General features: G+C 38.4%; 6 protein-coding genes, 1 non-coding gene and 2 pseudogenes across 7 annotated transcripts; 4 read left to right on the top strand and 5 right to left on the bottom strand.

Moving 5' to 3' along the window:
• Window positions 1-8,344: 8,344 nt before the first annotated feature.
• LOC107776724 (uncharacterized) lies at window positions 8,345-11,097 on the top strand. Its single transcript, XM_016596638.2, has one exon. The coding sequence runs from the start codon at window positions 8,360-8,362 to the stop codon at window positions 10,310-10,312; it is 1,953 nt and encodes a 650-aa protein (XP_016452124.2). The 5' UTR covers window positions 8,345-8,359; the 3' UTR covers window positions 10,313-11,097.
• A 2,654-nt stretch (window positions 11,098-13,751) lies between these two features.
• LOC107776730 (uncharacterized) lies at window positions 13,752-15,305 on the top strand. Its single transcript, XM_016596643.2, has one exon. The coding sequence runs from the start codon at window positions 13,838-13,840 to the stop codon at window positions 15,143-15,145; it is 1,308 nt and encodes a 435-aa protein (XP_016452129.2). The 5' UTR covers window positions 13,752-13,837; the 3' UTR covers window positions 15,146-15,305.
• Window positions 15,306-15,943: 638 nt separating this feature from the next.
• On the bottom strand, window positions 15,944-18,274 carry LOC107776729 (uncharacterized). The gene is made up of 2 exons (XR_012693697.1): window positions 17,673-18,274; window positions 15,944-16,447 (listed from the first exon to the last, which is right to left on the bottom strand). It is a non-coding gene; the product is annotated as an uncharacterized LOC107776729 (transcript).
• Window positions 18,275-18,991: 717 nt separating this feature from the next.
• Window positions 18,992-21,742, top strand: LOC107776725 (uncharacterized; annotated as a pseudogene).
• Window positions 21,743-23,743: 2,001 nt separating this feature from the next.
• LOC107776726 (uncharacterized) lies at window positions 23,744-25,182 on the top strand (annotated as a pseudogene).
• A 285-nt stretch (window positions 25,183-25,467) lies between these two features.
• LOC107776728 (uncharacterized) lies at window positions 25,468-26,207 on the bottom strand. Its single transcript, XM_016596639.2, has 2 exons — window positions 26,078-26,207; window positions 25,468-25,998 (listed from the first exon to the last, which is right to left on the bottom strand). The coding sequence occupies exon 2, from the start codon at window positions 25,978-25,980 to the stop codon at window positions 25,615-25,617; it is 366 nt and encodes a 121-aa protein (XP_016452125.1). The 5' UTR covers window positions 25,981-25,998; window positions 26,078-26,207; the 3' UTR covers window positions 25,468-25,614.
• An 882-nt stretch (window positions 26,208-27,089) lies between these two features.
• Window positions 27,090-30,452, bottom strand: LOC107776731 (B3 domain-containing protein At4g34400-like). Its single transcript, XM_016596644.2, has 4 exons — window positions 30,092-30,452; window positions 28,477-29,113; window positions 27,675-27,817; window positions 27,090-27,582 (listed from the first exon to the last, which is right to left on the bottom strand). Exons 1-4 carry the CDS (start codon window positions 30,161-30,163, stop codon window positions 27,307-27,309), a joined length of 1,128 nt encoding a protein of 375 aa, XP_016452130.1. The 5' UTR covers window positions 30,164-30,452; the 3' UTR covers window positions 27,090-27,306.
• A 21,816-nt stretch (window positions 30,453-52,268) lies between these two features.
• LOC107776732 (B3 domain-containing transcription factor VRN1-like) lies at window positions 52,269-56,551 on the bottom strand. The gene is made up of 4 exons (XM_016596645.2): window positions 56,378-56,551; window positions 53,346-54,278; window positions 52,800-53,203; window positions 52,269-52,718 (listed from the first exon to the last, which is right to left on the bottom strand). The coding sequence occupies exons 1-4, from the start codon at window positions 56,525-56,527 to the stop codon at window positions 52,655-52,657; spliced, it is 1,551 nt and encodes a 516-aa protein (XP_016452131.2). The 5' UTR covers window positions 56,528-56,551; the 3' UTR covers window positions 52,269-52,654.
• A 12,284-nt stretch (window positions 56,552-68,835) lies between these two features.
• On the bottom strand, window positions 68,836-71,185 carry LOC142162427 (B3 domain-containing protein Os01g0723500-like). The gene is made up of 2 exons (XM_075218778.1): window positions 71,096-71,185; window positions 68,836-69,087 (listed from the first exon to the last, which is right to left on the bottom strand). Exons 1-2 carry the CDS (start codon window positions 71,183-71,185, stop codon window positions 68,836-68,838), a joined length of 342 nt encoding a protein of 113 aa, XP_075074879.1.
• Window positions 71,186-71,247: the final 62 nt, after the last annotated feature.

The raw sequence follows: 71,247 nt of genomic DNA, 5'->3' as shown, positions 1-71,247 counted from the left end.
CATTCTCACAAGCTAGACTCTTTTTCTCGCCTTCGGCTTCTTGTGCTTGCAAATCTTTCTCAAAACTGAGGCTTCTTAGATTTTCTTTTAGGGCATGGATAGTTGCTTTGTACCCTTTTTCTTTTTCTCCCCAGATCAACCGCTCTTGGATTTTATCATTGAAGTTTTGAACATGGGGTCTTTTTGTTGGCCTTTTTAGCTCAGGTTCTGGTACATCATCCACGCAAGACCGTTTTTCAAACCACCTTGCATATCCAGGATTTATCTCACCCTTTGTAGCGTCTAGGACTTGAGTATCGCTTTTCAAGTATCGGCACCCATTCCACATCTGCTGAAGTAGAGTTTCGGGAATAGTGGCTTCTGGGTGTAATTCGATTATTTGCATACTCAAATCTTCATCATCAGGAACTATTTGATATCTCCCTAGTTGCCTTAGGACTCTTAGTGGTGCATACGGCTGAATGCTTCTCAATCCCAATAGTAGTAGATAACTATTTGAGGTTGACATATGTATTGCTTCTCTCATCGGGAGCCATCCCAGAGTCCATTCAATTTGATTTGCCGTTAAAGCCTTTAGATGAGATACCCATGCTTCTATCCCTTCTGGAGCTTGATAATTTTTTGTTCTTTCCTCATAGCTCTCAATGCAATTAGCTTTGTTTGACCCATACTGTATGATCTTGGGCTGTTGTTGGAGATGTTCAATCACCCACATTTGCAACAAAATTTTGCATCCTTCGAAGACTTTTGCTCCTGATTTGCATAAAGTCAAAGCCCGATAAATATCTGATAGAATGATGGGGACAAAGGTGTGATTTTGTTTGGTGGTGAGGATTTGCACAATTTTTGCGGTGCGAATATCAATTGTTCGCTCTTTATTTGGGAAGACCATGACTCCTAGAAAAGCCACCATGAAAGCAAATCGACGGTGCATCTGCCAAGTGTCTTTGTTTTGCTTATTAGTAAGGCCTTTTTCATGAATTTCGAACCCATCTGACTTTCCGAACCTTGAATACAAAAAGTTGAAGGAACAACATCCATTGATGACATTGCTTTTCCTGATTTTACTGCTGGTGTTCAGAAGACCGAAGAATCGATGTACCGAAGGAGCCTTTGTGAATATCAAGCTTTGATTTCTTAAACTTCCATCAAAACCAGGATATCCAGCTATCTCCACTAATGTAGGAGTAAGCTCGAAGTCAGAGAAACGAAAAACATTGTGAGCAGGGTCCCAAAAAGTTACTAACGCCGCAATCAGATCGTCACGCCCAAATGTTTGACGACCCATTTTTGACCGTCTTCGCCTAAATCATACCACCACATTTGAAGCTGATATAGAAATTCTTCCGTACTTGTGGATGAGGGGCTTTGTGTGGTGCTAATTTTGTATCTGAAATTTAATTTTAATAAAGTCAAAATTCATTTCAGAAAATTTATACTAAAAAAAAAATCATTTTCGAATTTTTTTTTTAATTAAATACCTTTATTTCAAAATTAAAAACTATATTTTTTCGAAATTTTTAAAACAACCCATTTTATTCCTTTCTTCTTACCATGATTTTATTTAAGCTGGTCAACAAGCATGTTCGAGGCAAATGAATGCACAAGTAACAAGTAGGATGCATCATGATGGTCTTTTAATTTTGGGTTCACCTGTCCTAGACAGACCCAACCCCTGTGTTGAGTCTCCAAGGCCAAATGTGTATGATGCAAATAGACGTTCCTACTAGGGATCCGGTACATGGCTGAGTTATTCTAAGTGTAAAACCTTAGGTTGATTGTTCTAAACCTGGCTTACCCAAACGGACAGTTTGAGCCGAAGCGGGGGCAACGTACCGGGAGCACGAAAGTCTGTCCGGCCTAGTTACTTGTCCCAACTCCGTCTTATTTGGTATGACTTTAACAGAAAGGTGGGTCACGCGCACGTGTACACCATAAATTCAGAAGACTCAGGAAGAATGGGGTTTCGTGGCAATTGTATATATTCACAATTCAAATAATATTAAAGCGGTAAAAAAAACATTTAGCATATTAGCATATAAACAGTTGAAAATCATATAGTAAATAAAGCCAATTAACACAGATATTTAAGCTCGAATTCTTTAAACCCTGAACCAATGGTTCTGGGTTACAACAACACTTTTGTCCCCAGCAGAGTCGCCAGAGCTGTCGCACCTCCTATTTACCGCGCCCGCGGGGCGCGTGGGGAGTTTTCTCCAATTGAAGGACAGTCGAAACGGGATTTATTTAATTATTTAAGAGTCGCCACCTGGGAATTTCAAGGCGTCCCAAGTCACCAATTTCAATCCCTGGATCGAGGAGAATATGACTCTGTTTATTATTCTGCGAACCAGAAATCCTGAGTAAGGAATTCTGTTAATCCGGAAGAAGGTGTTAGGCACTTCCGAATTCCGTGGTTCTAGCACGGTCGCTTAACTGTTTTTATTACTGGCTTAATTATCTTGATTTTATTAAATATATTGATGTTACATGATTTTTGCTACCGCTTATACTTACTGTGATTGAGGACCCTTCTTTGAATCGAATTACGCGTACGTATATTCGTGTTATAAATTTTTTATTTATTTTTTTAAAAAATGCGGAATTGTGTCACGCGTACGTGTACACGATAACTTTTGGTAATATATTTATTAAACAATCATTTTTTGAAATTGTGTCGAATCAAAAATATTTGTTTTTTTTTGAATAGTGAACCGTACATCTCGGGTTTTTATGAAATTGATTTAACGCCTTTGGAAAAATCCTTTTATTAAATATTCGCTCGAAATTGCGCGTACGCATAATCCGAATTTTTGCATTTAAAAATATAATCAGGGTACGCGAACGTATCCCTAATTGCACAAAATATTTGTAATGATATCAGGGATTTTTCTACAAATTGTTTATTATATTATGAGAAATCTTCATTTAAGATACCCTTTAATTCTTGAAAAAGAATTCACAATTTATTGAATGTTGCCCGTTGATTATAATTTCTGAATATAAGTTATATTCATTCCAACTATTCAAATTCAAAGGACAGAATAAAAATATGATTAATACTATTTTTAAAACAAATATGACATATTTATATATGCCAAAGAATAAATTGCATATGAAACTGAAAATGAATGATTCATAAAGGAAGGAAATATTTTCCAAGAATTTTCATTATTTACTTAATGCAAATTCTATTTCTAATTACCATTGATTTAAAGTGTTGCAATTTGTGCATATACATCTCAACTTATTCTCATATACTCGTTTTAATCTTTAATAGACGAAATTAATTTAATTAATTATGCCTATGATTGAGTTAGGATAGATATAGATATAATCAAACCAATTTGATTCTCAATCTATGTGAATTATTACTAACTATTAATTTTCACATTGTATAAGTTCCTAAGCCCTTTATTATTAAGAAAGAGAACAAGTCTTGTTGACTTAATAAAATGATATTGCATACAATATTACTTACCATATTTGACATTTTGAGCATACGGATTATACTAATGCATCTTTCAACTATAATTATGAACACAACCAATGTTATGCCAAAAGATAGCAAATTGCAACCAATCATCATCTAGCTTTAAACAACAACTAATTAACTAACAAAATAAACTAATAGCATATTTTCTTTGATAATGTCATATTATGCTATACCTATCTAACAATACCATAAAGTGTAAATAAAAGCCAACTTTCTGCCATGCTTCCTATTTACACAACTCATAGATAACTAAACTAATGAAATTTGACATGGATAACATTATTACAAAGTTTTATATGAATTTCAAAATAAGACAATTAACTTGTAGCCATCGAGTCGAACTCACTACTGGTTAACCAACATGAAACTAAAGCTGAAATTTTCAACTAAAGAACTCAAATGAGTAGAAGACAGTATTACAATTCAAACTCTATTTATTTGTCATGTTGAATCTCTTTTCAACATAATTTAAGAGATAAATACCTGAAATGAAGGTAGAAGAAGTAAGTTTTCAGCAGTTGCAGCAGTAACAAAAAAACAGCAGAAAATGCCAGTATCATTCACAGATTCGAGCAACAATAACAGGACCCGAGGAACCCAGATACACAGGAGCAAAGCTTCTCGAAGAATTTCAGATTTTAAAACCAAACAGTATCAACAACAGACCCGGACAGATTCCAGAAAAACAATGCTTCAGATTTTCTTTTCCTTTTCTATTCTCTGTTTCAGCTTCTGTATGTTTTTTTCTTCTATTAATTTCTGTCCGGATTTCTCTTTCTGAAAAATACTCCTAAAGTCTGTTTTCTGTCTTTTTTTTTCTTTTTTTTTCTTCTTCCAAAAATCTCTCTGAAAACTGAACTCTAAAGTTTCTGGCTGAAAACTGATTTTTTTTCTCCCTTTTTCTTTCTTCCTCAATCTCTTAAGAAAGAACTCTTAAACTCTCTTCAAGTTTTCTGGAAAACTCTCTTCTCCTAAAATCTGCCCTCTCTCTGAAAAGCTTTCTGTATATATGTATCTCTGTGTGTATATTCCCTAATGCCTTAAAAATCAGATTTTTTTTTCTCAATTTCCTCTTCCAATCTCCTAAAATCTGCCTTCTAAAGTCTGTCCAGCTCCTGTATTTATACAGGGCTGGTTGCACCCTTTTCATGCTGGATGGACCCTTTATCCCTTTAAAAATCAGAAAGTTTTTCCATTAAAACTACTTTTGAATATTTTAAAACTAAGTGCTATTTATCCTATTTTTCAGCAGCCCCATTATCCCTTGTTTCCCATTAGTATCTTAAACTATAGCCACTAACATTACATTATAATACACTAGCACTAACACTGTTTTTTACTGTTTCATTCCCAGAAATGCCCTGAAATCCTACTGTTATTACTGCTCATTAATACAAGATCAAAATCTATTATGAAACAGATTTAAAATCTGTTCAAACCTAATTATCAATCTGATTTAAAACAGCTAATACCAATTCTCTTAAGTTCCTAACACAGTTGTATCTACCCAACAATTGTGAAATTGATTTTACCTAATATCAGAATTCAACAGAACAATTCAAACTGAATTTGAAACATGTATGAATGCAGGGGCATGGTCAGTATACTGACACTGCCTGAAACCAACTGCCCAGAAATTAATACTCAAATGTTTGATAAACTTTCTGACTTATTAAACAAGAACCAACTAATTAGCAAGGACTAACTAACTGATTACAACAACATGATAATAGTCAATCAAAACAGGTGAGCAGCTTATTACAATGTATTATCATAAACGGGGATTCATAATGTAACTAATCGACGAACTTAATCGAGTCGATTACACACATTGTAAACAAACATAACCAACAGAAACATTTCACTTTAGGAATCAAATAGACGGGTAGGGGATAATATAACAAAATTGACTAAAAAAATTATGAAAAATTAAACAGACTAATGAAAACAAACATACAATACACGTAGAATACATATGAGAAATAGAAAAAATACCTCTGACCTTTCAAATACATTCCGACTTGGATTCAACTTGGATTCGTATTTTGTTTGAAATCAAACAGACTTTATTCGAAGTATTCTCAGTTGAGAATACCTCGATTAAAGTCTCTTAGACCTCAACCCTTTACTCGAATCGGAAAAATTCCAAGATTGGAATTTTTTAGGGTTTCAGGTTCTTGGATCTTAAATCCGAACATTTCCGGGCAGATTCGAAGGGAACCAAACATGATACAAGGGTGAGGGTAGCCTAGGGGTCATTTGGTGTTAGTTTGAAACGGATCTGAGTTTGTTCTTGTTTGGTCCGAATCTTCAAAAGAAGATTCGAGAAGTTCAGAACTGATTCGAGCCAAACTAACTTCAGATCCATAACAAGGCATGCTAGGGGGTACTATGGTGTTAACTAGGGGTTGTTTGGTTTAGATCTAAACTCGGCTCGAATCTTCAAATGAAGATTCGAGAACCTTCAGGAAGATTCGAGCCCAACGGCTAACATATTTGGATAGAGGAGGTTCAGGGGGTTCTAGGGTGTTATTTTGGTGACCGGCGGCGTTGATGCCGCCGGGTTTCAGGCGGTGGAATCCTAGGGCGGCTAGGGTTAGGAGTGGGGGTTTGGGGGACGATGATGAACAGTGTAGGAGGGGGGGTGTTCAGTTAGGGGCCGGGGTAAGGGCTTGGGACTTATATAGGGGTGGGGTGGATTGATATCGTCCGTCCGATCAAGTAAGATGAAGGGCCAGGATTAATTCATTAAACCAAACGACGTCGTTTGGTTTAAAGTTGGGGTCGGACTGAATCGGGTCAATGGGTCGGGTTGCGGGTAAAGGGTAAAGGTGATGAAATCGTGTCCGTTGGTTGGATTTGATCCAATGGTCCTTGATAAATGTGGCCAAACGTCGTCGTTTGGTCTTGGCTTTGGACTGGACCAGACTTGGGCTGCCTGGATTGGGCTGTGGGGGTAATTTGATTTGGGCCTGGATTTAAATCCAGGTCCGATTTTGTATATATATATATATATTTTTTCATTTTTTCTAATTTAAATTTCTAATTGTAATTATAAAATAATTTTAACTTCACAAAAATATATTAATTACTCTATAACAATTATTCAACACATAGACAAAACATCAATCACATAGTGAAACATTTAAAATAGAACCAATGCATATTTTTGTGATTTTATTTAAATTATCTCTTAAATGTATAATTAAATCCTATATGCATGCAATATGTATTTTATTTTATTTTTTCATTTTATTATGACAATGTAAACACTTACGGACATAACACAAGTATTTAACACCACGCAAATTCAAAAATTACACAGTAAAAGAAATTTATTTTATTTTTTAATTTATTTTGGAGTAGTTTTTTGTAAGGCAAAAATCACGTGCTCACAGATCTTCAGAAAAATGGTGACATTGATGTGCAATAAATCCGTTCAAGTGATAATCCATCAGGTTTATTCACTAAATCTTTGCCAACTTCAAATTTTGAGAAGATGGTATACAAGATTGGAATGCGGAGACTCAAATATTTGAAACAAAGTTTTCATCGGGGGGAGTAAAATACGCGATGCACTCTTTTTCCCTTACTAAGGTTTTTTTCCCATGGAGTTTTCCTTATAAGGTTTTAATGAGGCACCTAGCAATGCGTATTACTAAATATGTGTACTTTTTTTCCTTCACTAGGATTTTTTCCCACATGGTTTTTCTTAGTAAGGTTTTAATGAGACACGTTATCTTTTAATGAACATCCAGGGGGGGGGGGGTGTTATAAATATATTATATTATGGATGTTCATTTAGTACTCCGTTGTAAATAATTTTCCTGAAGAAGCTTATCCATATGTGACTCCACCGTAAATATGTTCATCTATTTAGTACTCTATTGGAAATAAGCTTCCTGAAGAAGCTTATCACTTCGGTACCAGTTATGGATAAACATTACCTTCGGTAGAAGATTATCCATACCGGGTATAATAAGCTTATCCATTCAGTACTCTGTTATGGATAAACATTGCTCTCAGTAGAAGATTATCCATATCTGGTATAGTAGCAGCTTACACAGCAGCTTGCAGTAGCAGCTTACACAGCAACTTGCAGTAGTAGCTTACACAACAACTTGTAGTAGCAGCTTACACAGCAGCTTGCGTAGTAGCTTACACAACAACTTCCTTTCTTCTATAAATAGAAGAGATTTCAGTTCATTATGTACATCAGTTTGAATTCGAATAATATATCAGTTTCTCTCTATACTTGTCTTTACTTTATAGTCTTTATTTTATAACAGTCCTCATAATATAGCATTATTGTTCTTTTTTAAATGGAGTCCTTAAAATTCTTTAAGTGCCCAAGTAAATATGTTAAAACTATTTGTATTCATCAGCTTATTTATTTTCTTGAGATTAATGTTTTAATGCATAAAAAGCCAAGAAGATTAAGGTGTTACTTTAGACTAGGGTATATTGTTTCTATTTTTCGACATTTCTTTTCCAACAAACAACAATTACTAGTTGTTTTAATTTCAAACATCGTTGTAATACATGTCTGGTTGAGCACATCGCAACAAAATCTATATTATAGGGAGTCATCATAAAATAACAAGTTTTATGTTGGTTATCAACTTACCGAACCGCTCTTACTATGGGTATTCATCAACAAAGGATGAGTATTTATCTATTACAAAAAAAAAATCATTCTTATTTTGCCTTCTTGTTTATTAGGACTTGAGTCCGGCAATGTGATAAACTCATAAAAACAAGGAGTTATATAAATAAGTAATTTTTTACTATGATATATAATAATTTGAATAAAGGTTAGGTTAATTAAAAGAATATAAAAGAATGAAAAACAATTTTTAATTGATGCCTTATTTGGCTAAAGAGCAAAGCTTCTCTGTCCTACAGAGTACAGACTGCAGCAGCGAGATGAGAGGTGTCAAAGCTCTCAGAAGCTCCAAGCTTTCTTCACTCCCACTCCGCCATTTCTCTACACTTACACTCTCCAAATCCAAAAAATCTGCCCCTTCTCCTCCTCCCCCACTTCCCATCACTGCGAATGCCCTACGAGATTCAGTCACTTCTTCTCAGTGGCAATTCATCAAACACATTTCAGGCGAACTAAACCCCACCTTAATTTCCAACGCCCTCCCAAACCTTCGTTCATCTCCGGACCGTGTACTCACTTTCATCGAAAATATCAGCCCTAATTGCTTAGACATTACCTGTTATAGCCTCGTTATTTGCATACTCTCTCGTCTTCCCTCGCCTAAAGAGGCCACGCAGCTTCTCAAGCAAGTGATCAGTGCACGCGTTGTAACGCATAAGGAGTTTTTTGATGGGCTTGTGAGTGCTCGGGAGAAGCTGGAAATAAAGAGCTCAATTGTGTTGGATTTGCTCGTAAGGGCGTATTGTGAATTGAAGAAAGGCGAGGAGGCGTTAAAGTGTTTTTATTTATTGAAACAGAAGGGAATTTTGCCCAAGATTGAAACTTGTAATGATTTATTGAGTCTTTTTAATAAATTGAATAGGACCCATTTGGCCTGGATTGTGTATGCTGAAATGTTTAGGATGAAGATTAGTTCGACTGTATGCACGTTTAATATAATGATCAATGTTCTATGTAAAGAAGGCAAGTTGAAGAAGGCAAAGGAGTTCATTGAAAACATGCAGTGTTTAGGGGTTAAGCCAAATTTAATATCGTATAATACTGTGATTCATGGTTATTGTTTGAAGGGAGATTTTGAAGGAGCAAATAAGTTTTTTGAGACGATGATAGTAAAAGGAATTGAACCTGATTCGTACACGTTTAATTCTCTAATCAGCGGGATGGTGAAGGAGGGGAGGGAAAAGGAGGTGTCTTCGTTGTTAGAGAAAATGAAGTCGTTCGGGTTGATCCCCACAGCTGTGACTTACAATACTCTGATAGATTCATGCTGCAATAAAGGGGACTTAGAAAAGGCATTCTTTTATAGGGATGAGATGGTTAAGATTGGGGTTGTGCCGAGTGTTACTACCTATAACTTGTTGATCCATGCATTGTTTCTTGATGGCAGAATGGCGGAAACTGATGATTTGGTGAAAGAGATGGCAGAGAAGAGAGTACTCCATGATGTTATTACGTATAACATATTGATCAATGGCTATTGCAGGGCGGGGAATGCAAAGAAGGCATTTAAGTTTTATGATGAAATGTTGAGTAGGGGTCTTCGACCAACGATTGTCACTTATACATCACTTATCAAAGTCTTGGGCAAAAGAAATCGGATGAAAGAAGCAGATGATTTGGTTGTTGAAATATTACGGAAAGGGATATTCCCAGATCTAATTATGTTCAATGCATTGATTGATGGCCATTGTGCCAATGGTAACATTGTGCGTGCTTTTGATATACTGAAAGAGATGAATAAAATGAACGTTCAGCCTGATGAAGTTACCTACAATTGTCTAATGCAAGGGTATTGTAGGGAGAGTAAAGTTGAAGAAGCTTGTGCGCTTCTCGAGGAGATGAAGGGAAGAGGAATTAAACCTGATCATATCAGCTATAACACTCTAATCAGTGGGTATAGTAAGAGAGGTGACATGGATAATGCATTCAAAGTTCGTGATGACATGTTAAGTGCAGGTTTTAACCCTACTCTTCTCACTTACAATGCTCTCATACAAGGTTTATGCAAAAAACAGGAAGGTGTACTTGCTGAGGAACTTCTCAAAGAAATGGTTAGTAAAGGCATTACTCCCGATGACAGCACTTATCTTGCTTTGATTGAAGGGATTGGTGATGTTGATGGTTTCTTGGGGAGAAACGATCCATCATAAGGTAACTTGTCAGGTTCCTGTTTGCCGCTGGCAACTCCTTGGTGATTGTTTGGATATAACCGACTCGATTGATTTGGAGTACTTGGTGGAACTGAAACATCCACAAAGCTCATCCTTCCCAAGTCGCTTGCATTTTCACATTTTTCTCATCAGATTGACATGACAGTCCAACTACATAGCCAGACATGCTCTGCGTCATCGCCCCTTAGGGTTTGGCCAGAAAGGGTCCATCTCGGTGTACCCATGTGTATTTTGCAAACATGTTACTCTTGGATATAGCCCACTAGCCAAAGCTACTTCTCTGTACTGACGATGGAACGCCATTTCATCCTCCTCCTGAAGAAAAACTGAGTATTGGGGGAAAACCATGCCAAGAAGCTTCCCTTATTAGAGAAAAGAGAAAAGCTTCCAGAATAAATGGTCCAGACCTGTCAAATGAAGAGGACAGGAAATGTGATAATTATTTTGTTTAAGACCAGTAGCTGTGAAAATATTTATATCAGGATTTCTTGAAGCAATAATATTTATCTCAAATTTGTTTGCCAAGGAGTTAAATGTACTTGAATGGACTCTAGACTAGGTTTTCACTCTGTGGAGAGCTGTAAAAGCAGTGGAGGTATGCGTAGTAAACGAGGTTAGAGAATGGGCTCTGCTAGTTGCATGCACTGTAAGTTTCAAGCTGATATTGGCTTGTAAAGTATTGTACATCCATAGCAACCTTACATTGGCCAATGATTCACAACTAGCTGATATTACTTGATGAGCCCCAATCATTGTTTTGCTTTTGCAGTCTCCAATCTTCAACATATTTGTTTATATTATACTCATGGATTGGTTGAAGTTCTTTTTCTTTCTCTCATTATCGGGGTAAGTAGAGCTGCTTAATTGGGCTTAATTTCTGAAAATACATCATATTTCTAGCCTGCAGTTTGTATAAGCTGAGTCACTTGATTACACCTCAACTGTTTACTCTGTTTATGTTTCTCCGATATATGTGCTAGATGCTGTGAATTGTAAGCTCTTCTCATTTAAGTGTTTTAAATGCAAGAGGCTATGACCTACTTGGCAGGATTAGCTGGTTTTAAGAATATCACAGAATCGGGGTTATAGCCTGGTTATATGTAATGTCGGTAAGTTAAATATGTAATCTATAGGTTTACCACATATTCACCTGTTACATGCTTTGTAAAATCTACCCTTTTTTCTTTGTCTTCTCTGTCACTGATAAAGAATTTCGTAGATTTTGAACATTGCAGTCTGCCAGTCTGGAAACAATTTTCCACATCTTCAGGAAAGAAAAGTTGGAAGCTCTTTAACCTTACTCTCCAATTTCATGTTTAATAAATGGTAAGTATCGCAAGAAATTTGTGTCTGGAACAAGGGGGATTGCTAGTTTGTCAAATTTAGTAGTACAAGATATTGGGATAGTATCCTTTCTATGTTTAATCTCATAGAAGCACTCCTTTTTTCCTTCAGGTTACTGAGGATTTATTTTCATGCAAAAGAAACTGACCATCTGTATAAACTTATTGTCTTTCAATGAGATTAATATTCATCAAATGCCATTTCTTATGTCACCTTGTCACCTTTATCTTTTGTCTTTTACTCTTAATGATCCTGTAAGGCTGCGCATTGATGGATTGACACTTTATGTCCATGTTGCTTGTGGAAATACATGTTAACTGTTTCAGTGCTAGTCCGGGGTAGCACTGAGCACCAGTCCTTGCTTCTGAGCCATTAGCAACTTGCTAATGGTTGCTGCAACCCTGCGACCAAAGGTTGAAGCCATCAAATTGTTTAAGGGTGCAATTCTTATAAGCACGTTAGTTAAATCAGTTGGTCTTGCGTATTTTAATTGTTGGAAGCATCATACATTACTGATTATTACTCTCAATTACTATCTCACTATCGGTTCCCTTTAACACCTGAGTTGTTTGACCAGTAAAAAGTAACTTCATAATTCATCAGATTACAGACAAATACAAAGCTAAGCTGTTTGAGTCTAGAACGCCAAGGTGGTATTTAAGCTAAACCAATTATAAAAGATCTACACGTTGCAGGAGCACCATTCTTGTAAACTGTTTTGTATAATTAACATTCGACGACCTGGGATTCCAGATGCAAAGGGTTATGTGTATCTTACTGGTATGCAGTTTGTTTGTGCCAGGTGTGGTGCTGGTTGGTGAATATAGTATAAAATTAAAGCGCTCTACCTACGGTCGCATTACTACTTACTAGCGTTCCATATTATTATTTTTCGACAACACGTGTAGTATTTTTTTATTGGGCGTACAGTCAAATCTCTCTATAACAATTTTTTTTTCCTCAGAACTGATTTTTTAAGTTATATTTTACCTCTCTATAACAACTTTTTACCTATAACAGCAACAACCATGTTTATAGCAGAACACTCTTTGTAAAATTACCTCTCTATAATAGCCATATTATTAAGATTAACAAAGTTTCTATAGATATAAAATTTGAAGATTTGCACATGATATCTTTTCCATTTGATAAATTCCAAAATATGTATGTATAGAAAATTTAACTGTTAAGCTCTTAGATTATTTTCAAAGGAAAGCTATTGGATACCTTTTTACTGAAAATTTGGACATGTGCCAATTCAAGCGTTATGTTGCTAGTAATAGAATAAAATCTACTAAAAAGCTACAAATACAAAGTTCTTCTATCAATCTTGAAAGAATTTATTTTTCTAGGTATCTTTAAAATGTCTGCCTTAGAGTTTAAATCTTTATACATTTAGCTATGAATTTTATTAATAATATATTAGCTTTCTTCGATATTTAACTAGTGAAATATGCATAATTTTTGAGATTTTAAATTTGAATTTTTTTCTTATCTTTTATATGTAACATAAAAAATTTAAAATAAGTAGTTTTTGGATAATTTTTATTTATAACAGCCAAAAAATATTTAAACGTCAAATGTTATTATAAATGTATAATAGTCATTCACTATAAAAGTCAGAAAACCAAAAAATATCGGAATAAACGAGACTTGTTATTGAGAGGAATAGTGCATTACAATTTACAACCCACTGATAAAATAAATAAGTATAATACTCTATTTAGCAAGTTGTCTTTGTTGGCCGGCGGTCGACGTTACTGAAGAAAGTCAGAGTTGCTTCCCGGCCAAACTTTATCTTAAGAAAAAGGCAGGGAAACCCAAAAAAAAGGTAATAAAGGCATCCAAAGGAGGCAATTACGTAGTTTGGAAGCCCCCTTCTTTTGACCAAATAGTCTAACTCTAGTTCTATAGAGTAAAAGCTGCATACATGGCGCAAAGATAGCAGAATCAAAAGAATCTTATGTTTCAAAGTTGTTTTTGTCTCGAGATCCAGGAAATACTATAAACAAGTTCACTTCTTTTAACCTCATCTTTACTCCAATGGGTTTCTTTTTTTTTTTAGGGGGGGGGGGGGGGCTGAAATGCTACACATAAGACTATTCTGATAGAACTTCGTACCACTAGCTGCATTTCCTTAAGCAAAGCTTTGGTTAACCCATGACTCGATTCTCGTCAAGAAGCAGATGTTCATACCCTTTACTGGTTTGTAGCTTGGTGGGGTTCTTTATTCTGCTTCATTTCTCATCCTTGGGTAGTTACAGAGGTTCTCAGGATGGCCAGATCCGAGAAGGGGTGAATGCAAATCTTCAGTCCTTTATTCATGAATATGAAGAGTTGGAGGACATCAAAATTCCTCAGCAAAGAGGAAGCCAATCTTCAGAAGCCAATGTCCTAATTGATGAATTCCTTGACAAGTCTTCTAAACTCAGGCACAATTTCTTTCCTGACCGGAGAACTAGCATAGACCCTCGAAAGAATACTAAAGATGACAGCTTTTACTATTACCCCGGGAGAATTTGGTTAGATACTGATGGACATCCAATTCAAGCTCATGGTGGTGGAATTCTTTATGATAAAAGATCAAGAATGTATTATTGGTATGGCGAGTACAAGAATGGTCCTACTTATCGAGCCCCTGGGAAGAACATAGCTCGAGTAGACATAATTGGTGTTGGCTGCTACTCTTCTAAAGATTTATGGACTTGGAAGAATGAGGGTATTGTATTAGCCGCGGAGGAAATGGATGAGGCTCATGACCTTCACAAGTCTAAAGTGTTAGAGAGGCCTAAAGTGATCTACAATGAGAAGACAGGTAAATATGTAATGTGGATGCATATCGATGATGCTAATTATACTAAAGCCTCTGTTGGAATTGCCATAAGCAATTCCCCTACTGGTCCTTTTCGATATCTATATAGTAAAAGGCCTCATGATTTTGAAAGCAGGGACATGACTTTGTTCAAAGATGATGATGGAAAGGCATATGTCATTTACTCCTCTGTTCACAACAGGGAGCTTCATATTGGTCTTCTTGATCAAGATTATGTCGATGTTGCAAATGTTATGTCAAGGGTTCTTGTAGGTCAGTATAGGGAGGCACCGGCCTTGTTCAAGCACAAAGGAACTTACTACATGATCACATCAGGGTGCAGTGGTTGGGCACCAAATGAGGTGCTGGCTCATATGGCTGAATCAATTATGGGACCATGGGTAAGTATAGGCAACCCATGTATAGGTGCAAACAAAGTTTTTCAAGTCACTACATTCTTTGCTCAGAGCACATATGTGCTCCCTATTTCTCCTGGTTCGTTTATTTTCATGGCTGATCGATGGAATTCAGATGATTTGGGTGAGTCTAGGTATGTATGGCTTCCTTTAACTGTGGAGGAAGAAGCTAGCAGTCGGCGACAAAGAGTATCTATCTTTTGGCATAAAAGATGGAAGCTTCTTAAAAGTCTTGTTTAGAAGTAAGCTTATAATTTTCTTCTGAAACAGTGGTTATTCTCATCATAGAGTAGTTTACTAGCCTTTTATGAAGTATGTACAATGTGAAGTGATACAAGCTGTTTATCAAAATAACTTGTTACCTTGTTGGAACTAGAATTACACACAGCTTTAATCCATATATATCAAGATGTATGATTGCAGCTTCTCATGCCTTGTTAATAGAGGCAGATCGAGGATTTCAAAAGGATGGGTGCACTATTGTGAAGAGGCGAATCTGGAATTTATATTTGATTGGTTTAATTTTAATCTCTTACCTTGGCCCACTACACTTTTAAAATTATAGATTCAAAATTATATTCTTTTTGAAATTTTAGTCATTTTCACATATATATATCTATACTGCGTGCCGAAAACAAGACCATTGGGATTGAAACCGCCAATTTCACTTGTAGAGGTGTACCCAATAATAAATTGCACCATAATAGTCTTTGCACATGGGTTCACGCACACATATTTAAGTAATTTTGAAGCAATATAATATTGTTATACATGGTTTAGGGAGACAAGTATGGGTCCACGTGAACCCATATCCCTCGACTTGGATACGCCTATGTTTCTTAAGGTTAGTTATTTAGTACTTTCCACATTCAAAACACAGCTAGAATTACCACTGCTATAGCTTCAACTTACAGCATCAGGTAACAAAATAATACAGTATAAGTTCAAGCTTCGATCCTACAAGTTACACCAATTTACAGCACCTCAAGAGAGCAGCATCACAATAATAAGTCTTAACATAATTATTAACTCTGCACAAGCAATCAAATAGCAGATAATTTATTGCAATCCCAATAAAATTCATAATCCAAAGAGTGGGCAAACGTCAAACAAAACCACCAACTTTTCTTTCTCAATACATCAAAATTTCAGGCAGTTAATGCCAATTCGAACTACTATGTATTACAATATGATTACCAAAATCTTCAATTGGACCCAAAAAAATAAAATAAATCGAAACTCCGAGGTTCTCAAGCGACAGCAATAGGCTATTGTTTCGAAGGCTCAACGTGTTTCTTGGAATCTCCGATGAAATCTTCCATATTATAGATAACGGTGATATAAAGGGAACAACTAGGGCATCGGGCGATCTCTTCACCTAGCTTCAGATCTTCCTTTGTGATTTGGAACAGGTCACCGCACGGACAAGGATATGTGAAAGCTTGGAGCTCGTTGTTCCACTCCATGTCCTCAATCTCCACGTCATCGTACGACATCCCTCGCTGCTTTTGTTCTTCGTTTTTCACAGAGATTAGGGTTTTCCTGTTCGGAATTTGATAAAGGTTATAAGGTCCGTCGAAGTTGATTGGGTTTTTAAAGATCGGGAAAATTGCATCTGACGTCCTTTTAGGACTCGTTTGTTGTTTTTAAGTAACGTGAATATTAAGATGTGGTATGCAGATCTGAACACTGAATGATTATAAATTTGAATATATATATATATAAATAAAGTGATTAAATATTATATCAATTAGTGAAAATATTAACTTGAACAAAAAAAGTTATTATTTGAGATAAATTGAAATATTATAAGATATAATTTAATATTTATGTAAGATCCCATTGTTAAACTATCTGAACTATAAATAAAAATTATATATAATAACAACAATTGTAGTAACGAAATGTAACCAAAAAAAATATTTTGAACGTAAAGTATTCATACAAGATATATAACTTTTAGCTTCATTTAGTAATATTATTATTTATATTATCAAGTGTTAATTCAAATTAGTAAGATGTTAGCCATATGTTTGCAATGCATTACCTTAGATCTTGATGTAAAAACTTTATTTGCTAATACAAAGATTTGAGTAGTTTAATTCAAAGTTCTAGAATATTTCTTATGTTAAAAAGTAAATATTCTTTGTTTTTTCAAAATCTTTTTTACATGGACTTGTAACGTATGACGAATAATTCAAGAGCAATAGCACATAAATATTCAGAAAGCACTGAAATATAAATCTTACTTATGTATACATTATCCGAATTCTAGCCAAATATGAAACTATAGCGGCTCTAATTTCAACAACACAGAACTTCATTATCCGAATTCTAGCCATAGCAAAGTTTCTTAATTTTGGACGAGCTTCACGGTTTATATTTCAACTAGAGAAATTGAATTTCAGTCACTAATATGCAATTCTTGAAGAAAACAAAAGAACGTTCAAAAGGGACTATGTGAATCTGCAAAAGAGAAAAAAACATTGCTAACAATTTAGAACACGTCCCAGTTAAGATTTACGATTTAGAGAATCAGGATGTCAACAAAATCAAGAAAAATTACAGAAAATTCAGAGATTCAATCAAAATATAATATCCAAAAGTGAGAACAAGACACAAATAAGAGGCAAGCAAAACCTTCTAGTTTAGCCCCTTCTCAGTCGTATTTTAAAAGGGGTTTTTTAAACCCTAAACTCGAAACTGAAATTTACCATTAGAAAAGAAACAAGATGGAGAATTCCAAGTATAATTTTCAAAATCTTACCCAGAAAAAGATTCGGCGGCGCGGCTGCTTGATCCTTGAATGAAGAGAGAGATGTGTGAAGGATTGAAATTTGTTTTGGGCTTAGAAGAAATAGCCTGATGTCAAGAGAGAGCAAAGGAGCACCGAAAAAAGAGGCGTGTATTTTCGGGATTTTTAACCTCTGGACGGAATTAAGACTCAATTAAAGGTCTGACCGAATCAGACCTATCCAGACTTTTTAAAAATAAAAAACAAATATATACTTAATGGACTATGATTCATTCAGATTCAAACCCTGCAACTAACACAAAAACAGCAACAAATTATAATCCCATTTAGTACAAGGTATAATTTCACTTAGTTGGGTATGGGAGATATAATCCCATTTAGTGAAGTCTGGAAAGGATAGTATATACGCAGATCTTATCCCTATCATAGGATAAAGAGGCTATTTTCAAATAAAACCCCAACATCCTTCTCTCCAAAAACTTCTCACCTTGCTCTTGGGGAGACTCGAACTCACAAACTCTTGGTTGGAAGTGGAGGTTGCTTACCATCACACCCTGCAAACAAATGAGGCCTTAATAACTTAGAGAAATGTAATATGACCCTGAGCTTTAGTAAATTACAACTTCAATACAGCATGTTCGGGGACTTAAGGCGGCGGGGATTAACAAACTATCATACCACAGGTGAAAACAAAAATTTATTTCTATCTACTCCTTCATTTGGCTAAAATTACTTTTACAAGTATAATTTTTAAATCAATAAATGTTTAGCCCCAAAATATAGTATTATGTTCTTTTCTAAATGGAGTCTTTTGAAATTCCTTAAGTGCCCTAGTAAAATATGTTAAACCTTTATTTGTAAGCATGCTCTAATATTTATTTATTTTAGATTAATGTTTTAATGCATAAAAATCCAATGAATTCTTGTGTAGCAGAGCAGCATGTAACATTTATCAAACGACATTAATTGGGAGGATAGTGTTACTTTAAAGTGTAAACTAGGGTATATTGTTTCTATTTTTTGGTAATTCTTTTCCAACAAACAATAGTAACTAAGCTTCAATTTCAAATATCGTTAAAATACATGCCTAGTTGAGCACATCACAGTGAAATTTATATTATCATGAAATGACAAATTTTATGTTTATTGTAACTTACTAAATCGTTCTTATTTATTTGGACTTGAGTCCGGCAACATGAACACCCTAAAAAAACAAAGGGAGTTATATAAATCAATAATTTTTATTATGATTTATAATAAATTGAATAAGGTAAAAAAATTACATTATTTAAAGAATATAAAAGAATGAAGTACAAATTAAAATTGATGCAATAGGACTGCAAATTGCCCAAAAACTCTTCTAGGCCTTATTTGGCTAAAGAGCAAAGCTTCTCTGTCCTACAGAGTACAGACTGCAGCAGCGAGATGAGAGGTGTCAAAGCTCTCAGAAGCTCCAAGCTTTCTTCACTCCCACTCCGCCATTTCTCTACACTTACACTCTCCAAATCCAAAAAATCTGCCCCTTCTCCTCCTCCCCCACTTCCCATCACTGCGAATGCCCTACGAGATTCAGTCACTTCTTCTCAGTGGCAATTCATCAAACACATTTCAGGCGAACTAAACCCCACCTTAATTTCCAACGCCCTCCCAAACCTTCGTTCATCTCCGGACCGTGTACTCACTTTCATCGAAAATATCAGCCCTAATTGCTTAGACATTACCTGTTATAGCCTCGTTATTTGCATACTCTCTCGTCTTCCCTCGCCTAAAGAGGCCACGCAGCTTCTCAAGCAAGTGATCAGTGCACGCGTTGTAACGCATAAGGAGTTTTTTGATGGGCTTGTGAGTGCTCGGGAGAAGCTGGAAATAAAGAGCTCAATTGTGTTGGATTTGCTCGTAAGGGCGTATTGTGAATTGAAGAAAGGCGAGGAGGCGTTAAAGTGTTTTTATTTATTGAAACAGAAGGGAATTTTGCCCAAGATTGAAACTTGTAATGATTTATTGAGTCTTTTTAATAAATTGAATAGGACCCATTTGGCCTGGATTGTGTATGCTGAAATGTTTAGGATGAAGATTAGTTCGACTGTATGCACGTTTAATATAATGATCAATGTTCTATGTAAAGAAGGCAAGTTGAAGAAGGCAAAGGAGTTCATTGAAAACATGCAGTGTTTAGGGGTTAAGCCAAATTTAATATCGTATAATACTGTGATTCATGGTTATTGTTCGAAGGGGGATGTTGAAGGAGCAAATAAGTTTTTCGAGACGATGACAGTAAAAGGAATTGCGCCTGATTTGTATACGTTTAATTCTCTAATCAGCGGGATGGTGAAGGAGGGGAGGGAAAAGGAGGTGTCTTCATTGTCAGAGAAAATGAAGTCGTTCGGGTTGATCCCTACAGCTGTGACTTACAATACTCTGATAGATTCATGCTGCAATAAAGGGGACTTAGAAAAGGCATTCTTTTATAGGGATGAGATGGTTAAGATTGGGGTTGCGCCGAGCGTTACTACCTATAACTTGTTGATCCATGCATTGTTTCTTGATGGCAGAATGGCGGAAACTGATGATCTGGTGAAAGAGATGGCAGTGAAGAGAGTACTTCCTGATAGTATTACATATAACATATTGATCAATGGCTATTGCAGGGCGGGAAATCCAAAGAAGGCATTTAAGTTCTATGATGAAATGTTGAGTAAGGGTCTCCAACCAACGATTGTCACTTATACATCACTTATCAAAGTCTTGGGCAAACGGAATCGGATGAAAGAAGCAGATGATTTGGTTGTTGAAATATTGCGGAAAGGGCTATTCCCAGATCTAATTATGTTCAATGCATTGATTGATGGCCATTGTGCCAATGGTAACGTTGTGCGTGCTTTTGATATACTGAAGGAATGAATAAAATGAACGTTCAGCCTGATGAAGTTACCTACAACTGTCTGATGCAAGGGTATTGTTGGGAGAGTAAAGTTGAAGAAGCTTGTGCCCTTCTCAAGGAGATGAAGGGAAGAGGAATTAAACCTGATCATATCAGCTATAACACACTAATCAGTGGGTACAGTAAGAGAGGTGACATGGATGATGCATTCAAAGTTCGTGATGACATGTTAAGTGCAGGTTTTAACCCTACTCTTCTCACTTACAATGCTCTCATACAAGGTTTATGCAAAAAACAGGAAGGTGTACTTGCCGAGGAACTTCTCAAAGAAATGGTTAGTAAAGGCATTACTCCTGATGATAGCACTTATCTTGCTTTGATTGAAGGGATTGGTGATGTTGATAGTTTCTTGGAGAGAAAAGATCCATCATAAGGTAACTTGTCAGGTTCCTGTTTGCAGCTTACAACTCCTTGGTGATTCGTTGGATAGAACTGACTCGATTGAGTTGAAATACTTGCTGGAACTGAAACGTCCACACAGTTCATCCTTCCCTAGTCGCTTGCATTTTCACATTTTTCTAATCAGATTGACATAACAGTCCAACTACATAGCCAGATATGCTCTGCTTCATTTCCCCTTAGTGTTTGGCCAGAAAGGGACCATCTCTGTATATTCCATGTGTATGTTGCAAATATTTTACTCGTGCATACAGCCACAGGCCAGAGCTACTTCTCTGTATTGAAGATGGAACGCTATTTCATCGTCCTCCTGAAGAAAAGATTAGTGTTGGGGGAAAACCATGCCAAGAAGCTTCCTTATTACAGAAAAAGGGAAAAAGTGTCCAGAATATATGGTCCAGACCTGTCAAATGAAGGGACAGGAAATGTGATATTTAAGACCAGTAACTGAGTTTCTGGAGTGGCGAACATATTCATATCAGGAATTCTTGAAGCAATAATTTTTATCTCAAATTTGTTTCCCGAGGAGTTAAATGTACTTGAATGGACTTTGGACTAGGTTTTCACTCTGTGAGATGCTTCTATAGCACATTCATAGATGTTGAAGAGTATTGGAGGTATGTGTAGTAAACGAGATTAGAAAATCGGCTCTGCTAGTTGCATGCACTGTAAGTTTCACGCTGATATTGGCTTGTAAAATATAGTACATCCAAAAGCAATCTTATATTGGCCAACTAATTCACAATTCTGAGAGCTAGCTGATATTACTTGATGAGCCCCAATCATAATTTCGCTTTTGCAGTCTCCAATTTTCAACATTTTTGTCTATATTATACTCATAACTATGGTTGAAGTTCTTTTCTCTCTCTCTCTCTATCAGGATAAGTAGGCTGCTTAATTGGGCTTAAATTCTGAAAATACGTCATATTTCTACCTGCAGTTTGTACAAGGCTACAAGCTGAGGCGCTGGTTACACCTCAACTGTTTACTCTTATGTTTCTCAGAAACATATATGCAAGATGCTGTGAATGATAAGCTCTTTTCCTTTAAATTTTTTAAATGCAATAGGTTATGACCTACTTCACAGGATTAGCTGGTTTTACAAGGATACCATAGAATCGGGATGTTGCTTAAGTCTGGTTATATGTAATATCGGTAAGTTAAGTATGTAGCCTATAGGTTTACCACATCTTCACCTTTTACATCCTTTGTAAAATCTACCCTTTTTTTGTCTTCTCTGTCACTGATAAAGACTTCCGTAGATTTTGAACATTGCAGTCTGGGAAACAATTTTTCCACATCTTCAGGAAAGAAGACTTGGAAGCTCTTTAAGCTTACTCTCCAATTTCATGTTTAATGAATGGTAAATATCCCAAGAATTTTGTGTCTCTGGAACAAGGGGGACTGCTAGTTTGTCACAACTAATAGTACAGTATGTAGTGGGATAATATCCTTTCTATGTTTAGTCTCATAGAAACACTCCTTTTTTTGCTTCAGGTTACTGAGGCTTTATTTCATGCAAAAGAAACTGACCATCTGTATAAACTTATTGTCTTTCAATGAGATTAATATTCATCAAATGCCATTTCTTATGTCGCCTTGCCACCTTTATCTTTTGTCTTTTACTCTTAATTCCTGAAGGGCTGTGCTTCCTTGGATTGACACTTTATGTTCATATTGCTTGTGGAAATACATGTTAGCTATATATTTCAGTACTAGTCCAGGGTAGCACTTATCACCAGTCCTTGCTTCTGAGCCATTACCAACTTGCTAATGGTTGCTGGCCCGAAGGTTGAAGTCATCGAACTGTTTGAGTGTGCAATTCTTATAAGCACGTTAGTTAAATCAGTTGGTCTTGCGTATTTTAATTGTTGGAAGCATCATACATTACTGATTATTACTCTCAATTACTATCTCACTATCGGTTCCCTTTAACACCTGAGTTGTTTGACCAGTAAAAAGTAACTTCATAATTCATCAGATTACAGACAAATACAAAGCTAAGCTGTTTGAGTCTAGAACGCCAAGGTGGTATTTAAGCTAAACCAATTATAAAAGATCTACACGTTGCAGGAGCACCATTCTTGTAAACTGTTTTGTATAATTAACATTCGAAGACCTGGGATTCCAGATGCAGAAGGTTGTTTGTATCTTACTGGTATGCAGTTTGCTTTGTGCCAGGGGTGGTAGTGGTTGGTGAATATGATATAAAATCAAAGCGCTCTACCTAAGGTCGGATTACTACTTACTAGTACTCCGTATTATTTTTTTCGACAACGCACGTGCAGTACTCTTATATTGAGCGTGTTACAATTTACAACCCACTGATAAAATAAGTAATATATGGCAAGTTGGCTTTGTTGGCTGGCTATCGACGTTACTCAAGAAAGTCAGAGTTGCTTCCCAGCCAAACTTTATCTTAAGAAAAAGGCAAATGAAACCCAAAAAAAGGTCATAAAGGCATCGAAAGGGGGCAATTATGTAGTTTGGAAGCCTCCTTTTGACCAAATAGTCTTACTCTAGCTCTGCAGAGGAAAAGCTGTATACATGGCTCAAAGGTAGCAGAATCAATAGATTCTTAGTTTTCAAAGTTGTTTTTGTCTCGAGATCCAGGAAATACTATAAACAAGTTACACTTCTTTTAACCTCATCTTTACTCCAATGGGTCTCCTTTTCTCTTTTTGGGGCCTGAAATGAGCTATATGTTAAGACTAATCTGATAGAACTTCTGACCACCAACTGCAGTCCCTTTAGCAGAGCTTTGCTTAACCCATGACTCGATTCTCGTCAAGAAGCAGATGCTCATACCCTTTACTGGTTTGTAGCTTGGTGGGTTTCTTAATTCTGCTTCATTTCTCATCCTTGGGTAGTTACAGAGGTTCTCAAGATGGCCAGATTCGAGAAGATTCATGAATATGAAGAGTTGGAGGAGATCAAAATTCCTCAGCAAAGAGGAAGCCAATCTTCAGAAGCCAATGCCCTAATTGATGAATTCCTTGATAAGTCTTCTAAACTCAGGCACAATTTCTTTCCTGACAAGAGAACTAGCATAGACCCTCGAAAGAATACCAAAGATGACAGCTTTTACTATTATCCCAGGAGAATTTGGCTAGATACTGATGGACATCCTATTCAAGCTCATGGTGGTGGAATTCTTTATGACGAAAGATCAAGAATGTACTATTGGTATGGTGAGTATAAAGATGGTCCCACTTATCGAGCTCCCCAGAAGAATGTAGCTCGAGTAGACATAATTGGTGTTGGCTGCTACTCTTCTAAAGATTTATGGACTTGGAAGAATGAGGGTATTGTATTAGCCGCGGAGGAAAAGGATGAGACTCATGACCTTCACAAGTCTAAGGTATTAGAGAGGCCTAAAGTGATATACAATGAGAAGACAGGTAAATATGTAATGTGGATGCATATTGATGATGCTAGCTATACCAAAGCCTCTGTTGGCATTGCTATAAACAATTCCCCTACTGGTCCTTTTCGATATCTATATAGTAAAAGGCCTCATGGTTTTGAAAGCAGGGATATGACTTTGTTCAAAGATGATGATGGAAAGGCATATGTTATCTACTCCTCTGCGCATAACAGGGAGCTTCATATTGGTCTTCTTGATCAAGATTGCGTTGATGTTACTAATGTTATGTCAAGGGTTCTTGTGGGACAGTATAGGGAGTCTCCGGCTTTGTTCAAGCACAAAGGAACTTACTACATGATCACATCAGGGTGCAGTGGCTGGGCACCAAATGAGGCACTGGCTCACGTGGCTGAATCAATTATGGGACCATGGGTGACTATAGGCAACCCTTGTATTGGTGCAAACAAAGTTTTTCAAGTCACTACATTCTTTGCTCAGAGCACATATGTACTCCCCCATTTCTCCTGGTTCGTTTATTTTCATGGCTGATCGATGGAATCCAGACGACTTGAGTGAGTCTAGGTATGTATGGCTTCCTTTAACTGTGGAAGAAGAAGCTAGCAGTCGGCGACAAAGAGTATCTATCTTTTGGCATAAAAGATGGAAGCTTCTTAAAAGTGTAGCTTAGAAGTATGCTTTATATTTTTCTTCTGAAACAGTGGTTATTCTCATCATAGAGCAAGTTTACTAGTCTTTTAAGAAGTATGTGTACTGATACAAGTTGTTTACTAGAATAACTTGTTACCTTGCTGGAACTAGCATTACTGCATTATTTTTGGGACAAAGGCAACCAAAACTAAAAAACCCCACCAACTTGAAATTGGTGAACTTTTAAAAATGATTTTGCCCAATCTTCCTCAATCTTAAAGGAAGAGTAGAGTTTCATCCCATAACAAGGAATTCAATTCCATTCTTATAATGAGTTAGCTAGCAAGATATATGGTATTCTGAATATTGTCCAGAGCACCATAGGTAAAGCCTTGTCAGACAAAATAGATAACACTTAAAAAGAAGATGATTGTACATTAAGAGGGTCAAAGTTTCTAGAGGGAACCCATAGTTTATTAGTTTAACTTATATATATTTCCAAAACAAATCAAATTCTACATCAAAACAGAGAATTAAACAGATAAAACAGAGAGTGAATCTTGATGCAGGAAAAAGTAATTGTTAAACAGACCAAAGTTTCAATCAGCTTCCTCTACAGTAGATTCAATCCGGAGGAGGACAAAACCAACAGCAACTCCAACGAGAACCAAGCCAGGGATAATGGAAGCAATCCTGAAAATCTCACCAGCAACACTGCAGGTTGAAGACAAAGCTCCACCTTTAGCTTGTGATGGGGTTTTCAATGAGCTAACAATCTTTGCAAAAGATTGCTCAGTGCACATAGGGAGGCCTAATGAGGCAACATTGTTATTTGCCTTTAGTCCTCCAAATGAGTTCAATCCATTAATGTAGTTCACTTTGGTTCTTTTCTGGGAAGACATCCTTGTACCTAGAATGGCTGGTGAACTTACTGTTGCTGCAGAGAATGTTGTCATTGTTGCCATTGTTTTCTGACCCCCAACCTATACAAAAACAAGTGAAGTTGTTAACAAAGTTTATACAAAATCTTGGAAAAGGAAGAACTAAAGATTGAGGTTTTACCTGGTTGTGATGGTTTGTGGAGTGCTCTAAGTTTGCCAAAGTAGAGAGATAATAAAAGGGTGAACATTGGATATTGTTTTTTGTGAGGTGAATATGAGAGCAATGGATAAGGGGGGTGTTGAGATGGTTGGCTGACAAGGAAAAATGGATGAGGTATCTTATAGCTCATGAACTTGTAATACTGGCCAGGAAATTTGGTGGGGTATGGACCTTTTGTCCTAATTTAGATAAAGAAGCAGCATAATTGACTTATTTGTCCTTTCTTTTCCTTTTAAAGAAATTACATAAAGTATAGTTCAGATTACAGAAAAATTGGATAGTATTTGATTGGTTAATGTTCTTTTCCTAGCTTATGAATACATTTCTCCTTAGTTTGTACCAATTTCAAAATTTCGACAATTACCTGAAAATGTTAATTCACAGGAGTCTTTTGTTTCATGTAAAAGATGAATAACGTAAAGCTTTCTGACCTCAAAATATTGTAAAAATGATAGCAGATAGTCATTCTAGAGGGCTGCTATTTAGGAATTAACCAACGTGTTCTAAATTTCAGCTTTTCAGGACGGAAAGTAGATTTTTGTTCAAATTTTCAGGACAAAATAAGTACCGACTAATCTCTAAATAGCAGCCCTAAGAATGACTATTCAGGTACTTCCCCCAAAAATATTTTGGTAGTTAGATGAAAATTTACTCATTTTTATTTGTTGGGTAATTTTTTCGTTATTGAGGAAAACGTAATATAGTCTATCATAAGGTCATTCTTGAAAATTTCGAAAATACTTGTAATGATCAGCTCATTCTTAAGGAGGTTCATTATCCCATTTAAAGCGTAAAATGGTATTATTTCCTAAACCTAAAAAGTTAAGGGGGTTAAGTGAAATTACTCTAACATTCCAAAGCAAAATCTTCATGGAATATTTCTCAAAAGCTGAAGAATGATGTGATGAACAAAACAACTCACAAACAATATAAGCATTTTGGCCAAACTTTGGCCACATGAGCATTTCCAACATAAGTAAACCAGATAATAATTGAATATCCCAATTTAAATCAACAAGAATTTAGTCTTAATACCAGTCAACTGGCTTAAAAGCCAAAGCTATTAATACAGACAAGCACAGTCTTCAAATTTTGTCAACAGAATGCAGTACTTAACAAACTAGTAAAGAGGTCTTCAAAACTAGTCAATAAATAACAGTACTCAAGTAAGGCCATGCAAACTAGAATTGCTATTTGCTGGGATGGGAAACTCCTCCTGCTTTGACAACAGTAACCTGTAAATAAAGGATTTCATTGGATTTTCCTCTCATAAACTCACAAATGCACCTGTCTTCTTTTTCAACAAGATTCCATCTACATATTTTGCGCCATCCTTTTTTGAGCCATATCCTACCATCCTTCCAAATATTAACCTCTGTTTCAAATTTTCTGCCCTCAGAATCGCGAAAGAACATTTTTGGAGGGAGTTCAAGATTGTAGTCTCTCACCACATCAACTGGGACGTACTGCAATTTGGAACAAAGACTTGTTTAATGAGAATGCTATAAGGTTGAACTATAGAATTGTTCACTGGTACAGTTGTAAGGCTTTTAATTACCAGTTGATCTCTTCTTTTTGCTCGTATTTTCGCAACAAAGTAAGGATTTTTAGGCTGAGTCGCACGTCCACTTCTGAAAATCTCTGCACCATATTGATCAGGGACATCCCTCTTCTTGATAGTAGTGGCTCTTTTGAATACACCTAAATCAAGAAAGCTAATTGGTCAGGTTCACAAACAGAAATGTCAAGGATAGCTAGAATATTTAGGACGGTCTAAGGCTTGTTAACTTATATATCCAGCATCTCTCTTGTGTTTTGTTGATGTGAGACTCTGTCTAAAGAGTGGGGGTGTTACATCCCACCACATGGAGAGTGACTCTAATACCATCTGTAACAGATCAGCCCGTTAGTGATATTGTCCGCTCTGGGCCTAGGCTTTCACGGGATTAAAACGCATCATTAGGGTCTAAGGCTTGTTAACTTATATACTCAGCATCTCTCTTGTGTTTTGTCGATGTGAGACTCTGTTTAAAGAGTGTGGTGCTACAGTCAAGGACAACAGGTTATTCATGAATACTTAGAGATAATCCCTGCATTTTATTTTTATACGGCTACATTTGTTTGAAAATAGAGTTTAAGAAAGAAAGAAAACTTTTAATACATGCCAAAGTATCATTAGGCCTGTTCAATTACCGAGATTATGAAAATAATCCACTAGTATAAAATTCGATGTTATTTTACTGTTCGTTTTATAATGTCAATGCAAATAACTTAAACTCTAATAATGTACTAATAAGTAAAGAATTGAAATGCATTAAAATGAAAAAGAGGAATTGTAGAGGGTCTTTAATTGTGTCTACCTTTTGAACATGGGGCCTTTTTCTTGAACATTTTTGCCTTTTCATTCTTTTCTTCTTCTTCTTCCTCCTCCTCCTCCTTCTCGACAGATTCCTCTGCCTCCTCATCGTCATCTTTTTCCTCTTCCACGTAACTACCTTTTGAACATGGCGCCTTTTTCTTGCATATTACTATTGCCTTTTCTTTTGTTTCTTCTTCTTCTTCTTCATATTCCTCGTCCTCGTCTTCTTCTTCTTCTTCCATGTACTCCTCATCCTCATCGCCATCAAAAGAAGAACTAGAACTACTGCTATCACTGGCCAAATGTTTCTTCCCTTTTTGCCCTTCACTCTTTTGATGTGCAATATTGATCATTTCTTCCTCCTCCACTTTCACAGCGACTCCAGCTCCTTTCTTTTCACATGCAGTTTTTCCAAGTAATTTGAAATCAAATACACCATTCCCATCATAGTCAAAAATCAAAAAATCTCCAAACTCCAAACTGTTGTCCTCAATGAATTTCACCCATCCATCTTGGAAATAAAGGTATCTGCCTTTTTTCGCCATTCCAATTGGCCATACATTCCCAAATCTATCCCTAAGTGAAACCCTTTTAGGTAGCTTACCATTCTTATACTCTGTAAAAGCCGTGGGGATTTTCTGTATGAAAACAAAAAAGGTTCATTTTTACGAAAAGTACAGATTATCAAATTCTTAAAATCAGATTGTCCATATTTATCATACATAAAAGCAGCCAATATCAGGCGGAAAAATATTTCAAGTAAACTCAAGTTTGAAAATTTTGAGGTTATAAATCAAGTAACTGCAAAGTAACTTGGTTTTACTAAATAACAAATTAAATCAGGGGCACTCTGTAGTTTTACTGCAAAGTAACTTGTTTTTGTTTTTCACTTTTAGCTCGAACCAGAAATTATTTATATTCGATGACCGAAAAGTATAATAACATACATAATATATATATTATTATTTTGAGAGCGACTATACATTGTCATTTTCCCAAAGTAACTTCCCTTGTCATTTGCTATTGCAATCAGCAACTTATGACATTTAAGGACCGAGTTTAATGTAACATTGCAAATCTGTGACATCTATTACGTAGTCCAATCATATACTATGGTTAAACTCCAAAATGTTGATTTAGGAAAGGGGTTATGCACTGAACTGGTTTAACTATAAAAAATACTCTAAAATTAACTCAGCGTTAAGAAAAATATAATAAGTGATACTAAAGTTACAGCTTTATAACTTTATCCGTATTTAATGCTGATTTATATCTTATTCATAAAGGCGGATCTATCGTGTAAGCTATGGGTTTGTCCGAACTCAATAGTTTACGCTCCAATCATGTATATTTATTACAAAACTTACTAAATAAGTATAATAAATAATAGATCTCTAACCCAATAACTCAAATCGGCGATAAGCTGAAATCATACGGTTCAAATCCTGAATACGTCTTTTTACTCTTTTTACTTCACGTTCCCCTATTCACGGCCTACATCTCCAATAAAAAAAATTAGAAAACAAAAAGATTTCTGAAAAAGAGTGGCAAAAACCCTTGACCAAATACTTGAAAATAGCAGGAGAAAAAAAACGATGAGAGGGAATTATAGTTACCAGCTTCTGGGAGCTGTTCTCTGGGTAGAATAACTTGAAGAAGCCCTTCTCCATCTTCTTAGCATCATCCATCTTACCCTCTTTTTTTTCTCTATAGAACAAAATTGCTTTTTTTTTTTCTTCTTTTTTTTTCAAAGTTTACCTTAACCTTGTAACTAGGCTAGAAAATTAAAACCTTGTGGACAAGTAAAGATTTTTGTAATCTGAATAGTGATTACATAAATTTTTAGATTGTCAGAGAGCATTTTCTCAAGTAATAAATGTAGAAAATGATATCAATGGAGAAATGTGAGGAATTATTGTGTATGAGCTGGGATTTTCCCATTTTGGATTGAAAAATTCAGCTAGTTTTTTTCCTGCAGCATTGCAAAAAATGGAACTCCATTATTTTTTTCACTGTATTGCAATAATTCAGTCAATGCGACAATGCCAATCCTTTTCACGTTAGTAATTCAAGAAGTGTAACAAGTAACTATCGTCTTTTCAAAAGTCGTTAGTGACTCTCATTTATGGCATCGCCTTTGACCAAGTTGACTTAAAAGGGTGTTCCTTCATGTGATCGGATGAGTGTGATAAGAGCTTTCAGAAGCTCAAGACTATCTTGATCACAACTCCAGTGTTTGATGCAGAAGGGTAGAGTTATTGCTTTTGTAATTAGTAAAAACTCTGTTTAGCTTTTATCAGTTTATAGGAAAACGTTTTCTGAATATCATGGTAGGTGGATTACATTTGTAGCAAGATTCTTTTTTGGCCATTATCGTCAAAAAGACTCGCCCATTAAAAGAAGAAAAAAAGAGAGCATATTTGCATCTGACTCATTTTTGACTAACATACCTTCGGAAATTGGAAGGGAGCCTTGGCGTAATTAGTAAAATTGGTATCATGTAATCGGGAAGTCACGGGTTCGAGCCGTGGAAACAGTCTCTTGCAGGAATGCAGGGTAAGGTTGCGTACTGTGGACTCTTGTGGTCCATCCCTTCCCTGGACCCCGCGCATAGCGGAAACTTAGTGCATCGGGCTGCCCTTTTATACCTTTGGAAATTATTCATTTTTATAAATTACTTCGAAATCAGGTTAGTGGGTTACGAGGTTCGGTGGTGACAACCCCCCTTCCCCCATTTGGTTTTCGTGATTCTGTTGTAATTTTTCAGGTGGATAGTCGTGGTTCATGTTAGCCGGTGCTTTTCTCTAATATCTGATCATTTTTTGGTCTATTTTTTGTTTTTGATCTGCTTATTTACGGTTCATGATATTAATTTTTTTGTGTGTGCTTTATCGTTATTCATATGTTTATTTACGGTGCTTTTCTACCGTTTATTTTCCCTCACTTTCTTCAGTTTGAGAAAATTGCTTTAGGGGGCACCGTGGTGGTTGGTATCCCGGCGGCGGTTTTGAGGTGTATGATTTTACTGTTTATGTGTTAGTTTAGCTTTTACGGTTTTGTTAGATCTAGCTATTTTTTTACTGTGTTTTTTTCGATCTTGGGGTTTTGCCTTGCACTGATAGTTTGATTTTACTGTTTCTCTTTTCTTGTTAGATTTTACCTTTTTTTCTCTACTCCACAGTCTAGTCGTACATTGTTGTTTCTCCTTTTGTTTTGTTCTTTTATTTTTAACATTCCTTGTAGGTTTATTGGTTTTGTCCTTTTGCGTCCCAAATCTGCCCCCACCCCCTTATATTATCGTTTTCTTCTTCTCCTTTCTTGGTACATTTTATATTGTTGGGGCTATACCAGTGGTAGTGGTGATAGCTCCTTCTGGTTTTGGGTCGTGGTATTTTCTGTGTTTTCAGGAATTCTCGGAGTATTGGATACAAGCAAAGGAGAGCAACCTGGGCGAGTGTTAGCAAAGGGCAGTGGGAAGTGGTGCGTGAGTGTACAACTACATCGAGTACAGCAAATCAGCCATAGGTTTTGTTATCAGGAGCTGGTACCTCCTGTTTTACTGTTTCCCTTTTGGTGTTAGCTAAATTACTGTTACTTTACTTCGCAATAGTTAAACCTTTCAACTAGGATACTAGTTACCACTTGTTTCCTTCTAGTTTGATTTGTTGTTCGTTGTGCACTAACGAGTCTTCTCTAGATTGTTGTAGGTGTAGTGGCTGCAGTCTGGGATGATAGAATAAGGGCATGTCCTCGGGTGGGGCAGAGTGTGGGGCTTGGGGCCAGGGGGTGGGTCGAGTAGCAGGGGAGGTAGATGGGGCAAGGGAGTCTATAGGTTGAGAATCGGGTCATGGAACATAGGTTCACTAACGAGTAAATCCATAGAGTTGGCGAAAATTTTGCAGAAGAGGAAGATTAATATAGCGTGTGTCCAGGAGACTAGGTGGGTCGGATCGAGAGCGAAAAACGTGGATGGGTATAAGTTGTGGTACTCTGGTGTCCTGAGGGGTAAGAATGGAGTGGGTATCCTGGTAGATATCCATCTTAGAGTGTCCGTGGTAGAGGTCAGACGGGTGAATGATAGACTAACCACTATTAAGTTGGTGGTGGGTGAGGGTACTTTAAATGTCGTTAGCGCGTACGCACCGCAAACAGGCTTGGATGAGGATATTAAGAGGCGCTTTTGGGAGGGGTTGGATGAGATTGTTCGTAGTATACCACCTTCTGAGAGGTTATTCATAGGAGGAGATTTCAATGGTCATATTGGGTCATCTGCAGCTGGGTACACTGAGGTGCATGGCGGCTTTGGTTTCGGGGAGCGGAACGGAGGGGGCATTTCGCTATTGGACTTTTCCAAGGCTTTCGATCTAGTCATTGCGAACTCGAGTTTTACGAACCGGGATGAACATTTGGTTACTTACCAAAGTTTGGTGGCGAAGACTCAGATTGACTATCTCCTCCTCAGGAGATGCGACAGAAGGTTGTGCGAGGACTGCAAGGTTATCCCAGGTGAGACCCTCTCAACGCAGCATAGGCTTTTGGTGATGGACATTTGTATTAGGATAAGGAGGAAGAAGAGGTCAGTACAAGGACGCCCCAGGATTAGGTGGGGCGCCTTAACTAAGGATAAAGCTAAGGAGTTGGAAGGAAGGTTATCGGCAATGGGAGCTTGGAGAAGTAGTGGGGACGCAAACACAATGTGGTCGACGACGGCGGACTGTATAAGAAAGGCGGCGAGAGAGGTGTTAGGGATATCTACGGGCCACAATGGTGGCCACAAAGGAGATTGGTGGTGGAATGCAGTTGTCCAAGGTAAAGTGGAAGCAAAGAAGGCGGCTTACCTGCGGTTAGTAGGGAGCACTGACGAGGAGGAGAAGAGAGAGAACAATCAAAGGTATAAGGTAGCTAGGAAGGAGGCGAAGATGGCAGTGACGGAGGCTAAGACGATAGCTTTTGCTCGTCTGAATGAGGAACTAAGGAACAAAGGTGGGGAGAAGAAGTTATTCCGACTTGCTAAGACGAGAGAGAGGACAACTCAGGACCTAGACCAAGTGAGGTGCATAAAAGATGATGAAGGCAAAGTTTTGATGGGAGATGACCAGATTAAGAGGAGGTGGCAGACCTACTTTCATAAACTTTTAAGTGAAGAAGGGAATTAGGATATTATACTTGGGGAATTGAGGAATGCCGACAGTCACCATGAATTAAGTAATTGTAGGGACATTGAGATCGATGAAGTCATGGAGGCAATGCGTAAGATGAGAAGGGGCAGAGATACCGGACCAGACGAAATTCCGGTTGAACTGTGGAGGTGTGTGGGTAGAGCAGGCTTGGAATGGCTTACTGCATTATTTAGTGTTATATTCAAGACTAATAGGATGCCTGAAGAGTGGAGGTGGAGTACAATGGTCCCGTTGTATAAGAACAAAGGTGATGTCTAGAGCTGTAACAACTATAGGGGCATCAAATTACTAAGTCATACCATGAAAGTTTGGGAGAGAGTGGTAGAAATGAGAGTGCGAAGGACGGTGTCTATTTCAGACAACCAGTTCGGGTTCATGCCGGGGCGATCTACCATAGAAGCTATCCACCTTATTAGGAGGATGGTGGAACAGTACATGGATAGGAAGAAGGATCTCCACATGGTGTTTATTGATCTGGAGAAAGCGTACGATAGGGTTCCTAGGAAGGTCTTATAGAGCTTCTTAGAGGATAAAGCGGTCCCGGTTAACTATATTAGGGTGATTAAAGACATGTATGCTGGAGCTAAGACTCGGGTTAGGACAGTAGGAGGCGACTCCGAACACTTTCCAGTTATTACGGGTTGCACCAAGGGTCTGCGCTCAGCCCATTCCTATTTGCCCTAGTGATGGATGCACTGACTCATCATATTCAAGGGGAGGTTCCATGGTGCATGCTATTTACTGATGACATTATTCTAATTGTCGAGACACGAGACGACGTCAACGAGAGGCTAGAGATTTGGAGACATGCTCTTGAGTGTAAAGGTTTCAAGTTGAGCAGGACGAAGACGGAATACCTCGAGTGCAAATTTGGTGTTGAGCCGACGGAAGCGGGAGTTGAAGTGAGGCTTGACTCTCAAGTCATTCCCAAGAGGGGTAGTTTCAAGTACCTTGGATCGGTTATTCAGGGGATCGGGGAGATTGACGAGGATGTCACACATCGTATATGGGTGGGGTGGATGAAGTGAAGGTTAGCGTCGGGAGTCTTGTGTGACAAGAAAGTGCCACCGTTACTAAAAGGTAAGTTTTATAGAGCAGTGGTTAGGCCTGCCATGTTATAACTGAATGTTGGCCGGTAAAGAATTCACACATCCAGAAGATGAAAGTAGCAGAGATGAGGATGTTGAGGTGGATGTGCGGGCATACAAGGATGGATAAGATTAGGAATGAAGATATTCGAGAGAAGGTAGGTGTGGCCCCCATGGAGGACAAGATGCGGGAAGTAAGACTCAGATGGTTCGGGCACATTCAGAGGAGGAGCATTGATGCACCGGTGAAGAGGTGTGAGCGACTGGCTGTAGTGGGCACGCGGAGAGGTAGAGGGTGACCTAAGAAGTATTGGGGAGAGGTGATCAAACAGGACATGGCGCGACTTAGGATTACTGAGGACATGGCCCTTGACAGGGAAGTATGGAGGTCGAGCATTAAGATTGTAGGTTAGGGGAGAATTGTGAATATTTTTACAGCACAATAGAGTGAGACTAGCTAGTTAGGAGTTAGACTAAGAATGTCATTGGTCATCTATTGATGCAAGGCTTTACCTGCTAGTTTTACTATACCAGCCATTTATTTCGCATTTCGTATGGTACTAATATATCGGCTCCTGTTGCTTTTTTTTGAGCTGAGGGCCTCCTGGAAACATCCTCTCTACCCTTCAAGGGTAGGGGTAAGGTATGCATACATATTACCCTCCCCAGACCCCACTTGTGGGATTATACTGGGTCGTTGTTGTTGTTGTTATTGTTATAAATTACTTCGAAAAGAATTTTATTCAGAAAATTATAAAGTCTAGTTATTAAATGTTTTATGCAGCTGATAATTTAAAAGTTAAAAGCTGAAAGATAAGCATCCACAAATCACAGGGATTAGTCGTCCTGAATTAGATAAGTCATGACCAGAAGAATTATGCGAAATAAGTGAATATATCAGACGACATATTCTTGATTGATTTAAGAAAAATAATTCCCTCAATACAACTTAATTCCGTCAAGTATGTACGAGGAAGTATAGAGAACCTTGGTTGGTTGTTGACTAACGGAAAGAATGAGAGAAAAAAGATGCACAAACAAAAAGGGGAAGAAAGAACATCAAGAAAATAACCTCTGGATTTCTATTATGGACATGTCAACAACCAGATTTATAAGGCTACAATTGGAAAAAAGAGGAAGAAGACCATAAACAGAAATGACAGATAGAGAGTATTTGTTTAGATAGCTACAAGTGTGTCAATTTGTTGATATTTCTTCCGCGTAGCACGAAATTTATGCACCTTCAACATAAGTTCATCTGCCTGAATGCCATTGATCAACCCAAAGTGTGACGACCCAAAGGGTCATCACCGTAATTCTTCCTTGTTCCATGCTTCTGAGGCCTTGAAAACCTCGCTTTTAGTTGCCTCGATATTTCTTGCACAGTCCGGGTGCGTAGCCGGAAAGCTTATATGTTAGAATATGTAAATTATGTGAAAAATTTGATGGATTTTGATATTAATACGCATAATATTGACTTCGGTCAACATTTTGGGTAAACAGACACGAACCTGGGATTCGACGGTCCCGAAGGGTCCGTAGAAAAATATGGAACTTGAGCGTGTGCCCGAAATTAAATTCTGAGGTCCCAAGCCCGAGAAATGAATTTTTGTGTGAAATTGTTTTCTGAAATTAATTAAGGAAAATGAAGAAGAAAATTGATCGGAAAACTGTGGTATCGGGTTCGTATTTTGGTTCCGACGCCCGATACGAGTCTTAAATATCTTTTAAGCATTATCTGTAAAGTTTGGCTAAAAACGGACGTCATATGACGTGTTTCGGACTTAAAATGGGGAATTTGAGTTTTTATGAAAGTTGAAAGAAAATCATGTATTTTGAGGCTTGATCCTATGTATATGATGTTATTTTGGCGATTTGATCGCACGAGTAAGTCCGTAAGGTATTTTCGAGATCATATGAATGTTTGGTTTGGAGCCCCGAGGGCTCGGGTGAGTTTTGAGTAGGGCCCGGGAGGTTTTAAACTTAAAAAAATGCAGGTTCATGTGTTGCAGGTCCGGCGCGGCCGCGACCATTTCCGCGCGGTCCGCGCTGGCAGTAACGCGGCCGCGGCACTTTTCTATATGGTCCGCGTGGTGGGGTTCAGAGGGGGGTGGTCAGGCCGACCAGCGCGGCCGCGCACCAAATCAGTGCGGTCCGTGCTGGGTGGGTTCAGAGAGAGCCCACTTCTTCCCTCCCTCGGCGCGGCCACGGTACATTTCCGCGTAGTCAGCGCTGGCAGCCACGCGGCCGTGGTGCATTTCTGCGCGGTCCGCGCCAGCCCCCAGCATATGTATAAATTCAGGATTTTCAGTCATTTTTCCACTTTTCAAAAACCAAAAACCTAAGAGGCAGGCGATTTTCCAAACAACATTTCTTCTCCAAAACGATTGGTAAGTGATTTCTAACTTAATTTCTTTATTCCTTAACGTCTTTTAACATAATTTCAACTTCAAATCAAAGATTTTCATGGGTGAAATTGAGTGTTTTGTGTAGAACCTAGGTTTTCTACAAATTAAGGAGTTGGACCTCAATTTGGGGTCCGATTTCAAAACAAAGCATTTATTTGGATTCGTGGGAGAATGGGTAACCGGGTTTTGGTCTGAACCTCGAGTTTCGACCACGTGGGTCCGGGGGTGTTTTTGACCTTTTTGGGAAAAACCTTGTAAAAATTATTTTCATGTATTGGGATTGATCCATTTAGTAATTATTAATGTGATTGAGTAACTTATGACTAGATTCGAGCGGATTGGTGGTGGAATCAAGAGGTAAAACTATAATTGAGACTTGAGTGGTGTTCAAGGCATCGAGGTAAGTGTTTGTTCTAACTTTGGATTGAGGGAATAAGGATTAGGATGTTATTTGCTACTTGCTAATGTGGAGTACAGTGTATAGGCATGGTGACGGTTATCTATGCACCGGAGTCTAGCATGACCGTGAGTCTTAACTGCTTTTAACTCGAATAATATGACACAATTTCCTTGTTTGCTTGATGAGTTTCATATAATGTGAGTGATTGAGGTAGAAATTGTGATTGGTGTACTTTTGGAGCGTTAGCTCGAACCTGAATGTGTTAGTTGAGGAAGAAGTGATTTAAAAAGAGAATGTGTTGTGAGTACTCCCTTGTCGGGATGTGTAGACTGATATATACTCTCCCTTGTCGGGATATTTTGGGCTGTTAGCTGTACCCTTGTCGAGTTAAATGTATTGAGTTGTTATCCGTCCCTGAAGGGGTCTACACGCCGTCCACTTATATATGATATTATGGGATCGTGTGGTACGCCGTCCACTTATATATGATATTATGGGATCGTGTGGCACGCCGTCCACTTATATATGATATTATGGGATCGTGTGGCACGCCGTCCACTTATATATGATATTATGGGATCGTGTGGCACGCCATCCACTTATATATGATATTATGGGATCGTGTGGCACGCCGTCCACTTATATATGATATTATGGGATCGTGTGGCACGCCGTCCACTTATAGCTTTACTTTGTATTATCTTGTTATTGTTTTCTTGCACTCGTTATATATATATATGTATAGGTTAATTGTGTGTGCCACACAATCCCATAATATCATATATAAGTGGACGGCGTGCCACACGATCCCATAATATCATATATAAGTGGACGGCGTACCACACGATCCCATAATATCATATATAAGTGGACGGCGTGCCACACGATCCCATAATATCATATATAAGTGGTAGGTTCTATCTAGCCTCGTCACTACTTCGCCGGGGTTAGGCCAGGCACTTACCAGCACATGTGGTCGGTTGTGCTGATGCTATACTCTGTGCATTTTTGTGCACAGATCAGGGAGCAGCTTTCGGACTGCAGCAGTAGGACTTTTGGGAGCTATCTTCAGTCCAGGGACTCTCGAGGTAGCCTAGCTGGCGTTCGCAGGCCAAAATCCCTTTCCATGTTTCTCGTTTGTTTATCTTGTATCAGACAAACATGATGTATTTTCCTTTCAGACATTGTTTGTAGCATTCTGTAGTAGTCCGTGAGCTAGTGACACCAAACTCTGGGTAGCATTTTGGTTCAAACTTCCGCACTTTTGGTTTTTAGTTGTTTTAAATTTAAAGTCTTCCGCTTAGATTTTGTCTCGCTTATTATATTGTTGAAAGAAAGCAGGAAAGGTGTTTTAAACTTTTGGCTTGCCTAGCTCCGATAGTAGGCGCCATCACGACACCCGATGGTGGGAAATCCGGGTTGTGACAAGTTGGTATCAGAGCACTAGGTTACTTAGGTCTCACAACTCACGGACAAGCTCAGTAGAGTCTGAGGGATCGGTACGGAGACGTCTGTATTTATCCTGTAGAGGCTTCTGAGTTAGGAAAACTTCACCTTGTTCATTCTTGTCGTGCGATTCTGTTTCTCAAGTACTGATTGTCTTTCCACTCTTTTCTTTTGCAGATGGCGAGGACACGTGCTTCCTCTTCTACCGCGCAGCAGCCCGAGCCCCCAGCAGTAGCTCCTATCAGGGGCAGGGGGCGAGGCCGAGGCAGTGCCAAAGGCGGAGGCCGGGGTAGAGCTCAGCCCCGAGCGGCAGTCCCAGAGGTGGAGCCTCATGTTGACTACGACGAAGAGGTTCCAGCTCCAGCTGTTCCAGTGGGCCCAGCTGAGGTCCCAGTGGGTTTCATAGCTACTCCAGTGCTTCAGGACGCTTTGGTCCGACTAGTAGGCTTTATGGAGGGCATTTCCAGAGCGGGTTTGCTTCTTGTAGATACAGCCACATCTCAGGATGGGGGAGGAGTTCAGACTCCCGATACTCATACTCCAGAGCCGGTAGCTCCTCAGGCTCAGGTTCCAGCAGTTCAGCCAGCCGTGGCAGTTTAGCCAGCTGTGGCAGCCCAACCAGGAATTGCGGCTCAGTCTAGTGATGGTGCGGCTATGTCTGCGGATGCTTTGTGGAGGCTTGATCGTTTCACCAAGCTCTTCACTACTACATGTAGTGGCACTCCCTCAGAGGATGCTCAGGATTTCATCTTCAGCTGTCATAAGGTTCTACGGACTATGGGCATTGTAGAGACCAATGGGGTCGACTTTGCCACTTTTCGCCTGGCAGGATCCGCTAAGACTTGGTGGAGGGATTTCTGTGTAGCCAGGCCAGCAGGGTCACCATCATTGAACTGAGGATTAGTTTTCAGAGTTATTTCTGGGGAAGTTTCTTCCAGTTACTCAGTGAGATGCTCTTCGCAGGTAGTTTGAGCGTCTCCAATAGGGTCCTATGACGGTTACCCAATATGAGACCTGGTTCATTGATCTCGCTCGTCATGCCATTGTGATACTCCCCACCGAGAGAGAGAGGGTGCGGAGGTTTGTCGATGGGTTGGTTCAGCCGATCCGTGTTCAGATGGCCATGAGTGCCAGGAGTGAGATTACATTTCAGGAGGCGGCAGATGGTGCCCGCCAGATAGAGATGGCACTTTCTCAGGGAGGTGGTCATGGGTCTGATAAGAGGCCCCGTTATTCTGGTAGATTCAGTGGTACCTCGTCTGGAGGTAGGGATTCTTATGGTAGAGGCCATCCTTCGAGGCCCTTTCAGTTAGCTCTCCAAGCTTCTCATGGTACACTAGGTGGTCGTGGTTCTTAGCCGCAGTATTCTAACCAGCAGCTCTTCAGTTCACTATCAGCACCTATTAGTGCACCACCACTTCGTTATTCTCAGCAGCCGAGGGCTTGTTATACTTGTGGCGATGTGAGTCACATTGGCAGATATTTCCCTCGAGCTTCCAGCAGCTCGCAGCAGCAGCGTCCTCGCCCGATAATTCAGGCACCAATTGCCCCACAGCTTGCCCAGTCAGCTAGAGGCGGGGGTAGAGGACATAGAGGTGGAGGTAGAGGCCTTAGAGGTGGAGCTCAGACTGCTAGAGGTAGGGGTCAGCCAGCAGCAGATCGTCCCAGGGATATGATTCAGGGAGGTGGGGCCCAACCCCGTTGTTATGCCTTGCCAGCCAGGCCAGAAGCTGAGTCATCAGATGCTCTGATTACAGGTACTATTCTGGTCTGTGATAGGGATGCTTCTGTGCTATTCGATCCCGGATCTACGTATTCATATGTATCGTCCTATTTTGCACCCTATTTGGTTATGCCTAGTGAGGCCTTGAGTATTCCTGTAACGTGTCTACACCAGTGAGGGATTCTGTAGTGGTGGACCGGGTTCATCGTTCCTGTGTTGTGGTATTGAGGGGTCTTGAGACCCATGTTAACTTGTTGCTCTTGGATATGGTGGATTTCGATGTCATATTAAGGATGAATTGGTTGTCCCCGTATCATGTGATCCTGGCTTGCCATGCCAAGACCGTGACCTTGGCGTTGCCAGATTTGCCCCGACTAGAGTGGAGAGGGACTCCTGGTCATTCTACTCGCATCGTTATTTCTTATGTGAAGTCTCGACGCATGGTCGAGAAGGGGTGCCTAGCTTATCTGGCCTATGTTCGCGACTCCAGCGCTGAGGTCCCGTCTATTGATTTTGTTCCTATTGTTCGGGAGTTTCTCGAGGTCTTCCCTTCAGACCTGCCGGGCATGCCGCCCGACAGGGATATTGCTTTTTGTATTGATCTGGCTCCGGGCACTCAGCCCATTTCCATTCCGACGTATCATATGGCGCCGCCAGAATTGAAAGAGTTAAAGGATCAACTTTAGGATTTACTTGAGAAGGGTTTCATTAGACCCAGTGTTTCGCCTTGGGCGCACCGATGCTATTTGTGAAGAAAAAGGATAGTTCGATGAGGATGTGCATTGATTACCGGTAATTGAACAAGGTGACAATTAAGAACAAGTACCCACTTCCGAGGATCGACGACTTATTCGACCAGCTTCAGGGTGCGAGGGTGTTTTCAAAGATAGATTTAAGATCTGGCTACCACCAGCTGAGGATTAGGGCGTCTGATGTCCCTAAGACTGCATTTCGCACTCGGTATGGGTACTATGAATTTTTGGTCATGTCATTCGGATTGACTAATGCCCCAGCAACGTTCATGGAGTTGATAAACCGAATGTTCAGACCTTATTTGGACTTATCCGTCATAGTCTTCATTGACGATATTCTTATATACTCCCGCAGTCAGGAGGAGCATGAGCAGCACCTCAGAGCGGTTCTTCAGACCCTGAAGGATAGTCAGTTGTATGCTAAGTTCTCGAAGTGCGAGTTTTGGTTGAGTTAAGTCGCCTTCCTGGGTCATATCGTATCAGCAGCAGGTATTCAGGTAGACCCGAAGAAGATAGAGGCAGTCAAGAACTGGCCTCGACCAGCTTCAACTACGGAGATTCGGAGTTTCCTGGGGTTAGCAGGTTACTACCGTCGGTTCGTGGAGGGGTTTTCATCCATTGCCGCCCCTATGACCAGATTGACCCAGAAGGGTGCCCAGTCCAGGTGGTCGGACGAGTGTGAGGCGAGCTTTCAGAAGCTCAAGACGGCTCTGACTATGGCACCGGTATTGGTTTTGCCCACAAGTTCAGGGCCATATACGGTCTATTGTGATGCGTCCCGTATTGGGCTTGGTGCAATATTGATGTAGGAAGGCAAAGTCATTGCCTATACTTCGAGGCAGTTGAAGATCCACGAGAAGAATTATCCGGTTCATGATCTCAAGTTGGCAACCATTGTTCATGCCTTGAAGATCTGGAGGCATTACTTATATGGCGTGACGTGTGAGGTTTACACTGATCACAAGAGTCTTCAGTATCTGTTCAAGAAGAAAGAGTTGAATCTGAGGCAGAGGAGGTGGTTAGAGTTGCTGAAGGATTATGATGTTACTATCTTATATCACCCGGGAAAGGCCAATGTGGTAGCCGATGCATTGAGCAGGAAGTCCGCCAGCATGGGTAGTCTTGCGTATATTCCAGTTAGCCAGAGATCGCTTGCTTTGGGCGTTCAGGCTTTGGCCAATCAGTTTGTGAGGTTGGACATTTTTTAGCCTAGTCGAGTATTAGCTTGCACGGTCGCTCGTTCTTCGTTATTGGAGCGTATCCGTGATTGGCAGTTTGATGATCCCCATTTGTGTGTCTTGAGGGACACGGTGCAGCGTGGAGGTGCCAAGAAAGTGACCTTAGATGAGGATGGTGTATTGAGATTGCAGGGGCGAGTTTGTGTGCCCAATGTTGATGGGATTCGAGAGTTGATCTTAGTGGAGGCCCACAGTTCTCGGTATTCTATTCATCCGGGCACTGCGAAGATGTATCAGGATTTGAGGTAGCACTATTGGTGGCATAGAATGAAGAAAGACATTGTTGCATATGTGGCTCGTTGTTTGAACTGTCAGCAGGTTAAGTACGAGCATCAGAGGCCCGGTGGTTTATTTCAGAGGATTGAGCTTCCCGAGTGGAAGTGGGAGAGGATTACTATGGAATTTGTTACTGGACTTCCGATGACTAGGAAGAAGTTTGATGCAGTTTGGGTTATTGTTGATAGGCTGACCAAGTCAGCGCATTTTGTTCCTGTTGCATCCACTTATTCGTCTGAAAGGTTAGCCGAGATTTATATCAGGGAGATTGTTCTCCTTCATGGGGTGCCGCTATCTATCATTTCGGATCGGGGTACGTAGTTTACCTCGCACTTCTGGAGAGCAGTTCAGTGAGAGTTAGGCACCCAGGTGCAATTGAGCACAACATTTCATCCCCAGACGGACGGTCAGTCCGAGAGGACTATTCAGATCCTTGAGGACATGCTCCGAGCCTGTGTCATTGATTTTGGAGGCTCGTGGGACCAGTTTTTGCCTTTAGCAGAGTTTGCCTACAACAACAGCTACCAGTCCAACATTCAGATGGCTCCGTATGAGGCGTTGTATGGTAGGTGATGTCGGTCTATAGTTGGATGGTTTGAGCCGGGAGAGGCTCGATTATTGGGTACGGATCTGGTTCAGGAGGCCTTGGACAAGGTCAGGATTATTCAGGATAGACTTCGTGCAGCTCAGTCCAGACAGAAGAGTTATGCAGAACGCAAGGTCAGAGATGTTGCTTACGTGGTTGGTGAGTGGGTATTGCTCCGTGTATCCCCTATGAAGGGCGTGATGAGATATGGGAAGAAGGGCAAGCTCAGCCCTAGGTTCATCGGTCCATTTGAGATTCTTGATCGTGTGGGAGAGGTGGCTTATAGACTTGCCTTGCCACCTAGCTTGTCAGTTGTGCATCCCGTGTTTCATGTATCTATGCTCTGGAAGTATCGCGGAGATCCATCGTACGTGTTAGATTTCAACACTGTCCAATTGGACAAAGATCTGTTATATGAAGAGGAGCCAGTGGCTATTCTAGATCGGCAAGTTCGACAGTTGAGGTCGAAGAGTTTTCTTTCGGTGCGTGTTCAGTGGAGAGGTCAGCCTCTTGAGGCATCGACCTGGGAGTTCGAATCCGATATGCGAGGCCATTATCCTCATTTATTTCCCGACTCAGGTACTTCTTTCTTTTGTCAGTTCGAGGACGAACGGTTATTTTAGAGGTGGAGAATGTGACGACCCAAAGGGTCATCACCGTAATTCTTCCTTGTTCCGTGCTTCCGAGGCCTTGAAAACCTCGCTTTTAGTTGCTTCGATATTTCGTGCGCAGTCCGGGCGCGTAGCCGGAAAGCTTTTATGTTAGAATATGTGAAAAATTTGATGGATTTTGATATTAATATGTATAATATTGACTTCGGTCAATATTTTGGGTAAACGGATACGGACCTGTGATTCGACGGTCCCGGAGGGTCCGTAGAAAAATATGCGACTTGAGCGTGTGCCCGAAATTAAATTCCAAGGTCCCAATCCCAAGAAATGAATTTATGTGTGAAATTGTTTTCTAAAATTAATTAAGGAAAATGAAGAAGAAAATTGATTGGAAAACTGTGGTATCGGGCTCGTATTTTGGTTCCGACGCCCGGTACGAGTCTTAAATATGTTTTAACCACTATCTGTAAAGTTTGGCTAAAAACGGACGTCATATGACGTGTTTCGGACTTAAAATGGGGAATTTGAGTTTTTATGAAAGTTGAAAAAAATCATGTATTTTGAGGCTTGATCCTATGCATATAATGTTATCTTGGCGATTTAATCGCACGAGTAAGTCCGTAAGATGTTTTAAGGTTGTGTGCATGTTTGGTTTGGAGCCCTAGGGCTCGGGTGAGTTTCGAGTGGGGCCCGGGAGGTCTTAAACTTAAAAAAATGCAGGTTCAGGTGTTGCAGGTCCGGCGCGGCCATTTCAGCGCGGTCCGCGCTGGCAGCCACGCGGCCGTGGCACGTTTCTGTGCGGTCCGCGTGGTGGGGTTCAGAGTGGGGTGGCCAGGCCGACCAGCGTGGCCGCGCACCAAATCAGTATGGTCCGCGCTGGGTGGGTTCAGAGAGAGCCCATTTCTTCCCTCCCTCGGCGCGGCCGCGGTACATTTCTGCGCGGTCCACGCTGGCAACACGCGGCCGTGGTGCATTTCTGCGCGGTCCGCGCCAGCCCTCAGCATATGTATAAATTCCGGATTTTCAGTCATTTTTCCACTTTTCAAATACCCAAAACCTAAGAGGCGATTTTCCAAACAACATTTCTTCTCCAAAATGATTGGTAAGTGATTTCTAACTTAATTTCTTTATTCCTTAACGTCTTTTAACATAATTTCAACTTCAAATCAAAGATTTTCATCGGTGAAATTGGGTGTTTTGGGTAGAACCTAGGTTTTCTACAAATTGAGGAGTTGGACCTCAATTTGGGGTCCGATTTCAAAACAAAGCATGTATTTGGATTCGTGGGAGAATGGGTAACCGGGTTTTGGTCCGAACCTCGAGTTTCGACCACGTGGGTTCGGGGGTGTTTTTGACCTTTTTGGGAAAAACCTTGTAAAAATTATTTTCATGCATTGGGATTGATCCATTTAGTAATTACTAATGTGATTGAGTAACTTATGACTAGATTCGAGCGGATTGGTGGTGGAATCAAGAGGTAAAGCTATAATTGAGACTTGAGTGGTGTTCAAGGCATCGAGGTAAGTGTTTGTTCTAACTTTGGATTGAGGGAATAAGGATTAGGATATTATTTGTCACTTGCTAATGTGGAGTACGGTGTATAGGCATGGTGACAGTTATCTATGCACCGGAGTCTAGCATGACCGTGAGTCTTAACTGCTTTTAATTCGAATAATGTGACACAATCTCCTTGTTTGCTTGATGAGTTTCATATAATGTGAGCGATTGAGGTAGAAATTGTGGTTTGTGTACTTTTGGAGCGTTAGCTCGAACATGAATGTGTTAGTTGAGGAAGAAGTGATTTAAAAAGAGAATATGTTGTGAGTACTCCCTTGCCGGGATGTGTAGACTGATATATACTCTCCCTTGTTGGGATATTTTGGGCTGTTAGTTGTACCCTTGTCGGGTTAAAGGTATTGAGTTGTTATCCGCCCCTGAAGGGGTCTACTACATGAAGTCAGATATTATATACTATATTATGGGATCGTGTGGTACGCCGTCCACTTATATATGATATTATTGGATCGTGTGGTACGCCGTCTACTTATATATGATATTATGGGATCGTGTGGCACGTCGTCCACTTATATATGATATTATGGGATTGTGTGGCACGCCGTCCACTTATATATGATATTATGGGATCGTGTGGCACGCCGTCCACTTATACATGATATTATGGGATCGTGTGGCACGTCGTCCACTTATATATGATATTATGGGATCGTGTGGCACGTCGTCCACTTATATATGATATTATGGGATCGTGTGGCACGCCGTCCACTATATATATATATATCATGGAAACCAGAGTTTCTTCTATATATATATATATATATATCCACTATATATATAAGTATATATATATATTATGGAAACCGGAGTTTCTTCTGTTTATTTCCGATATTTCATTTTTATCTGTTACTCCCCGATAGCATGTCCCCTCCCAGCTTTACTTTGTATTATCTTGTTATTGTTTTCTTGCACTCGTTATATATATTTGTACAAGTTAATTGTGGTAGGTTCTATCTAGCTTCGTCACTACTTCGCTAGGGTTAGGCCAGGCACTTATCAACACATAGGGTCGGTTGTGCTGATGCTACACTCTGTGCATTTTTGTGCACAGATCAGGGAGCAGCTTTCGGACTGCAACAGTAGGACTTTTGGGAGCTATCTTCAGTACAGGGACTCTCGAGGTAGCCTAGCTGGCATTCGCAGGCCAAAGTCCCTTTCCATGTTTCTCGTTTGTTTATCTTGTATCAGACAAACATGATGTATTTTACTTTCAGACATTGTTTGTAGCATTCTGTAGTAGTCTGTAAGCTAGTGACACCAAACTCTGGGTAGTATTTTGGTTCAAACTTCCGCACTTTTGGTTTTCAGTTGTTTTAAATTTAAAGTCTTCCGCATAGATTTTGTCTCGCTTATTATATTGTTGAAAGAAAGCAGGAAAGGTGTTTTAAACTTTTGGCTTGCCTAGCTCCGATAGTAGGCACCATCACGACACCCGATGATGGGAAATCCGGGTTGTGACACAAAGACACAAGTATCTCCTACTAGTAAATCATTATCCTTAACAAATTTCACCCATCCTTTGCTTAGAAACATCAAAGTTTTCTTCCTAATGCAATGTGTATTCCACTTATTGCCATTAGAATCTTGAAGTTCAACTGGTACTGAAGTCTTTGGCATATAATCTTGAACAAATTCAGGTGGTATATACTGCAGAATAGGACAAATTGCAAAGTAAGAACATATTGAGATATAAAAGCAGTTTAAGGCAAAAAAAAGTGAGACCTTTAGTTTAATGTATAGGTAGAAAGGCTCACCAGAATATAGTTCTGTACTACATTATGTTGCGGAAGCCAAATATATATAGTGTGAATAAGTCAAAACTACTATACCAAAAATTATGACAGCTACCAAATAATAAATAAGACAATAAAACAACAATAAATGGAACACCAGAATTTATGAGGTTCGGCTAATTTTGCCTACTCCTCGGACACAACCAATATTTTATTCCACTCCAAAAATACAAGTGAAATAATACAAAAAAGAGAAGATACAAATGCCTTAAACAGATGAGAAGGCAAATGAGAGGTGTGTTTAAATCCTAAACATTAGGCCTTCTTTTATAGGGGGAAAAATCCCCCCAACTCTTCTCCCAACCGATGTGGGACTTTGGCATTTTGCCAAACTTCAACAAATCTCCACCTTGGCAAAATTCCACATATTCAATTCTCTCTCAATAACAAATTTTGGTTGTGTCTTCATCTTCAATCTTCAGTGTTCAACAATGTTGATCTAATCCAAACAATGTTGAAACTTGATCGTAGTCACCACTTTTGTCAGCATATCAGCAGGATTCTCTGTAGTATGAATTTTCTTCATCGTGACTCCTCCTCCTTCTATGATTTCTCGTACGAAATGATACCGAACATCAATGTGCTTCGTCCTTGTATGATAAACTTGGTTCTTCGCTAATTGAATAGCACTTTGACTATCACAAAAAATTGTGATACCTTTTTGTTCAACACCAAGCTCTTTTAGCAATCCTTGAAGCCAAATTGCCTCCTTCACAGCCTTTGTAATAGCCATGTACTCTGCCTCTATTGTAGACAAAGCAACTGTTGACTGCAAAGTAGACTTCCAACTAACTGGTGCCTTTGCAAAAGTAAATACATAACCAGTAGTTGATCTTCGTTTGTCCAGATCACCCGCAAAATCTGAGTCACAATATCCAACTACAAACTGATTGTATTCCTTCTCAAAAACTAACCCGACATCTACAGTATTATGAATATACCGTAGAATCCACTTCACAGCTTGCCAATGCTCCTTCCCTGGATTGTGCATATATCTGCTAATAACTCCAACAGCTTGTGAAATGTCAGGCCTTGTGCAAACCATTGCATACATCAAGCTACCAACAACATTTGCGTATGGTACCTTTGACATATACTCTCGTTCAGCTTCATCCATTGGCGACATAGTAGTACTTAGCTTAAAATGGGAAGGAAGTGGAGTACTAACTGGCTTAGTCTTGTCATCTATGCCAAAACGTTGAAGTACTCTCTTCAAATATTCCTTTTGAGATAAACAGAGTTTCTTTGAACGTGTATCTCTAATTATCTCCATGCCAAGAATTTTCTTTGCCTCACCCAAATCCTTCATCTCGAACTCCTTCTTCAGTTGAATTTTCAACTTATCAATTTCTTCCGAATTCTTGGAAGCTATCAACATATCATCAACATATAGGAGAAGATATACAAAGGAACCATCTTTAAGCTTGTGCAAATACACACACTGATCGTATTTGCTTCTCTTGTACCCTTGCCGCAACATAAACTCATCAAATCGCTTGTACCATTGTCTAGAAGATTGTTTCAATCCGTACAACGATTTTTCAAGTTTGCACACCATATTTTCTTTTCCAGCAACTTTGAATCCTTCTGGCTGAGTCATGTAGATTTCCTCCTCCAAGTTTCCATGTAAAAACGCAGTTTTTACATCCATCTGAACTAGTTCCAAATCCAATTGTGCTACCAAAGCCAACATAATTCTAATGGAGGAATGTTTTACAACTGGAGAAAACACTTCATTGTAATCAATTCCCTCCTTTTGAGCATATCCTTTGGCCACCAATCTTGCTTTGTAGCAAACATTTACTTGGTTAGGAAATCCTTCCTTCTTTGCAATTACCCATTTGCACCCAATTGCTTTCTTTCCCTTCGGGAGATTGGCCAATCTCCATGTATGATTCTGATGAAGGGATTGTATTTCATCATTCATGGCAATCCTCCACTTATCTTCTTCTGAACTTTGGACTGCGTCTTTATAAGTGGTAGGAACATCATCAGCTACAATTGAGGTTGCACAAGCAACCGTTTCTATGAGACGAACAGGTTTTGTTATTGTTCTTTTTGACCTACTGGTTGCTATTGATTCAAGTTGTTGTTGAGGTTCCTGAGTTGGAATCTCCTCTACTGGCTCTCCTTCCAGAGGGTAATCTTCATTTGTTTCCTCCTCTGCTTCTTGTGTAGGAAAAATAAATTTTCCCTCAAATCCACCTGCTTAGAAACACCTTCATTTTGTTTGGTATCTTCTGTTACCTTATTTACCATAGCAGATTCATCAAAGGTAACATCCCTGCTGAATATTACTTTCTTTGTCATAGGACACCATAAGCGATATCCTTTGACTCCAGAAGTAATTCCCATAAAAATAGCCTTCTTTGCCCTTGAATCCAATTTTGACTCTGTCACATGATAATATGCAGTTGAGCCAAACACGTGCAAAGAGTCATAATCTACAACAGGCTTTCCATACCATTTTTCAAATGGTGACTTGCCATCAATAGCAGCAGATGGTAGACGATTAATGAGGTGGCATGCATATGTAATTGCCTCAGCCCAAAATTCTTTGCCCAAGCCAGCATTGGACAACATACACCGTACCTTCTCCAGCAAGGTCCGGTTCATACGTTCTGCCACTCCATTTTGTTGTGGTGTATGTCTAACAGTGAAGTGTCGGATGATGCCATCATTTTCACAGACCTTATTAAAATGATCATTTTTGTATTCACCTTCATTGTCTGTGCGAATACACTTGATCCTCCTGCCTGTTTGATTCTCCACCATCGTCTTCCATTTGAGAAAAATTCTCAGCACTTCATCTTTGCTTTTCATTGTATACACCCACACTCTTCGGGAAAAATCATCAACAAAGGTTACAAAATAGTGCTTCCCACCCAATGAAGGTGTTTTGGAAGGACCCCAAATATCAGAGTGTACATAATCCAAAATGCCTTTAATATTATGGATCGTTGTACCAAATTTAACCCTTGTCTGTTTCCCTTTGACACAATGCTCACAAAACTCCAAGTTGCAAGCCTTTACTCCTTTTAACAGTCCTTGATCTGATAGAGTTTTCAAGGATTTTCCTCCAGCATGTCCCAAGCGCATGTGCCACAGCTTGGTTGCTTCTGCCTATTTGTCGTCACTGGATGTCACTGTCCCTGTCCCAATAACTGTACTGCAACGATAGCAGTACATATTATTATTCTTCCGATTAGCCTTCATTACCACTAGTGCACCGGAGCATACTCTCATCACTCCATTTTCTGCAATGATTTTGAACCCTTTTGATTCTAGGGCTCCTACAGAGATGAGATTCTTCTTCAAATCCGGTACAAATCGAACATCTGTTAATGTTCTGATCATTCCATCATGGTTCCTTAATCGTATTAAACCAATGTCATATGAGGTAAGAGGGCTGTTATCCGCTGTGTGGATGACTCCATATTCTCCTTCTTGAAATTCCACAAACCAGTCCCTGTTGGGACACATATGATAGCTACAAGCAGAGTACATCAACCATATGTCTGATGATGTTGATGACTCTGTTGTAACTAATGAGAAGTCTGAATCTTCACAATCAGCTACATTTGAATCCATAATGGCCTTTCCATTGTTATGTTTGGCCTTATTCTTCAACTTCGGACAGTCTTTCTTCCAGTGCCCCTTTTCTCGACAAAAGGCACATTCATCTTTGTTGGGTCTGGATCTTGACTTGGATCTTCCCTTCTTTGTCCTCGTTTGATTTTGAGGACGACCCCTCACAAATAGTGCTTCTCCTTCTCCGCCCTTCTGTTTTTCTCGCTTTCTTTGTTCATAGCTGTACAAAACCGAACAAACTTCTCTGAGAGAAACTTCGTCATTTCCATGGAGTAGAGTAGTTTCAAGGTGCTCGTACTCATCAGGAAGTGACGCCAACAACATCAAGGCCAAGTCACCATCATCATAAGTTGTATCCATATTTTGCAAATCTGTGACCAACTTATTGAAACTGGTGATATGTTCATTCATCGTGGTACCAGGAACATAGGTGAAGTGAAACAGTCTCTTCTTCATGTACAATTTATTTTGACTATTTTTCTTCAAAAATTTATCTTCCAGTGCTTTCCATAATTTACTTGCAGAAGTTTCCTTTGTGTATGGATATTTCTGCTCTCTAGCAAGGAAGGATCGAATGGTACCGCAAGCAACACGGTTGATAATTTTCCAATCTTCTTCTCCAATAACATCTGGTCTCTTTTCTTCAATGTCAAGATCTAGCCCTTGTTGAAAAAGGACATCTAGAACCTCGTCTTGCCACATCCCAAAATGCCCGGACCCATCAAAAAATTCTACCGCAAATTTCGCATTTGACACAATTCTTGTCATAAGCGAAAATGTCAATGATGACGTATTGTTGACACTTGATGTAGATTCTTCTTGTTTATTGTCTCCCATATTTGACACAAATATTATTTAATAGCTGACGACACAAATCAAGATTATTTCCTTTCTGATGTAGAAGATCAGACTAAGCTGCAACCACAGAGCATACTTAGACAGAACCTTGACTCAGTTACCAAGATAAATCTTTTCTGATGTGGAAGATCAGACTATGCTGCAACCACAGAGCATACTTAGACAGTATCTTGGCTCTGATACCAATTGTTGCGAAAGCCAAATGTATATAGTGTGAATAAGTCACAACTACTATACCAAAAATTATGACAGCCACCAAATAATAAATAAGACAATAAAGCAACAATAAGTGGAACACCAGAATTTACGAGGTTCGACTAATTTTGCCTACTCCTCGGATACAACCAATATTTTATTTCACTCCAAAAATACAAGTGAAATAATACTAAAAAGAGAAGATACAAATGCCTTAAACAGATGAGAAGACAAATGAGGGGTGTGTTTAAATCCTAAATATTAGGCCTTCTTTTATAGGGGGAAAAATCCCCCAACTCTTCTCCCAACATATGTGGGACTTTGGCATTTTGCCAAACTTCTAACAAATTATATACTCCAAGAATTGTCATGAAGTAAGGATTTGCTGGCATTAACATTTTGGCAGCATTAATGGTCATGTTCGCTTCTGCAGCCTTTGGTCGCCCTCTTTTGCGAGGATTATAAGGCCTTCCCTGCCCTACAGATTTCTCCTGTTGCTGGCCGGTGAATGATTTCTTTGTATCTGCAATTCATCAAATTAATTCTCAATGTGATACGAGTGAGTTTTCAAGCCTACAATCTTCTGTCGGAAAAAGAAACCAACCGTTCTTGCAATTGCTTTCTATTTGAAGATACAGGTCCGAATGCATCTGAAGTCTCCGTATGCTTACTTTCGTTGAACTGAAGACAGTTTTTTCCAATAGAAAGTGTTGGTTCAGATACGCTACAAGTTTGTAAGTTTGTTGACTTTTCTTCCACCCTAGAGCGAAATATGTGCACCTTCAGCATAAGCTCATCAGTCTTAAGGTCCTTGATCAACTCAAAGACACAAGCATCTCCTACCAATAAACCATTATCCCTAACAAATTTAAACCATCCTTCGCTTAAAAACAGATGCATTTTCCTCCTAATGCAACGAGCTTTCCACTTATTTCCAGCAGAATCTTGAAGTTCAATTAGTTCTAAAGTCTTTGGCATATACTCTCGGACAAAATTAGCTGGTATATTCTGCAGATTATGACAACTTGCTAAGATTGTGTCAAGAAGAATGTGAGATTAATATACATGAGTTTGAAGATATTGAGATACAAAGCAGTTTACAATGAATAAAATGACACCTTTAGTTTAATGTATAGGTACAAATGCTCACCAGAATACGGTTCCGTACTACGTTATATTCTACAAGAATCTGCATGAAGTAAGGATTTTCCGGCTTGAACATTTTGGCGGCATTAATGGCCCTGTTTGTTTCTGTTGCTTTAGCTCGTCCTCGTTTGTGAGGCCTTCCACGCCTTACAGACTTCTCCCATTGCTGGCCAGTGAATGATTTCCTTGTATCTGCAATTGGTTCTATTTGAATATATTGGTCCAAGTGTATCTTATGCTTACTTTCATTGAGCTGAAGTATATCGTTTTCACTTCCCACTTGTGCATTATCTTGATTAGTCACACCTCCAGTTACCACTGCAGAATATATAGGAGTATCCATATTTTGCTGAACTAATTTTCCCACAAGTGGCTTAGTTAAATTGCTACCGCCCAATATGTTTAAATTCTTTTCACTTAATACCCGTCCCTCGTCATGCAATTTGTTTGTTCTGCTTCTTGTATCATAGAAATGCCAAAATTTACTCCTAGGTAAAATTTTACATCTTTTGGCTCTAGATGACTTAGCTGAACTCTCTGGTCCTTGCTCAGTTTCCAAGGGATCCACAATTTCAACAGAGCTTTCGTCATCTTTATCATCACCAACACAGCAGATTATTTCCTTCCCGTAAGACAGGCTCTGACTAATGGCACCTAATTTAGCATTACCATGATCCTTACATTGATAATCAATCTCAGTAGCGTTGAGGTCAAATATGTGAACATTGAAATGTGAGTTCTTCCCATATTTGAAGAGTAAAAAGTACCAACACCCGATAGAATGATGTTCCATAAATTCTCGCCAACCATCATGAAGCCAAATCATTTTACCAACCTTCTTCACATTCACACACCAAAAATCATCAGTCGGAACAATAAGCTTGACAGTTTCAAGGAGTTCATCTCCATGTTCCTGGACAAAGGGATCTGGCATGCGCTGCACAGAGAAATAATTACAAACATAGATTTGTATAAGGTAAGAAAAGAATGAAGTACTAACAACTTATGGCACAAAATGGTGGTGTAGCAATTGTAATCTTAATTAATATAGAATAGAAAACTCATACATCAAATTTTTCTAAGTTTCAAATGGAGCGATTATCCACCAGCAAGCAGAAAAAACATTCTTACCAGAAAGCAGGAGAAGAGAGACTAGAAGAGCAATGACTGACAATCTCGAGGATGTAAAAATTTGAGTGCAACAGTGGAATGAAAAGCCAAAGAATGGCAGATTTGCTATAGATACTGAAGTATCAATATATGAAATGATGCCACGAGTATCTCTAGTTTCTATTTTTTTATGAACTATAGATTATCCATCTTTTCTTTGCCGGAAAAAAGGTAGAAGTACGCAATTCAATATAACTTAAGGAAAGGTCGAACAACTCCTTGATGAAGTACTGACAACGTTACTTGCAGCATCAAATTCTGTCACTAGAATGACATTTTGTACATAAAATTTTCATCATTGCGAAAATAAACAAAGCCCTTTGTGCAGTGTTATATAAAATGTAAGAAGAAAATTCAAAATGTCCAATGACCTATGCTAGGCGATCGTTACAGAGGCAATCTTAGAGAAAGGATGACAGCGATGATACAGAGCGGTCAGTGCTCACGCTCATACATGTTATCTGACCCTTCTACGTGATAACATGAGTGACTCAAACTATCATAAAAGAGAATTTCTTCAACCACGGTTTCACGATAAAGATTTGCTTAGGGGTCATAAAAAACTAGAAAAATTATGTTCGGGTTATTCTCTACATAGCCTAATCAGCTTGCTTTTTCTGGCACAAAATTACAAAATTTCCATCAATCACCATACTCTAAGTTGTCACAACCTAATACTAATCTCACTACAACCAAGTAAGCAAATAAGAAAAGAAAAAAGTTGGAAAAATACAAATCAAGGAACTTTTCTGCCAGCAAAATATAGGAGTACAGACATGTTTCCACTCGTTCCCGAACTTGCCTTCATTTACACTATTGAATAAGGCAAAAAGGGATGACCAATTGAACATCATCAATTCTCATTTAGGTGCAGGACATGAATTCAAGAACCAGGATATATACACTGCAAAAGCTGAAGATTTAATGTTTAAAGGTCTTTTATATAACATTGTCAGAGCCAAACACCACCTTAGTACTCCGATGTACACATCGCCACAGTGAATTCAAAATGTACAGTGCAATTTCTTATGAATCACCATGATAAATGTTAGTATAACCATCCGTCAGCCCATGAATTTTCTTATGTAGGATCATTGTTTCACTTATGTACACAAACTGAAAACATTTTGCTATTTCTAATTAGAATCATCGCAATGTATGTGCAGCCAATGCAAATGCACCTATGATTTTTGGTTGACCTCATACATAGTTGAAGTATATATTTATGCTTCATTCCTACTGATTGTGCATGCACTAATTTCTGACTTTCAAATTTTGGGTTCACCTCTGAGAATCATTGGCTTACACGTGGAGTATAGTAGTTTCAAACCATCTAAATATTCTACTGATCAAGACACACAACTAGAGGCGGAGCCAGGATTTGAAGTATTCTAATTTTTTTAAGTGATTGGGCTCTAATTTAATAATTTGTACATAACTTAACGATTTTTTAAGACAAGTAAAGGATTTGCACAAAAGTTATTAGGTTCAGCCGAACCCGTATTCAAAGGGCTAGCCCCTGCACACAACCTAAACAAGACATCAAGATTCTAAGCTAATTGTATCGATCGAGATTGTTCATGGGTTTTCAAAAGACGTCCTTTTGTTCATATATTAGTTTATGAGTTCAAATTCTTTGCAATAAAATCTTAAATTTTCTACGATAAAAAATAACTTGTAATTCTTCATGATAAATGAAATTAGTAACTAGTAAAATAAGACGCTCAACCAACCTGCTACTTCAACAAATTAACTTACCCTATGTATATAACTTAAATCCTTTTGTTTATTTGATTGAATTAATTGAGATTGGTTTTGAGTGGCAAATTAAAGGGGGCGGAGTAGTAGTATTGAGTAAGAACTTACAAGTTGGCCGTCATCAATGACGGAAGGCTCAACGATCACGTAGAAACTGGCGGACGAGTAGGAGTAGGTTCTGGGTTCCATCCTCACGGCGTTTGCACTAATTGACGATTTTCCGGTTGAGAAATTGGCAGAGAAAAGAGCATTGACCATGCAGGCAAGTGTCAATGTTATAACTTTATTGTAGGGTAGCAAACTTTTCGGCTTCGTAGAATATATTTCCCATAAATAACAAAAAATTATTCTAAATACTTATGATACTAATGTTATTTAGGAAATTACATGATTTTTCTTTGACTAAGAGTATTTTTTTTTCAAGTCTTTAAAATTAAGATAACGCTTAATTGTTTGTGAATTATGATGCTTTCAGTTATGTAAATTTAATACATAATTACCCCTGCAGTTATGTAAATTTAATACATAATTCTTCTTTTCTTTTATTCTCTTTCCTGTTTACTTCTCCCTCATTACTCCATCCACCATTTTCACACCCCCAGCTAGCTTCTTCCATTTTCTTTTCTTTCTTTTTTTCTACCATTTTTTCTATTCTTTCTTAATTAATGCCTTAACTTTTTTTTATTTTTTTATATTTTTTTTTTCTATTTGTCTTCTTCCTTGTAGTATTTCGCAGGATAAGTTAATGATTTTGGCGAGAAGCAAATTTTGTTTTGCAATTATGTTTTTTCCTTTTCATTTTACTTTTTTTTCTTTTACATTTTTCTTTTCTTTTTTCTTTCTTTTTTTTCCTTTGCAATGTTTCTCACCGAAAAAATAGTGATTCGGCGACATCATTTTACTGCCAAGTTATCTCCACCATATATTGTCCTATTTTCTATAAATTTAGAAGATTATTTTTACGCTATTCAAAAGGCCTCACAATTTTATCATTTCTATTATCTCCGACAACCTTTTGATTTAATATAAGAGTTTTTCAGCGGGTGATGCATGATGGTTGACAACGAGGAACACAGAGGGGGAGGTTATGAGTACAAGAGGGATCAGAAATGGTGAAGAAAGAGATATAGAGAAAAAAATGTAAAAGAAAAAGAATAAAATAAGATTAAAAAGACAAATAAAAAGTTAAACCGAAAAATATTAAAAACAAAATTAATTTGACTTGTGGCACGGAAAGAATGGTGCGTGATTTGGACTTCTTCTTTTGAAACTGGGGATGGCTTGGAAAGGTGGTAGTTATTACACTTATAACAAGTATCGGGGGTCACAAGAGTATAAGGGTGCAACTGGTAAAGTGAAACAATCTCAGGGGATAATTATATATTATCCCCATAATTATACATATATAATACATAAGTTATGCATATATTATATCTCAATCGGCTATTTCTAGTTTAAATGGTTGAGTGCGCAGCTATTTGGGTTCAATTTTAAGTATGTACTAGGAGTCAGTGTGATAGGTTTTCAATGTCTTTGCCTTATGTTTTGATGATCTAACAAACTTACTGTTAAGGACCAGATAAGGAACCTGACACACTTGGACTATACTGCAAGTTAACAGATTCCAGCTAAATATGAACTGCTATAGCTTCAGGAGATAGGAAACCAAACAAGGACTCGATACCCTTGTGGTTCCCTCATAGCAGTACAAAGTCAATTGGACACAGCTGGAAGCGACGTGACCGCCTGCACTGTTTCTTCCTGCACTGCACTGTTTCCAATGCCCACTTATTCCTTGACCAACTAAAGTGCTTACATCATTTCAAGTGATGTCATCAAGGTGTATCAACAATGAGTTTATATCAAAACATCACTTGAACATTTCTGTTTCTCATTCAAGCCTTTTGCAAAATAGAGAAATTAATTCTCACGAGCTTGAAGAACAAAGTTAAACGCTACTATGGACCGGTTCCTAAAGTTAGTATTTTGTTGTCCTTAGTTGAGTTGTAACTTTGTGATTGTTTTTATTGTATCTCCTAAACTACTTAGCCAAAAGCGTTGATTAGGAACCCTCTTGTAAAATCCGTAAACTCTCTGAATTTATGTTGTGACTAGGTTTAGTCATAAGTTAAAGTCTTTGTAACTAGAAAGTGACAAAGTGGCTTGTGATAAGAGTATCACAAGTTAGTTAAAGTCTTTGTAAGTAGAGAGTGACAAAGTGGCTTGTGGTGAGAGTACCACGGGTTAGTTGAGTTGAATTCTTTGTAATGGAGTCATTACAAAGTGGCTTGTAATAGGTGTATACAAGTTAGTGAAGTTGAAAGCCTACAGGTATAGGTCGTGGTTTTGTCTCCTTGAGTTGGGATTTTTTCACGTAAAAATCATGTGTCTTATTTACTTACAACTTTATTAGCATTCTCAACATAACCTCATAGAGTACCATGTACTTTACTGATTGGTGGACTCATACAAACTAACAATTGGTATCAGAGTGGGTTCCTCCTATCAGGCTAACACCTAGGAAGGATCCTTATGGTTGTTCACCAAATTTTGAAGAAGTTCAATCTACATACCGACCACTCAGGTTCAATGGACAATATTATGGGTGGTGGAAAACAAGAATGCATGATTTTATCATGGCTGAGGATTCTGAGTTATGGAATGTCATATGTGATGGTCCTTATGTTCCAACAAAGGTACTGGAAAAACTTCTATTTTTAATGTCAAAAACCAGTAAAGAATACACCGACGCAGATAGGAAAGTCGTGGACAAGAATTTTCGTGCCAAGAAGATTCTGATGTGTGGAATAGGACCTGAAGAATATAATAGAATCTCCGCTTGCGACGCTGCTAAGGAGATATGGGAAGCTTTGCAAACAGCTCATGAGGGAACCACCCAAGTAAAACAGTTTAAGATCAATATGCTCACTACCAAGTTTGAACTCTTCAGGATGAAGGACGATGAATCTATTCAAGATATGCACACAAGATTCACTTCCATCATAAATGAGTTACACTCACTTGGTGAAACCATTCCTAGAAATAAACTAGTGGGAAAAATCCTCAGTATTCTGCCTAGCCCTCGGGAAAGCAAGGTGAATGCTATTACTGAATCAAAGGACTTGCATGAGCTGACCATAGGAGAGCTGGTTGGAAATATGAATACCTACGAGATGAAGAGGAAGATAGACCGTGAAAAAAGAGAACCAAATAAAGAAAAATAACTTGGTACTCAAAGCTGATAGCAATGACTCAAGTGAGGAAGACAGTGACATGGCTAACTTAACCAAAAGATTTCAGAAGATGGTCAGAAGAAATAGAGAAATGCTAAAAAGGGGCAACTCTAGCAAACCAAAAAACTATAATCTCTGTCATAAGTGTGTAAATCATGGACACTTCATCAAAAAGTGTCCTCTCTTGAAGCAAGAATTCTCTAAGAACAACCCTAAAAAAGCAGCTAAGAGGAACCCGGTTCCTTTTAAGAACTTTAAAAGAAAGAGATCAACTAACAATATGGTGAAACATGCTCTTGCAGCATGGGGAGATTCCTCTGGTGAGTCTGAAGATGAAACTGATGCTGGGATAGTTCCATGATAGCAGTTGAAGGCGAGGAAAATGAATATGACTCAACTTTTGCTTTGATGGCCCAAAGATGATGATGAAGATAATGACAACAAGGAGGTAAATTTCAGGGATGTTCAGAGAAATCTGAAATCCTACTCTCCTAAGAAACTCATGTCTTTAGCTAGTGTATTGATTGATGCCTGCCATAGTCTTGTGGAGGATAGGGATTCCTTGACCTTAAAATTATGAGAAGCTGAACAAACTAGAGATGACTTGGTGGCTGTAGTTATTAACCATAAGGAAACCATTGAAAACTTCAAAGAAGAAAGAAATGATCTCTTGGCAGTAATTACAGACCTAAGGAAAACAATAGAGAGACCAGGGACTAAGTCAGAACCTGGAAATTCTGGAAAAGGAAAAGAGGTAGCTAGTGATGAACACATTAGGCTTGAAAATGAGTTGAAAGCTGTGAGAACTAGGATGTGTGTTGAAACTAAGAAAAACAAGCACCTCCAAATTGATCTGGAAAGAGTAAAAAATAATCTTGAAAAGTTCCCAAAGTGGACCTGGTCCTTAGAAGCTATCACTGACATGTACACTAATAATAGTGGAAACAGGCAGGGAATAGGGTTCCAAAGGGATAAAACTCCTTACAACCCTCACAGTAAGTACGTCATTTTTTCTGATAACTGGTTTTGTACCCACTATGGGAACAATGGGTACTTCAAAGAAAATTGACAGGCCAGGGTTCAATCTGTTCAGAAAAACTAAGTGTTTGCTAAAAAGTAACTACAAAAGAGGGACTAGTTTCCACTCACAAAAGGCACACATTACCTGCATGGACTAAGAGAGCTCTTATTCATCCTCTTGCCTACTACAAGGGACCCAAACTTGCTTGGTTCCTAAAATTAACTCTTGATCTTCTTGTGCAGGGAACAGTGAAAGGAAGCGGTCAATAATGGTTCATAGATAGTGGATGTTCAAAGCACATGGTTGGGAATACCATGGAATTTCTTTCACTAAAAGCCATGCAAGGAGGGAGTGTATCCTTTGGCAATGGGAAAAAGGGGTACATTCTTGGAGTTGAAAAAGTCGGGAAGTCACTCACTCATTCTATTGAAAATGTGTACTATGTCAATAGCCTTAAGTACAGTCTCTTAAGTGTCTCGCAGATCTGTGATAAAGGAAACAAGGTGGAATTCTTGTACAAGATATGTACAATTACTAATCTGGTAACTGGTGAAGTGGTACTTGTGGCCAAGAGATATAAGAACATCTATGTTGCTGATTTTGAGTCCGTACAAAGTGGTGATCAGAGTTGTCTGAAAGTTATTGATGATAATGTTGAACTGTGGCACAGAAGATTAGGGTATGCAAGCTTTTCTCTTCTGAACAAACTAATTCAGAAGGACCTGGTCCATGGTCTGCCCATGTCAAAGTTCAAGGTGCAAAAAATTTGTGATGCCTGTGCTAGAGGAAAACATGTGAAGTCCTCTTTTAAGTCTAAAAGGGATGTGAGCACCTCAAAGCCACTAGAGCTTTTGCATATGGACCTATGTGGTCCTATGAGAGTGCAAAACAGAGGAGGTAAAAGATACATTTTTTTGATAGTGGATGACTACTCCAGATTCACATGGACTATTTCTTAGAACTAAAGATGAAACCTTTGAGGTGTTTGTGGCTTTTGTGAAGAAAATCCAGGTGAGGATGGAGCCTAGAGTCACATGCATTAGGTCAGATCATGGAATAGAAAAAGACAATGCCAGATTTGATGAGTTCTGCAATGAAAATAGCATCACCCACAACTTTTCAGCTCCCAGAACTCCCCTGCAAAATGGAGTAGTAGAAAGGAAGAACAGAACTCTGGAAGAGATGGCAAGAACAATGTTAATCGATAGTGGAATTGCAAAGAACTTTTGGGCTGAAGCGGTCAACACAACATGCTACTTGGTGAACAGGTGCATGATCAGATCCCTCTTGAACAAAACCCCCATATGAGTTGCTGAATGGAAGGAAATCCAAGCTGACTCACCTAAGAACATTTGGGTGCAAATGTTATGTTCTCAATAATGGAAAGGATCAGCTTGGTAAATTTAATGCCAAGAGTGATGAAGGAATATTTCTGGGTTACTCTTCTTAAAGAAAAACGTACAAGATATATAATAAGCGGACTCAATGTGTTGAGGAAAGTGTTCATGTTATTTTTGATGAGTCTCATCCATCCTGTGAGAAGAGTGCTGAAGAAGATCAAGATGGAGAACCTTTAATAGTCCCTGGTGAAGTCATTGACATGACAAATAGAAAGGCAGATATGATGAGCCAAGTAAAAAAGCTGAGTGAAGACAATATTGCCTCATCTTCAATGGAACCAGGTACTTTAATTACAACCACTGAAGCTGAAGAAAGAGTGGTTGATGCAGTTCAGGGTACTCCACTAGCACCTGAGAGAAGAACACAGGAAAACCTGTCAAATGTACCCACATTCTCTCTAAATAAACCTCAGACGTCTAACTGGAGATACAAAAGCTCTCATCCTCTTGACAACATAATCACCCCTCTAGATTCCGGAGTACAAACCAGGTCAAAATCTAGAAATTCACTTGCCTTCTCAGCCTTTCTCTCCCAAATATAACCCAAGAATATAAGGAAGCCTTGAAAGATGCAGATTGGATTACAGCCATGCAAGACTAGTTACATCAATTTGAAAGGAACAATGTCTGGCACATGGTACCTAGACCTTCAGATCGAACCATTATAGGAACCAGGTGGGTATTCAGGAACAAGCTTGATGGATATGGAAATACCACAAGGAACAAGGTCAGGCTAGTAGTTCAAGGCTACAATTAGGAGGAAGGGATTAACTATGATGAAACGTTTGCTCCGGTCGCTCGCATGGAAGCTATTAGAATTCTAATCGCTTTTGCATCTCATATGGAATTCACCTTGTTCCAAATGGATGTCAAAAGTGCATTTTCTGAATGGACTTCTTAAGGAAGAAGTCTATGTGAAGCTTCCTCCAGGGTTTGAATGTCATGAACACCCTGAATATGCGTTTAAACTGTACAAAGCATTGTACGGGCTGAAGCAGGCTCCTAGAGCTTGGTATGAAAGGCTGTCAAAGTTCCTTTTGGAAAATGGCTTTAAAAGAGGAAAAATTGACAACACCCTGTTCCTAAAGAAACAGGGAAGAGTCTGCTCATTGTTTAAGTCTATGTTGATGATATCATTTTTGGGGCAACAACTGATTTTCTATGTGAAGAATTTGCAAAACTCATGGGAAGTGAGTTTGAAATGAGTATGATGGGGGAACTGAATTTCTTCTTGGGTCTTCAAGTAAAACAGTCCCCAAAGGGTACATTCATTTGTCAGCAAAAATACATCAGGGAGCTCTTGAAGAGGTTTGACATGGAAACATCAAAGGTGATAGACACTCCCATTTCTACGGCCACTCGACTGAACATGGATGAAACTGGGCCTCCTGTGAATCAAACCATGTAAAGAGGCATTATTGGGTCTCTTCTCTATCTTACTGCTAGTAGACCTGATATTTTCTTCAGTGTGGGTCTATGTGCAAGGTTTCAATCAAATTCCAAGGAATCTCATTTGAAGACAGCCAAAAGAATTCTGAGATATCTTAAAAGAACACAGGACCTGGTCCTTTATTATCCCTCAGATGATATTTTTAATCTCATTGGATATGCTGATGCAGACTATGCAAGTTATCTTATGGACATGAAAAGCACTTATAAAATGGCTCACTTCCTAGATTCATGTCTCATCTCTTGGGGCACAAGGAAGCAAAACTCAGTGGCTCTTTCAATAGCTGAAGTAGAATATGTAGCCGCAGCATTCTGCAGTGCACAACTTTTATGTATTAAGCAACAACTGGAGAACTTTGGGGTACTCACTGAGAGTGTGCCTCTTCTATGTGATAATACCAGTGCACTCAACATGGACAAGAATCCAGTTCAACACAAAAGGACCAAGCATATTAATGTGAGGCATCACTTTCTGAGGGACAATGTGGAGAAAAGGTTGATATGTATGAAGTTCTGTAGCACAGAAGACCAAATTGCAGACATCTTCACCAAGGCATTAAGTAGGGAATATTTTGAAATAAACAAAGTAAATTTGGAGCTTTTAAAGCCCAATTGAGAACTTGATTCCTTATTATTTGGCTATGAAAATCACCTTCAGGAAAAACTAGCTAAAAGTGTTCTCTGGTCATGTCTAACTCACTTCAATACCGTTGTAGGTAAACACGCATGATAAGTATAAAAGCTGTAAAATATAGTGCATGGATGATAAAATAGGATTAATACTTTCAAATAACTGGTCAATAGCCTGGTTCTTGTACCAAAGGTTAGTAGTTCTGTACATTCTTTAATACACGTCTTAAAAAAAGGTACAAAACACAACTGTCATGTCATCCAACTTTTCAGACTCTGTTTTCACGTCTCTTCACTTCAAATCATTCTATCTCCCGCTGAAACATTGCACTTCTCCACGTCTAACCGCCGTTTCAGAACCGGTCCCTATCTCTCTCTCACTCTCTCTTCATAATTATCCATTCTTAATAAAAAAACTCTGTTCTCCACAAACCATAAGTCCTCTATTAGAACTTCCCAAAGCACCTTCACTCCATCTTTTCATGGCTAATACAAACTCCGACCTCCCTGCCTCAGTCATACCTATTACTGAAAAACCTATGGAGTCCTCTGTCCCTTCAGAGTCTTTTATAACCACTCCTACTCTCCCTGCTGAAATCACACCTCACCAAAATTCTCCGTCTCTTTTCATTTCAGAAACCCCTAAAAATACTTATCCGTCCTCTCTATCTTCTGAGATACCCACCAATCAATGAACATATGGAGAATAAAGTCAAAGGCATGAGGCCGCAGAGGATTCCGCCGTTGTTCCTGCAGATTCCGTGGTGGCAGTAGTGCCGATTGAGAAAGACAATGTTGTAACTATCTTTGTGGTATCTGTTGACGGTGTCCTTCAGGAGATAATTACTCAGAAAAACACAGTACAAGGTATGGGGAAAAAGAGCTATAGTGCCAGTTGAGGACGTTGCACTAGCAGAAACTACTGGGCTCTCACATGAGGAACCCGATCCCTCTCCGGAGGACCCAGGTCAGGGTTCTCATTTCCATGACAGTTCTGCTCTTGCATTTGATGTTGTACCTCTGGACATTTAAGCTCTTGATATGAGGTCCAGTGATGAGGAGGATCTAGATAAGCTGGCTCTCGATGCGTTCATAGTTAAGTGGAGGGTTGTGTCCACTTATGAGTCTTCCTCCAAACAACCTCCTACCAGGTTGCAAGCTAAGGTGGCCTACGACTTTGCCCTTCAAAAGAGCAAAAAAAGTAGTAAGAAGCAAAAGAGGAAGTTGGTGAAAGAAAGTGTGTCCGTAAGTGATAAGGCGATCCATGTGGTAGAGGTGGAAGAGGAAACACCAGATGAACCTGGTTCACTAGTTAGACAGTCTCAGAAAAAGAAGCAGCCTGCTTCAGTAGAGAAGTTTTCAACCTCTAGATCCAAGTTGAAGGATGTTGTGAGTGAGTTCTCGATGTCTTATGAGGATATGTTAGTCAAATCCAAGGGAAAAGAGAAATCAAGTGGTGGAAAGTCCGGCAAATGAAAGTCTGAAATTGTTCAGGAACCTGGTTCTGTGAAGAGGATGAGAAGTGAAGTCAGCCTTGGTTCAGAACGCCTGAGGCACCAAAAGTATCTGTTGGATCGTACGTTTGACCCAGCAATCTCTGAGATGGCTGGTATGCGACAAATTTTTGAAATGGTTGAGTTTCAACGATGGGGGCACCTATTCCAAATAGATGCACCTAAGGCATATGCGGATAAGGTACAAAGCTTCTTTGCTAGCCTCTTTCCCATTGAGACTGACCACATTTGTGCTTTGGTGAATGAAGTAAATATCGTGTTCGATGTAAAGTTTCTTGGAAAATTCTTAAAGTTCCTACAGTTGTTGTGTCCAGTGTAAAGGATGTGTGTCAGTTTAACTTCAGAAATGTCGTAGTAAAAGACAATGCAAACCAAAAGGGGGTCCAGATTCATAAGAAGGTGTTACTCCATGTCTATCAACTGCTTTTCGAATTGGTAAACAAAGTTCTATTGCCTCGAGCTGAGAGGAGGTTCGTGACTTCTAAGTCTGACATGTTCTTAATGGAGCAACTGGATAGCTTTACTCCTGTAAACCTGCTTGCTATTATGATTGAACATATGCAAAAGGTAGCCAACTTCAAAGATGGTAATCATGGCCTTTCCTACGGGTTTTTGCTTACGCGAGTGTTTATGTTCTTTGAGATGCCACTGGGGCAAGGCAAGGTGGGAACTAAGAAGCAGACTTTCTCACAGACAATATTGGAAGAATGGGAGTGCATAGAAAAGAATGGGGGGAGGGGGTAGGAAGTACATCAACCGTTTCGCACCTCATTAATGCTCAGAATAGTGCAACTGAGGAGATTCGTCGGTTGAAGGCTAGAAATGCTATCCTGGAAGGTCAGCAAGCCCAAGGGGTTCCAGCGTCAAATGATGAAGTAGCTCGTTTAACAAAAGAGAATGCTGATTTCGGGGCAAAAGTAAAGAACCTGAAAGCATAACTGCTCAATGAGCAAAGTCGGCCAATACCCGAATAGACCTTGTTCTCCAAACATTTGTTGCAGCTTCCAAGCCCTCTACTCCTAGTGCTCCCTAAGTACCCCTTCAGTGACCAGTTTCTGGAAATGTCCTTTAAGTTTTTTTTGGCAGATATTTTGTTTTCTTTTTTTGATGTGGTTGGAATGAAATAGTACTGCTCCCGTCTTAACAGTCCAATTTTGCCTTTGCTTTTTAAGCAAAGGCATATTAAATTTTATTAATATAAAATCTATCCTCTTTAATTATCTCACTGCTTAAATTCTATGTTTCTTTTCTCTATCATGTTGTGCGCACATATGTGGCATGAGTTAGCTCGGCTAGACTTCTTTATGTTGTTTATCTGTTTGTGTCTTTTTAATAATGCCAAAAAGGGGGAATAAATAAGTGTAGATATAATGAGAAATAAGGAAGGCTTAAAGTGAGGGGGAACTTGTGGAACTTGTGTTCTCCTGTTACTTAATCTGGTTCTCCTTGCTCTAAATCCACGTTATCAATGTTAAGTTTGTCATGATCAAAAAGGAAAAATAATAGGTTTTCAATGTCTTTGCCTTATGTTTGATCTAAAAAACTTACTGTCAAGGACCAGATAGGGAACCTGACACATTTGGACTATACTGCAAGTTAACGGATTCCAGCTAAATGTGAACTGCTATAGTTTCAGGAGATAGGAGACCAAACAAGGACCCGATACCCTTGTGGTTCCCTTATAGCAGTACAAAGTCAATTGGACACAGCTGGAAGCGACGTGACCGCCTGCACTATTTTTGCCTGCACTGCACTATTTCTAGTGCCCACTTATTCCTTGACCAACTAAAGTTCTTACATCATTTCAAGTGATGTCATCAAGGTGTATCAACAATGAGCTTATATCAAAACATCACTTGAACATTTCTGTTTCTCATTCAAGCCTTTTGCAAAACAGAGAAATTAATTCTTACGATCTTGAAGAACAAAGTTAACCGCTACTACGGACCAGTTCCTAAAGTTAGTATTTTGTTGTCCTTAGTTGAGTTGTAACTTTGTGATTGTTCTTATTGTATCTCCTAATCTGCTTAGCCAGGAACCCACTTGTAAAATCTGTAAACTCTTTGAGTTTATGTTGTGACTAGGTTTAGTCATAAGTTAAAGTCTTTGTAACTAGAGAGCGACAAAGTGGCTTGTGATAAGAGTATCACAAGTTAGTTAAACTCTTTGTAACTATAGAGTGACAAAGTGACTTGTGTGAGAGTACAACAAGTTAGTTGAGTTGAATTCTTTGTAATGGAACCATTACAAAGTGGCTTGTAATAGGTGTTTACAGTTAGTGAAGTTGAAAGCCTACAGGTATAGGTCGTGATTTTTGTCCCCTTGAGTTGAGATTTTTCCACGTAAAAATCTTGTGTCTCATTTACGTATAGCTCTCTACTGATTGGTGGACTCATACAAACTAACACAGTGGCGGACCCAGGATTTTATGCAAGCGGGTTCAATCTTAATAGTACATAACTTTAGTTGTAAAATAGTATTTGTCAAGTGGGTTCAAATAAAATATTTATACAAAATTTATGCAACTTTAATCGTAATTTATACATATATATACACAGTGTTATTTTTTAATGAAGCGGGTTCAGTTGAACCCGCTTGTCACCATGTGCGTCCGCCACTGCTAGGAGTATATGTTAGAATTAAGAAATTAATTGTTGAATTATCACCAAAAAATAAAAATGCAAATACTATATCATAAGCAAAAATAATTGATATTCTACCATAGAATGTCTGAATCCGCCTTTTTTTTTTTAGGGATGGAGGAAATAAAAGCTAACAATACCTCAATTTGAAATTATAAGCTTTTTATATTGATTTCTTCATTCATTACAATGAATAAATGCTTGGGTACGAAGAAACTTTCTAACTCATAATATTTCTAAAATATGAGTGCACCACAAAAGAAAGGAAGAAAAAATTGCAAGTGGGAATTAATTCATGTTTCTTTGATAAATAACTCAGTATTGAATCAGGTGCACCATTCAGCCTTTGTGGAGCATGCATGCCAACAGATAATATTAGACTAATTTTAAAAAATACATACATAAAATTCCTAATTTAACTGAAAGATCATGAGTTCATGTGCCCAGTAAAGCACCCAATAAATCTGCCCCTGTATTTACACCAATTCAATAAAAATATAAGGGAATTGCTTATGTTGTGCTGCTAGAAACATGTCTTCAAAAACCATATCCTAACATGTAATAATTATATATTAATATTAAAGAAAAAGGAAAAACTAGGAGAAGGTCTTATAAATTCAGTCCACAAGTTTTTTTTTTTTTTTCCTTTCACTATAGTGAACTTTTGAATATATGAATCATCTCTCTAAACCATTCTTATTAAAAATGCGTACATGGAATGTGATCTTCCCATCATATTGAAAAAGTAGGAAATCACCCTCCTCCAACTGTTGCTCTCTTGCAAATTTGTTCCATCCACCTGCATTGAAGAACAGCCCTTCTTCATCCTCTCTTAATTTCATGTTCCAATATTTGCCAGATGGCCCTTTTAGAATTGTTGTTTCTGTTGCTTCTTTTGTTATATACTTCACAAATTCTGATGGAATTCTCTACAACACAGGGAAAAGAAAAAGAATTCATAATCCGGCTTTTTTAAGCTTTTAGATGAAAAGGTTCGTACACTTTAATTTATAAATAAAAATGTTTACTCATAGCAATATAAGTTGAATTCAAGTTTCACTTCACCATATTTTCACATGTGTAACTAGCGGTGTACATAGGTCGGGTTGGTTGGAATTTTGTAATTACCAAACCAAATCAATTGTGTCGGGTTATTAAATTTAAATACCAAACCAAACCAATAAAATTCGAATTTTTCAATCTCGGGTTTTCGGGTTATTCGAATTTTTCCCAGTAAAATCTTCATAGCAAAACATATAACTTGTGCTCAAAATATTTTTTTAATCCTAGTAAGATACAACTATATAAAGTATTTTCCAAGAAAATAATACAAAATATGAGATGTGTCATGGCATTATCCTAAAATATTCAACAATAAAGACAATAAAATTATGTAATGTAAATATTGCTAATTAAAAAACATAATAAAAATAAGAATAATCTAAAAGTGCTAAGTCATGCTAAAATAAGTAGACTAATAAGGGGGTATTAATTACATGACTAAACGCTAAAGAAAAAATAAAATTAGATTATGCATTTTTATCTAAATTATTGCAGAAAAAAAAATAGATATTCAATACATTGACGTTCGTAGTATTGAATTGAATGTCTTTTGTTTACATTAATATTGATTTGATTTTGGTTTGGACTTTTGTTAGCATTATTTAAGTTACTAATATTATATAATGGCTATAAAACTTATTGGAAGTTTGGAACTTTCAAAAGTTCTAAGTCCATCCTTGAAATAATACCTTAAAAGATAAAATTATGAAAAAGTTTAAGAAATATTTATAAATTACATCACAATAAGTATATTTATATATTAAATATACCTTAAAAGATAAAATTACGAAAAAGTTTAAGAAATATTTATAAATTACATCACAATAAGTATATTTATATATTAAATATATCTAAAAAATTTATATATGTAATGTCGGGTTGGTTTGGTTTTGGTTTGACTTTCTTTAGTTAAACCAAACCAAACCAATTATGGTCGTATTTCTTTTTTCCAACACCAAACCATAATCGGATTTTTTTTCCGATTTGACTCGAATTATCGAATTGGTGCGGTTTGACTGTTTTCTTTGTACACCCCTATGTGTAACCCACGAGTAAGATCAAACAAGCACGTGAGAAGCACATATGGATCCAAATAAATAAACAAAAGTATTTACCCTCTAACAACTTAAATTTATGAATAAGATTTGTAGATTTGAGATTAATAAATAAAGGTGCTCATCTCTCAAATTTATGAGGTTTTGAATTTGAACAAGATTTTAAGTTTTTAAATAAGATGGTTCATACAATTTAATTTATATAAGATGAAACGGAGATGATCTTGAGTTTGAATTTCATATATTGCCATTTATTAAATATATAAATTGGTGATATATATATATATTTGCACACACTTTCTCCTCTCCAGATTTGATGTCGCTTCTTTCGACCTAAAATTGATATATATATATATATATATATATATATATATATATATATATATATATATATATATATATACATATTTGCACACGCTTCATCCTAGACAAACAATCAAATTGCGCATGATAGACCTAAAATTGATATATTTCTACGTGCTAAACCTAAAATCAATAATAAAAGTGTATACTCATTGCAATTTAAGTTGAATTCAAGTGCCACCTCCGCCCATGAGTAAGATCAAACAAGTACGTGAGAAGCACGTTGTATGGATCTAAATAAAGTGTTTACTCTCTAACAGTTTAAATATATGAATAAGATTTGTAGATCCGAAATAATAAATAAAAGTGTTCATCTCTCTAATTTATGAGTTTTTGGACTTAAATAAGATTTTAAAGCTCTTAAGCCACTAGATCTCTTAAACTCAAGTGATATATGTAAAACAAAAAGAAGATTTAATAGCAAGTAGTCTGTATTAATTAAAGGATCCAACTTTACCAGTTCTTCAACGTGAGGATTGAAAATAACCTTGTAAAAGCAAGGGCTATCATCTCTAGGAATGCTACTGCTACTACTTTTTCTCACCATTTCCTCTGTCAGTTTTTAATACTGGTGGGTGAACTTTAAGGTGACAAATAACTTATTATAAT

This window comes from Nicotiana tabacum, chromosome 7 (assembly GCF_000715075.1).
Source record: "Nicotiana tabacum cultivar K326 chromosome 7, ASM71507v2, whole genome shotgun sequence".
Taxonomy (NCBI): Eukaryota; Viridiplantae; Streptophyta; class Magnoliopsida; order Solanales; family Solanaceae; genus Nicotiana; species Nicotiana tabacum.
Note: the sequence above shows the minus strand (reverse complement) of the source record. Positions and strands in the feature narration are given on the sequence as shown.

Bases quoted from the DNA above. Each gene is read 5' to 3' on its own strand.
- LOC107776724 (XM_016596638.2), top strand. From the start codon at position 8,360: ATGCCTTATTTGGCTAAAGAGCAAAGCTTCTCTGTCCTACAGAGTACA.
- LOC107776730 (XM_016596643.2), top strand. From the start codon at position 13,838: ATGACTCGATTCTCGTCAAGAAGCAGATGTTCATACCCTTTACTGGTT.
- LOC107776728 (XM_016596639.2), bottom strand. From the start codon at position 25,980: ATGGCAACAATGACAACATTCTCTGCAGCAACAGTAAGTTCACCAGCC.
- LOC107776731 (XM_016596644.2), bottom strand. From the start codon at position 30,163: ATGGATGATGCTAAGAAGATGGAGAAGGGCTTCTTCAAGTTATTCTAC. The intron at 29,114-30,091 runs GTAACTATAATT...GTTTTCATACAG, and splicing joins AGAACAGCTCCCAGAAGCTG to AAAATCCCCACGGCTTTTAC. The intron at 27,583-27,674 runs GTAATTAAAAGC...TCCAAATTGCAG, and splicing joins CAAAAAGAAGAGATCAACTG to TACGTCCCAGTTGATGTGGT.
- LOC107776732 (XM_016596645.2), bottom strand. From the start codon at position 56,527: ATGGTCAATGCTCTTTTCTCTGCCAATTTCTCAACCGGAAAATCGTCA. The intron at 54,279-56,377 runs GTAAGTTCTTAC...TTCTCTGTGCAG, and splicing joins TCATTGATGACGGCCAACTT to CGCATGCCAGATCCCTTTGT. The intron at 53,204-53,345 runs GTGAGCATTTGT...CATAATCTGCAG, and splicing joins TAGTACGGAACCGTATTCTG to AATATACCAGCTAATTTTGT.
- LOC142162427 (XM_075218778.1), bottom strand. From the start codon at position 71,185: ATGGTGAGAAAAAGTAGTAGCAGTAGCATTCCTAGAGATGATAGCCCT. The intron at 69,088-71,095 runs GTAAAGTTGGAT...CCTGTGTTGTAG, and splicing joins ATCCTCACGTTGAAGAACTG to AGAATTCCATCAGAATTTGT.